At 29.9% G+C, this 72089-nt stretch overlaps 2 protein-coding genes and 1 long non-coding RNA gene across 5 annotated transcripts in view; all 3 read left to right on the top strand.

Annotated features, from left to right (window-relative positions):
* Nucleotides 1–40582: 40582 nt before the first annotated feature.
* On the top strand, nucleotides 40583–45373 carry LOC131637887 (subtilisin-like protease Glyma18g48580). The gene is made up of 11 exons (XM_058908453.1): nucleotides 40583–40793; nucleotides 40885–40994; nucleotides 41103–41200; nucleotides 41294–41449; nucleotides 42552–42675; nucleotides 42763–43306; nucleotides 43405–43499; nucleotides 43626–43880; nucleotides 44054–44180; nucleotides 44317–44533; nucleotides 44610–45373. Exons 1-11 carry the CDS (start codon nucleotides 40701–40703, stop codon nucleotides 45149–45151), a joined length of 2361 nt encoding a protein of 786 aa, XP_058764436.1. The 5' UTR covers nucleotides 40583–40700; the 3' UTR covers nucleotides 45152–45373.
* Nucleotides 45374–47664: 2291 nt separating this feature from the next.
* On the top strand, nucleotides 47665–49512 carry LOC131637903 (uncharacterized). 2 transcript variants are annotated; one of them, XR_009294525.1, is made up of 4 exons: nucleotides 47665–47982; nucleotides 48284–48749; nucleotides 49240–49308; nucleotides 49408–49512. It is a non-coding gene; the product is annotated as an uncharacterized LOC131637903 (long non-coding RNA). The 2 variants fall into 2 exon arrangements; XR_009294524.1 differs by having other exon boundaries at nucleotides 48284–49308.
* A 22013-nt stretch (nucleotides 49513–71525) lies between these two features.
* LOC131637891 (uncharacterized) overlaps nucleotides 71526–72089 on the top strand; it is a 5062-nt gene continuing 4498 nt past the window's right edge. The window contains exon 1 of one of the 2 annotated variants that reach the window (XM_058908459.1): nucleotides 71526–72027. In XM_058908459.1, the coding sequence (XP_058764442.1) occupies nucleotides 71943–72027 (85 nt within the window). In that variant the 5' untranslated portion in view covers nucleotides 71526–71942. The remainder of the gene's footprint in view (nucleotides 72028–72089) is intronic. The other variant, XM_058908458.1, reaches the window with a different exon arrangement.

Here is a 72089-nt window from a genome sequence, read left to right as displayed (position 1 = left end):
TTTTTGAAGATTCTCTGGTCAAAGTTTGAATCAGATTATACTGATATTGGTTTAATAATATGATTAAATAGTTTGTTTATTAGTTGGAAAAAGATTGATTCACATTTAAATGGATATTTAAATTTGAATTTAATTTGAAACAAATCATATCTTGTTGGAGAGATTTATGAAACAAATAATATCCAACAGATTCCGCATTATTTATGAACAAAATCAAATCAAATATCCATGAAAAAAAGTCATGAATCATTATGCTATATAAGGAGCTCAAACATGAATTAGAATTCAAGCATTCACATTGAAGATTTTAGAGTGCTAGGTTAACAAGAGTCCTTGTAATTTTATGTACAAGACACATGTTTAAGTAACTTGGAATAGTTGTAGGTTTGACTACTTGATTTGTAAGACTCAACATCACTCATAGTTTTAATTGAAGTTGATCGCTAGGATTTAGTGATTGTAACTCAAACACTAGGGGTTAGTGTTTGAAAGAAAAATAAAGTGAGAGGGTGTCTCATATTTAAAACTAGTGTGAAACCCGTGCCTCCGCACGAGTTCTGGTGTGGACCGGTTTTATGTTACCAATTAGAATATGGAATTAAAAAATAATAGAAAAAATTAAAATAAATTATAAAAAAAGGATAAAAAAGAAGTCTAAGATTAATATATAAGTTAAAATTTAAAATATTAAATGTGTTCCAATATAATATAGGAGTTTTTTATAAACCACTAATATTTAGGTTTTTGTCGGCCACCTTGAGTAATTCATAATATTTTTAAAAAGACTTTTTTTTTGAACAATAATTATTATTTTTCTGTATATAAAAATATGTTTTCCTGTATTTATTTCTCGTATGTAAATATTATTTTTGTTTTGACATTCGTTATAAAATTATTGGAATCAATAGTAAATTTATTCCCGTATATAAATTTTAATTTTTCTAAATGGACATAACATAAGCATAAGAGAGAAAAAGATGACATTCAGCTCCATAGTGGAGGCCGTTGTCGCTGTTGCATGGGCGGTATTACTTGTCCCTTTCATGGAGTGACCATCTCCCTCTCTGTCTCTCTTCTCTTTCTCTATCTTCAAACAACCTCCATGGAAGAACCTTTAAAATATTAAAAAAAACAAATTTATAGTGTAGAAGTTAATCATTAAAACATTTTTTGATAAAATGAAATTGCATACAACATTTTTCTTAAATCAAAATGAAAAATGAAACTTACTATTATCTTTAGGGGGAATGAAAATTGTTCAAGTAAGAAAGAAAAAAGGTTGTTTGAAGGAAAGAGATGGTTGTTTGAAGGAAAGAGATGGTTGTTTTAAAAAAATTAAAGATGAGTTTGAGAGAAGAGAGAGATGAACGATTTGATGGAAAAAGATGAGAGAAATGAGAGAGGTTAGAAGTAAGAGGCAACATTCATTATGGAACATTGGGAGCTATGCTGCATTATGATTAGACATGTTAGACAATTGCTTTTTCAGAAATCTGTTCCAAGAAATTGCATTGGGAAGGTGAAAAAGTTAACATTTTATTGCATTTGAAGTATTATGAACCATATGAAGGATAAATAGGTAGCGAAAGATAACAAAATGAACAAAGTAGTAGTTAGCTTAGGACCAAGTTAATACATGGTTAGAAAAACTAAATATTAGACACATTTTAACCCCAAAAAGAGGATGTGCACACTCTCCAGCTTACTTTTGATCTTCTTTTGAAATAGAAACTATAGATTTATCAAATTTTTAAAGTATACATATTTTATAAATTATAAAAAATAATTATAAATAGAACATAATCAAGTATAATTAAAATTAATTATACAATATAATTAAATATAATATTTGTATTAAAATTAATTATACAGAATAATTAAAAATTGATATAAATAATTGTTTTAAAATGAATAGTAAAAAATACGATAATATTTCTTAATTGCATACAAATAATTATTTATTTAACAAAAAAACACCATAATTGTCAGGATATAATAAATTTATAGAAATAATTACTTACTAATAACATTTTGAAAAGATGTAAATAGTAAAACAGAGTAAATTTGTATCAATAATACATAAATTTATAACCATAACTGTATATATTTTTTTTTTGACAAAAGAATTTCATGATTGTAACCATAATTGTATTTTTTTTATATCATAATTGTATGGTGGGAATGGTACAAAATAATACTACCTTCTTTCCATACATATAATTTAATATCGTTAAATATATTTTAATATGTATTAGAGATGAGTTTGAGAGGAGTGAGAGATGAATGATTTGATGGGAGAAAGATAAGAGAAATGAGAGAGGTTGGAAGTAGGAGACAGTAGTCATTATGAAACATTTATGTTGCAGTATAATTAAATGAAAAGTAAGTTGAAGATAATAAAGTAAACGGTGCAGGCTTTGAAATCAGTTTTTGCAAGTTGCATTGGGAAGATGTGAAAGTTAACATTTGGTTCCATTAGAAATGTTTTTATCAAACGAAGTACAACATTTGAAGATTTTAAGGACAAAAGACAGAAGATATATTTCATATTGGACTATGTTTGCCATTAGTCACAAAAAGCATTATTTGGACTAAAATTAACCCTTATTTCAATAGTTGGCAGATTTTGAGCAAAGGGCAGTAATGACTATTCCAGGTACATTTCTTTTCTTATTTGATAGATTATTTCACACGCAACATTCATTTCTATCACAAAATGACCCGTACTTTTTGTAACAGACTAATATATATATATATATATATATATATATATATATATATATATATATATATATATATATATATATATATATATATATATATATATATATATATATATATATATATATATATATATTCTCTATTACATTGAGTATGATGATGTCATCACAATTTCAAATTAAAAATTGATTTTATAATGAGTCTCTCTTCCATAAATTTATTCATATCCTGTCAATATCTTTATGATCATTGTCTTAGCCTCCATGCTCACAATCATCAATCATATCAAAATTAAGTCACATATCATCATAAAATAAGCTAATTTATATGTATAAATATGTCTCATTTTAGTTTTAATCAGTTTTTTTTATGTTTGAAATACTATTTTAATTTAATTAATTCATTATAACTCCTTAAGCCTAATTATTTGTCTTTCCAAGACAATGATTTTACCTATTATCATCAATAATTTAATTGATGATATTGTTGTGGTGTGGTGAAGAAGATTAGAGGACACAAAAAAAATATATCAAAGGGAGGATAAAGAGGAATGAAGAACTACAAAATCTTAGATTTATTTCATTCATGTTAACAACAAATCTAAAACTTTAACAAAAATAAAATAAAAAATTAATTAGTTATCAATGATGAAATCCACGAAATTCAAAAATAATAAAAATACCAAAAAAAAATTATGAAATTCCAAGACAAAAAAATAAGAGAATCAATATACATTAATTTATATTATTTTCTATTAAGTTCAAATCTGATATCACCACAAAATAAATCAAAAAGAAAAAAAAAAACTTGAATAACATACTATTGTTGTTGCTTGTAAGATTAATTGTACTAAACTACTAATAGTGAATTTTTTTCTTAGGTTGGAACTCAACCCTCCAGACATAGTTGCAGTCTTGCAGTTACATCAAATTGAGTTACCAATTGATTGTATTATTTATTATTTTTCTGCTCCATCATCTTGCACAAGTTAATTGTAGTGATTGATTTAATTTGTCGAACTAATTGTCGGGACATCACATGCGACATCTATCTCTTAAGAAATAGAATTTCAATCGACGGTTAAAATTACTTTTGTCTAAGCCAACATATAATATGGTTCATCGTTGGATAAATCTAGCTATGGATGATACACTAGTAGCTAATATCATGTGTGTAACCCTTAGTTGAGGTCCTATCTATTTTTCTGTCTTGGTACGTCAGTATTCAAAAATAGACTTTATGATTGAATTTTTTCTTTAAGATTTGTGGCCGGCCCAGATTATACTCTAACCACTCTTACTTTAAAAAATTATCTAACAACTATTTTTGTTTGTTTCTCATTATTCGTATTCCTCGCACGTTGACATATGATGCCAACAATCATTTAAGAATAGTTGTTTAATTGACTCTTAGAAAATGAGAAATGATTTGTTGGAAAACATGTCTCCCATGCGATTATAAAACTTTGTTTCTTTATCAATTTAATATTTTATTTTAAAAGATAATTTAACAATGATAAAAAATTATCACGAAAGACTCCTGCCAATTTTTTTAATAGGAAAACAATATTTTATCTTAGCCTTACTAAATTTGGTTTCCCTCAAAGATAGTAGGCAAGGCCATTTTATGATCGGTGTAGTTTCCATTTCTACTCATAAAAGACACTATTGCATAAACAAAAAAACTCAGATTTATTTCAATGTTTTTCTAGTAGGTGCGAGCAATTGAAACTCTTCATATCAAAAGCTTTCATCAGCATTTGGTAATCAGATTCAAAAATTATCTTGCTTACACAAAAAAAAAATCAAAAATTATCTAGAAGAAGCCACAACTTTATTATAATTAAAATTATTTCAATAACAATTATCTTTTTTTTTTGATAAGCAACAATATATTCAACTTCAGAGTACTAGGGGTACTCGAACCCGAATACTAAAAACCGACCCACCAACTCAAACTAAAACACCGTCATTACAAAAAATTCAATGGGTATTTACACCATTCATAAAAATTACACTGTAGCCTATTCGCATCTATTTGGAGCCACCATCAAGAATGCATCTTGATTTTGAAAACCAATTCTTCAACATCACCCACTTCGTTCTTAAAAATAATCCCGTTACGAGAATTCCAAATACACCACACCATTGTCAATTAAGTCACACCTTCTCGAGAGCAAGAAGCCTTGCGCAACAGGGCATTGTGGAATTTAAGGAAAAAACTACAACAAGAATCCCCTAAATATGAATCTCAACATCATTCTCCTTCAAATCTAACCAGCAGAAAATCAACCTCCAAATTGCTCTAGCAACTATACAATGAATGAATAAATAGTTACATGACTCAACGACAACATTGCAAAAAACGCACCTGCATTTATCCAAATCCTCAATAATGCCCCTCCGTTGCAGTAAATCCCGCGTCGGTATTCGCTCCTGTAGTAGTCTCCATCCTAGAACTTGAACTTTATGCAGAACTTTGGATTTCCAAATAAAACCAAGCGCTTCTTTTAATTGCACTGATAGGTCAACACCATCCCGCCCCTGCTCCAACTTTGCATAGCAAGACTTTACCGAAAATTGATTTCCGGAGTCAAACGGCCAGACAACCCGATCAACATTAATAGGAATTGGTGAACAGCCCCGCAGCAATACTGCCAGTTCAGCAGCTTCAGCCAGTATCTCATTGTTATTCTGGATAGCATCATACGCAATCTTCCACTTCCATCCATTTTCTCCCCATTCGCCACACTCACTAACAGGCTCAGTCTTATCCAGCACTGTCGCGAACAAGCCTGGAAAGACATTACACAGACTCTCTGACCCGAACCATTTAGCAAACCAAAACAGAAATTTCTTTCCATCCCCCAACCTCGAGTTCAGTAAGCTCGAGAAACCGTGAGTTTCTGAAAAATTAAATTCATTAAATTTCAATAAATCGCGCCACCACAATGATTGTTTAGATTTGTTTCTACCGTCCCCCCCAGCCACAAGCTGTATTATAACGTCCCCGTATCTCTGTTGTATCACTTTCTGCCATACCGCATCTTCATCAACGAGACAACGCCATATCCACTTGAACATTAAGGCTTTATTAAGTCGTGCGACGTCCTTAATCCCAAGCCCCCCATCCTCCTTTGATCTACAAATTGTTTCCCAACTTAAAAGCATCATACCTCGTTTCTCTATCGACCCATTCCAAAGAAAATCCCGTTGGGTACAAGTAATTAAATACGATATTTTTTACGGCACTTTGAAAAAAAAGAGCTGGTAAATCGGAATATTAGAAATAACTACATTGATTAGAGAAATTCTTCCCCCCATGGACAACAAGTGACCTTTCCACGTAGACAACCTAGCCTTCAACGTCGTAATTAGCGGGTTCCGAAAACTCAATCTCCTGTGATTACCACCAACAGTCAGCCCCAAAAACTTAAAAGGGATACTATCCACACTACAACTCAAAACTGTGCAGTAGCATTCAAAAACCCATCATCAATACCAACCCCATAAACTTTACTCATAGCCATGTTAACTCTCAATCCGGAAACCATTTCAAAGCCGCACAACACCGCCTTCAGACTCCATAAATTCTGCCAGGATGCTTCCCTACAATGATCGTGTCATCCGCAAACTGTAACAAGCTATACCCCGCTAAATTCTCCACACTAAACTCATTGAATAATGATTTTTCCACCGCTTGGTTCATAATTCTGGTTAGACCTTCCGCGGCAATCGCAAACAAGTATGGAGATAGAGGATCCCCCTGACGCAAACCCTGCGTTACAACAAAATCTGACGTCGGGCTACCATTGACCAAAACTGATGAGTAACTCTGGAAAACCCCTGCTTCCAGCCAACTCATCCAATTGGGACCAAAACCAATCTTTCGTAATATCCCTCTAAGATATTTCCAATCCACACAATCATACGCTTGAGCAAAATCCACTTTAAATAAGAACCACTTCTTCTTCTCCCTCCTTGCATAGTCAATTATTTCATTAGTGACCAACACTCCGTCTAAGATTTGCCTCCCCGGGATAAACGCTGTTTGGTTACAGGAAATAATCTTGCCAATCACCCTACGAAGCCTTTCCGCCAACAGTTTTGAGATAATTTTATACAAGCACCCAATGAGACAAATTATTCGAAAATCAACAAGTTCCTGAGGGTTATCCATCTTAGGTATCAGAGCAATAAAAGAGGAAGATACGGCCTTGGGGAGTTTGGCACAATAATGAAACTCCATAATGAAATCAACGATGTCGTCACCAACAATATTCCAACATTTCTTAATAAATGCTAAATTGAAGCCGTCCGGGCCAGGACTTCTATCCCCCTCACTCTCAAAAATAACTTCTTTAATTTCTTCCCTAGTGAACATCACCTCCAGCCCAATTCTGTCATTTGCTGATAGAGTTTTAAAATCCAATTTTTCCAAGTATGGCCTAGCAGTCTTCTCCTCCATAAATCTCTCTGCAAAATGGTGCTTGATTTCCTCTTTCACCTGAACAACACCCTCAATAATACCACTTGCAGCTTTGATAGAAACAATGGCGTTACGACGATTCCTCGCTTTCAGCATAGAGTGAAAATACCTAGAGTTTCGGTCACCCTCTCGGATCCATTTCTGCCTAGATTTTTGCTTCAACATACTTTCCTTCAGATTTAAATTAGACCAAATAGATTCGGCAGCTTCTTTTCTTTTCAATTGCAAATCAGCCACATCCAATTCCCTAGATGCAATCATATCAATCTCCAAATCATTCAGAAGGTCCACTCCATCTTCAATCTTCAGATCTACCCAGCCAAAAACATTCAAGTTCCACCATTTTAGTTTTTCCTTTAAGATTTTGAACTTCTCCTTCAAAACAAAGTATTTTTCCCCCTGATTAGAAGCTGAATTCCACACAATTTTAACAAAATCCAGAAATTGTGATCAAACCAACAATTATAGACTTTGAATGGCTTAGGGCCCCAATTCAGATTTCAAGCCTTAATCCAAATAGGTCTATGATCAGATATATCCCTGCTTCCTGTATATTGCGCCACAATTTTCCAAGCTTGAATAATCCCTTCCGATAGAAGAAATCTGTCTATCCTACTACTTGCCATCCCTGATGCATTTATCCAAGTATGAGTGCAGCCTACCACAAAAACATCCACCAATTCCATCATATCAATAAAAGAACTAAAATCCTCAATCTCACCTAGTTTGAATCCACCACCCCTCCCCCTCCTCTCCTCCTTAGATTTCACGGCATTAAAATCTCCTCTCACCACCCATTCCCCCACTTCTAACTTGTCCTTCAATCTCAGCAATTCGGCCCATAATTCACGTTTTTCAGATGCTAAACAAGAGGAATAGACGTTAACAAAATAGCAGTTTATACCATTCCATAATGCATTTACCCCCAAGAATCCTTTTCCTCTGAAAGAGGAAATCGGATGAATAACGCCCTTCTTCCAAATAGTTATGATTCCACCAGAACGCCCCTCTGCCTCTTTAGCTGACCAGTTACAACCCACATACCCCCAGGTGCTTTTAATGAGACCTTCACTCACCCTAGTAACCTTAGATTCTTGAATAAAACACATGTTTGTATTACCCTTTTGCAGTAATTGACGAATTCTTCCTCTTTTCGCAGAATTCCCACACCCCCTAATGTTATAAGAAACAATATTCATGGTAATCCTGACTGCATCTTCATCGCTGCTCTATTTCACTTACGATCCCTTGCCTCCAAGCCACGAACAATACCTTCATAAACTTCGAAATCTTCCTCACCTTCGACGCCCGGTTGTTTAATTGAGTTCCAGATTTTTATAGGTAAATTACCATCAACTTCATTCCATAAACGAGAATTCCCATGCTGAATGTCCGAATCGTTGGTTGACTCACAACAGAGAACAGAACCTCCAGAGTGTATTGATGATGAATTTCCAGAAACCCCCAAATTTGGTGAATTAGGTTTAGAAATTGAAACTCCCCCTGAACCAACCCTGTCTCTAGAAGGCACGAGAATATCTAATTAGTTTTGATAAAAATAAAAACTAAAATACCAATTGTTAGTTGGTCTAGTAGTGATTGACGCTAACCGGACTAAACCGGTGGTGATAAACCAAAAATAAAAACTAAATAATAAATAATTTTATCAATGAAGAGAAGTTTGGAAGGGTTAATCAACCTTTAAATTTTGATGGATATTTTAATTATCTTAATTCGTGTTTAAATCCAAACCATGAGCGGGGCTACAGTCTAGCGAGTCTGGGCACGCGTCCGGGCTCAACCCCTCCTTTTGTTGTATACCATCCATCTGATAGTTAAGTTTTAGACAACACCAGGGGCAAAATTAATAAAAATAGAGTGTGAAATTTTTAGACAACATTAAGGACAAATTTTTTAGAAAAATTAATAGAAACAGGGTGTGAAATTAGTAAAAACAAGATGCAAATTTTTTGTCTAGGCTCCTTAAAATTTCTGACTCCGCCACTGATCCAAACAAACTTGATAATAATATTTGAGTCGGTTTAGATTAAGTTAATTTAAAATAAAATAAAATCGGATATATGAAAATTAATTTTTAGTAACATTGTTATAAAAAAATACTTAAAAGTTTGATTATACCATTTTGAAAATAATTAAATAAATAGATTTTAAAATAAAGGTACGTTATAGATTTTTTATGATAATATTTAAAATAGAATTTAATTTTTTAATAACAATTATTTATAAAAAATCATATTCACTAAATTTAAAAAAAGTTAAAATTTGTGAACTTAACATTGATGAGAAACTAACGTAATTCAAGTCATTATAACATATAACATATTGTAGCAGACGTGCAATATTAAATTACCAATAGATCATGATTTTAAATTGCAGTTGCGGTTGTGAGTGTTGCAATTGCGGGCATTACGGTTGCTGCGATGCGCATTGCAGTCGTTGCGACGTGAATTTAAATTAGAAAATATTTGAAATACGTCATTAAAAAACACTTAATGTTAATATTTTACAATACAAATCACATGTAAATTGTGTTTATGGGTTCTTAAATGTTGAGTTATGATGAAAATATGTCAAGAAACATGAGTGAAGGTGTTTGATGCAAAGTGTAGTATTGTTGAACGCGTGATTACAAATCACACCGCAATTGCGGTTCGATACGGATGCAGAGGTTACCGCATCAGCAATATTGCAGCTGCAATTGCAGTTGCGGTCCGCAATTTAAAACCTTGCAGTAGATGATCAAGATAAATAAGTAGTTCTTTTTTATCATCAAATACCATGTTGAAGCAAATATTCCCTAGCTTAAGTGACATATTTATGGAATTCGCCAAGATATGATATATCATCTAATATTCTCAATCTCTCTTGTCAAATGACAACTTTGTCAACGGTAAAAAGTATGAGGATATTAGACCTAATATGTCTAAAATTTAGCTATCTACCTTAGTGTGTTGTTAGTCATGACCTAATGTGAAGTAATTTGTGAGTAAGTGGGTCAAGAACATGGAAAATATGTGGAGCAAAAGATTCCTTAGTTATTCTAAGCTTATAAATACATATTGTAAAGATTATTCTACCCGCATTATTTGTTAAACAAGTCTATACATATTTTTAGATCAGAAATCATGGTAGAGTGGAATCAGATCTGACTGAATTATTAGCAATTAAATGGGGATTCATATGGCAAAGAATCTTTCTTTTCTTTAGAGAATATCATTCTTTATTTTGATGCTCTTTTCATTGTGGACTGCATAAACAAAATCTAATTTTTGGCCCTTTAAAATAACATTGTTATAGATTGTAAATTGCTTTTGGATTCTTTTAATGTTGTTTCTGTTTTGTTTATGAATAGAAACTTGAATTAGGATGTTCATTTCATGGTTGGTTTTGGTAGAAGATTAAGTTCTAGAACTTGGTTGAGTTGTATCCCAATGTTAAACTATGATCTTTCTCCTCGTAATTCTGCTAGACTTTTGCCTCTTTGAATAAAACTTACTTTCTCGTTAAAATAAAAGTTTATATAAATTTTTGTTTGTGTTTTCTTTTATTGCCTTCCTTTATTTTCACTACCCCATAGAATGGAATACACAGCGCTTTTTTTCATAGACCGCTCTTTAAAGCGCTGTTGTAAGTATGACAGTGTTTTTTATTAATGTAAAAACGCTGCATAATGTCTCCTTTATGTCGCCTTTAGACAGCGCTTTATACCTAATGCGCTCTCTAAAGTCCTCTTCAGGCAGCGCTTTTAACTACAAAAGCGCTGTCTAATTTACCACTTTAGACAGCGCTTTTGAATGCGCTATGTCATATACATTTTAGTTCAATTTTTGTTTTTATTTTAGGCAGCGCTTTTTTTAAAAGTGCTCTCTAAAATACCCTTCAAGCAGCGCTTTTCATTACAGAAACGTTTTCTAATGTACCACTTTTAGAAGCGTTGTGTAATGTATATGTTAGTTTTTTTCTTTTAGGCAGCGCTTTTCATTTTTGAAGCGCTTTTTAATGCACCCCCTTTTGGCAGCACTTGTTTGTTTAAAGCGCTGTCTAATGTTCAAGAATTTTTAATTATATACAGATTGTATTTTAAGCGCTCTCTACAAATAATCACTTAAAATAAGCCTTGTCTTTCAAATTTTCACCATATTTCATAAATTTGCAGTTTCAATCTAATAAAGGGTTAATACCTATTTTGCCCCCTGCCATATAGGGCGCATTTGAAAAACCCCCCTGCAAAAAAAAAAGTTGCAAGAATTTCCCTAACATTTCAAGATTCTCTCATTTTTTACCTTCATCACATCCGGTGCAAAAAAAAAAGTTGCAAGAATTTCCCTAACATTTCAAGATTCTCTCATTTTTTACCTTCATCACATCCAGTCAGCAAAAAAGCTGACGTGGCAATTTTTTTTAATTTATTTTTTATTTTTTATTATTATTTTTAATGACGTGGCTGGCTATGTGGCATTTTTATTATTTTTTATTTATTTTAATTCCATGTGGCAATATTTATTATTATTTTATTGTCAAGTTGTTAAAATGCTAAATATTAAAGCTTAAAAACATGGTCTCAATGGGAGTTGAACTCATGACACCGAGCTTACAAGATACACAACATTACCACTAAGCTGCAGCTTCGTTGATGACATTTAGTTGCCTTTGCTAATACTTAATAGATACTGAAAACGTTATTATAAACCAAAGAATCATAGTTAATTGTTATTTAAAACGTTATTATAAACCAAAGCATCGTAATTAAGAATAGATACTTAATTGCTATTTAAAAATAATGCTCATATAAAGAAAATTTGAATGGGATAATAGCTACAGTATTTTTTAAATTACATTATTTTATATAAATATTATCTATATAAATCATTTATTTAATTCTAAAATAATTTTAATATTCTTAACATTAAATTTTTATATTGATGTTAAATTATTAATTATTATATAAAACATAAAAATATTTTTATATGGTTCAATTAGTATAAACTAAATTAATTATATTTAATTATATTAATTAATTTAAAACTAGTTTAATTAATCTAGTTAAATTAAAACTAGTTAAAATTATTTAAATTAAAAATAAATTAATTTAGGTTATAATAATTTAATTTAGTTTATATTTTATAATTTATTTAACATTAACAGTAAAATAAATATTAATTACTATATTATTATTTAACTAATATTAATTAATAACGTTAACTATTAACTAATAAATATTAACTAATAATTATTAATTTAAATATTAACTATTAACTAATATATTACTAACTAATATATTACTGTACATGTACATTATTTTTAGATAGTAATTTAAATATTAAAGTTATAATATTTTTTTAAAGTTTATAATAACGTTTTAAATATAAATGATATTTAATATTTTTTAAACGTTAATGTATTAACATTAATATTTAAACTAATTTATGTAATTAAAAATAAATTATTAATATAGTTAAACTAAATTAAATTAATCTATCATATAAGAAAAGTCTACCATTTGAGACTTTCTTAGGCTATCCATATCAGCATCTGTTTCATGGTTAATCCACATCAGCTTTGGCGGTTAATACTGAATTTTTGATCATTCATCTGCATGGTGGGAGTTTCACCCTCCCAGCTTCTCATGCTGTTGCAGTTATGTAAGGTCCATTATTGTGTGCCTATCCACGTTCCAAATTGCACAATTGCAGTAATTACCTGTTTAAATGGCTTGCCTATTTATCAGTGATTTTATTCTTCTCTTTCCATGCTTGCTAACTTCTGCGGTTATCATTCAGTGCAGTGTGAATTTGCATTATCATGTCAAGGCCTGTCTTGATTTTTATTTTCGATTCTTCTGCGATTTCTGTGTGTTGATGTTGTTCTTCGATGTGGCTGAATATGTTGCAGATTAAAGGAGATGATGGTTGTTGATTGAACGTGATGGTTGTTGTATGATTTCATTCTAAGGTGATCTTTGTTATCCTGTATTTTGTTTATTGATCATTCTATGTTTTTTGTTTTACAGGTTACTGATTGGCACGAAGTTGAAAAACAAATCATGTAGTTTATGGCTTATGGATCCAATCGATTCCCTCGCATCTTCTCTTTAGCTTTGTTTTGTTGCAGGCCTGCAGGTCGGTTTTGGTAGCAGGGCGGTTTATTGACATATTTTTTATGTTGCAGAATTGTGTATGGTTTAATTTGTAGCTGAAAGTTTTAATTATGCTGGGTGTTTTTTTATGGACCTGGTGTGCATGGTTTTTGTTCGGTGCAAGGTTGGTATAGTTTCAGGTGCATTTTGTGAACCAAATCGTATTTGGTTTGTGTATTGCAGCAGGTTCGTTGGTATGAAACAAAGTGAAAATGGCATGGATTTTTTAATCAAGTTTGGAACTGTCTTGGAAAAAAAAATCAAGGCTCATGGACATGTTTCTTTTTTAGAGTACAAGAGCAAAGCATGGCACATGATGTCCATGGTAAACTGAATGCTGCAGATTTTCCCACGTGATGCAGGGTGAAAAACCTTCTCTGTTGATTCTGAAATAAATTGTTGTAGTCTTTGTGTCAAAAAGATCTGATATTTCTGTATCATTGTACATTGAAGATTGATCTCTAGATTGAGAAATTTTTTATTTGATTTATGTTAATTTGATTTATTTACAGTATGTGATTTGATTCTGCTAATTTGAGGATTGTGCAGATTGAATGTAATTGTAGTTTTAAATAAAAGATATGATATTTCCTGGAGTTTTGGTTTGCAGGTGGTGATTTCTTGGTTTTATAATTATTTTAGCTAATAATATCAGCAATAAAATTAATTATAATGATAGTTATCCACAAATAGTCTTTAGAAATTAAAACTGAAAACAAGACAAAACACTAATATACACAAAAGGCTCTTGACTTAGCCATCTAAAACTAATTAGCCTATGATTAAGAAAAAAATACAATGACCAAAATAAATATCTCTTTTTTTTCCTTTTTAAGACTTATGACAGTAGTAGTAACAATAATGTGTTAAATATCTATTTTTCTGATAACTATATACAATCCTAAAGCTAATTATAAGATTCTAAAAAAATGTAAAAATATGAACTTATGATAGTAATAATAATACTCAGAGAAGTATTATACGAGTTTTGCCTTTTTGTTCCTTTCCTTTGAATTTTTTTTGAACCTTTTATTAATGCAATGTTAAGAATGATTTTAAGGAGTTTAATAAAAACTAACTATAACAAATCTTAATAATAATTAAAAAACTTGAAATAAATTGGTTCATATATATTTTTATCAACCAATTAAAAATAATACTATATTATAATAATAAATATTAATAATGTGATAAAAAGATAAAAATATCGAAGATACATAATTTTTTTCTATTAATTTTCTATTTTAATCGTTAAATTTAATTAATTGTAATTAATGTACTACATGTTATAACTCACGTTTGTTCACATAATTGATGATTTTAAATTATTTCCTATAAAGTTAGAAAATATTTTATTTCTTTAAATATTTATATTTCATCTAAAAACATTAGTTTATCAATTTATTTTACAAATACATATCAAATTAATATATTTTTAAAATCACATATCAATTATTGTTGGCATTTAAAGCAATATTAACAATATAGGACCGTTTCTATAACAGTTATGAAAATATTAATTGGCCTTAAATCATTCCAAAAATATGTATATATTGTGTTTGTATATTACAGTTGAATAAAAATAAATTAATATTAAAAACAAGTCAAAATCATTTATTGTCTTCAAGATAACGTACCAAAATATTTCAAATTATTGACCATAGAATAATATATTATTGACCATAGAATAGTATAACTTTTATTTTGAGACTAAGTATAATTAATATAATTTTGATATATATTTTTTTTAAATTGGTTGTGCCTATATTTTTTCTTTAATATATTAAAGCAAAAATAGTTTAATATTTGAAAAAATAATAAAAGAAAGAATAATTATGAAAACGAGTTTTTTTGTCAAAAAAAAAATTATGAAAACGGGTTTTATATAATATATAAAAGGAAAGAATATAATGTAAGTTTAAATAGGAGACATTTTTCAAGTGTATATATATATATATATATATATATATATATATATATATATATATATATATATATATATATATATATATATATATATATATATATATATATATATATATATATATATATATATATATATATATATATATATATATATATATATATATATATATATATATATATATGGGGACGACTCAGGTAAGAACACTTGGTTATTATGAGAAATGAGAACAATGAATCACGACCATTAAATTTTGATTTTGTTGATTTTAATGGACTGGATTGGTTTCTCTTTCTATGTTGATTTAAAATAAATATTAAGGATTCTAGAAAGAGAAACCAATCCAGTCCATTAAAATCAACAAAATCAAAATTTAATGGTCGTGATTCATTGTTCTCATTTCTCATAATAACCAAGTGTTCTCACCTGAGTCGTCCCCTATATATATATATATATATATATATATATATATATATATATATATATATATATAACAAATTTACTAATGATTGAAATATTTTTATAATTAATGACAAAAAAATATTTATATACAAATAACTATATTGATTAAATTAATTTTATATACGAGAAGAAATAACTAAAATTAAGAATAAAAGAATCAACTTTCTATTATTACTATATAGGATTTATTATTTTTAACTGATGATATATGGAATACGGTCGTCTCAAATAATTGCACGCACCTAAATTTTGTCCCTTACGCTTGACAAATTTTTTATTTATGTTCAAACACATGACTCTAATTATTATTTTACTATTTTTTTAATAATTTAATAGTTGAACGAAATTTATTCCAATTAAATATGCAACAATATTATTTAAAATTTTTCAAAATTATTGTAATACCAATTATCTTTTCAAATTTATTATAACGGAAACTAATTTTTATGAGGAATTTGATAGTAAAAAATTAAATTAAATTAATTTCAACTTAAAGCAATAATAATTATTGATACTTAATAATTATATCCTTTGATTATTTTTTATTTAAGATGATTAAATGTATGATTTTAATACTTAAATATATGAATTTAATACTTATTATGTGAAGGGGATTTAACTTTTCATTCTTCGTAACCGTAGCTATTTTGTATAAATATTTTGTCATTAAGGATACAATAAATTATATATTATTTAGTTTTAATTGCACTACCTTTCAAATTTCTAATTGATTATTTGACTTTAAGTGATAAATCTTTCTAATTCTATATTTTAATATTTATAGTTTTCATTTAAGATACAATCTTTTTTAAGATAATATAATACATAGAATTAATTTTTATTTTTCATATTTAACAATTTTCAATGCGTATTCTGAATACTTATTTTAAAAATAACTATCGTTACAGAATACTTATAAATGATGTCAACATACGGGAAAATAATATATCATTATTTCAAATATTTGTATAAATAATATTATTTTTGTCTCTTATTTTTGTTGTCTAACATCTCTTATTTTATTTTTAAGAACTTTTAAGACTATACAGTTTTATTAAAATGAGCCAAATATTAGAAACGAGTCAAATTTTTATATTTGAAGTTTAAAAATAAAATTTAAAAATTAGTGTTACTTTACAATTTTATTAACAATTTTGTTACCTTTTATTTGACTCAATCCAAGGTGAATTAACTAATTGAAATACATGAAATTTTTGGATATTATATAATAACGGAAAGGTGAATTAACTAATTGAAATACATGAATTTTTTGGATATTAACGGGAACAAATTTAGAATATTAACGGGAACACAAAATTATTGATCAAAATAATGAATATTAACGGGAACACGGAGTTACTGATCCAAATAATGAGTATTAACGGGAACATGAAGTTACTGATCAAAATGTTGAATATTAACGGGAACAAATTTGGAATATTAACAGAAATATCAATTTTCCTTCATATCTTTCTATTTATTTTTTCATATAATTTTTATTTAACTATCTTATTTTTTTTATGTAAAATAAATCATTTTAAACAAATGAGCGTATCACACGGGTACCCGTGCGAATGCACGGGTATCCTGTTAATCTTCAAAATATTGAATATTAACGAAAACACGAAGTTATTGATTAAAATATTAAATATTAACGGGAACACGAAGTTATGATCCAAATTTTGAATATTAACGGAAACACGAAGTTATTGATCTAAATATTTAATTTTTGAATATTAACGGGAAGATATTAACGGGAACACAAAGTTATTAACAAAATATTGAATATTAAATAGAACACGAAGTTACTGATAATTTTTTGGAATATTAACATAAACATTAAGTTACTGATAAATTTTTTAAACATTAACGGGAACAAATTTGAAATATTAACGGGAACACGGAGTTATTGATCAAAATAATGAATACTAATGGGAACACGGAGTTACTGATCAAAATAATAAATATTAACGAGAGCATGGAATTATTGATGAAAATACTGAATATTAACGGGAACAAATTTGTAATATTAACGAAAATACAAAGTTACTGATCAAAATAATGAATGTTACCGGGAACATGAATTTACTGATCAAAATATTGAATATTAACGGGAACATGAAGTTACTTAATAAAATATTGAATATTAACGAGAACATGAATTAGTCATCAAAATATTTAATATTAACGAAATCACACATTTTCTTTACACATATTATTTCTCAATGGAACCTCTAAATTTTTTAAGTGCATCCTTCTAAAACAATATAAACTTTATTTTCTTAATTATTTTTTTATTTTCAATGTTCGATTTTTTTAATATTAGTATTTTTATAACTTTACCCATTTTAATCAACATTTAGTCTTTTACTAATACCTTTTTTTTCTCTCAACCACAATGCGCGAACACGACGGGTACCCGTGCGAACGCACGGGTAAGACACTAGTTATATTATTAATATAGTTAAACTAATTTAATTATATTTAAGTATATTAATATAGTTAAACTAAAACTAGTAAAACCTATTTAAATTAAAATGAAGTATGCTATTAATACCATTCAAAGTATTTAATGAACAAAACAAACCACTTGGCTTAGTGGTTAGGCGAGTGGATTTTCAAATGGAAGGGAGTGGGTTCAACTCCCACTTCCAACAAATTTTGGTTATTTAAAATGTTTTGACATATCAACCAAAAATTAATATAATATAAATTGCATACGTGGCATTATAAATAATAATAAATTAAAATAATAAGCCACATAGGCCATCCACATCATTAGAAATAAATAAAAAATAAACATGCCACGTTAGGGAAATTCTTGCAACTTTTTTTTTTGCAGGGGATTTTTCAAATGCGCCCTATATGGCAGGGGGCAAAATAGGTATTAACCCTCTAATAAATATGCACCAAATTTGCATATATATATATATATATATATATATATATATATATATATATATATATATATATATATATATATATATATATAATCCAATACTTTATGTATATATAAATTTCATACAAATTGAAATCATATTACTATCTTATAATGTATATATTACTATCTTCTAGAGCTCCTAAAAACAACAACAATGAACTTGTTATCTCTATCTTCTACATATGCACCTACCTGAAACAAAACCAACAAAGGCATATTAGAACCAAGATATATAACACTTAAATGTTATAACTATTATAATTTAACATAAATCAATGTAACAAAAACAAATCAAAAATCGTTATAATCCACCATTAAAAATTTCCAAATTCATACCTTGATACAAACAACAACACCAACAACAACATTGCATCATAATTTACCACATTAATGACGACATAGTATCTCACCAAAACTCAAACTTATATATACTCAAAATTCTCATCAATGAAAGTGTCACAATACCTTATAAAATCTTCATCTCAATAATGTATTGGCACGAATCCTCCTTAATTTCATCCAATTGATCTTTCGAGTAAGTAAAAGACTTGAATTCATCGAAGTACTACATAATATAACATAATATGATTTAGTTAAAACTAATTAATTAGATGAAATGTGTTAAATATTAAAATAAATCATAAGTTAGAAATCCATACCATGGTTGGAATCTCTATTTGATTCAAAAGAATAATTTCTTTCATAAACATCAAGATGAAATAACCGCAATCTATACCATTACGCTGCTGAGGATACTACACATGAAAAAAAGTATGAATATATATCAGGATATATAGTTTAACTTTTTTTATCAAGTAGCATAACTAATATAATCAAAATCGTGAAAATATACCTGCACTCTAATCTATGTAATGTTGTTTGCTTTACTCTTCAGTACTCGAGTATCTCTTTGTGACCGAAAAATTTGTATAACTCTAACAAAATATAAACGAATATTTAGAACTATCTCACATAAATAAATAAATAAATAAATAAATAAATAAATATACAAACGAATATTTAGAACAATCACACTTACGTATCAACCACCTCCTTCATATCTAGGTATTTTGTCCAATCACCGTCTAACGAATCCAAATAATATACAATTTCTCTTATTGGATTAATCGCAACCAACAACCAGTGTCCACTGTAAGATTAACAAAAGTTAGATGGAAACTTTCTACACAACGTCAAAAAATGAAAAATTATAATAGATGAAGTTAGAATGAAAATCTAACCCATTGCTAGCTAGTATTAAATGGTAAAAAACAACTTTTCTGTATCTTTGTTGGCCATAAATGCACAGACAAAATACTCTTTGACTTCATCTGGTTTTGGCACGATTAATAATGTGTTGATACTGTTGGGAGATAAGAAACCGAATCTTTGTTCCAATTGATGTGAGCGCATCAACTTGTCATACAAGAACCTTAAATAAAAACATCATTAACATTAAGACTATTCATTGAAATGAGAAAATAAATTGTTCAATTAATTAAATAAAATTGATCGGAGTATACCTGATGTATTTATTGATAACACCGAGACCTAATTCCAAATGTCCAAAAACTTCTTCATATCCTCTTTACCAATTGTTTCGTCATAGGAAAAACCAAAAACACCTTCCTCAATAGGTATATTACAAGTACCTCCATCAATAAAATTTGATAATCCTAATAATGTCTGAAGGCACGACCTATACCGAGAAATAGGTTTTTTTTTTAGCCGTGGTCTTTGTAACATCCTTTGTTTGTATGGGCATGTTGCTAATTTCAGACTTTTTACTCCTATGGACTTGTTGCATATCTTTAGCATGAATTTAAATATCATATAATTAGTTAGGTGAAGTATAAGATCATGAATTAATTTTTTCTATGTACCTCTTTTTTTGATGCAACTGACTCGATTTTCCGCGTAATCCCCGTAAGTAATAGGATGCTCTTCAGAATGATCAAATAACTCAATTGAGAAACTTATTGGAAACAAATTGTCTCTTGCTCATCCTTTCTGTTGTTTATTCTGCTCTAACTGTGTGTTTGGAAACACGGTCCACTGCCGCCACCGCACATTTGGAGCCCTCCCATCATAATTTTCTATTGGTAGTTTTACCCACCGTAATTTTCTATCGTGGTTTTTAATAAATTCCAAACATAAACTAAATCTAAGGATTGAGAGACCATAAGAAAAAACAAATAAATGAAATAGAGAAAAATCCTACACAATCCAAAGGTCAATGTTAAAGCTGAACAAGAGACAATGTTAAGGCCAATGTTAATACCACTGTTGATATTAACTGTTGTTGAAAACTTGATTATTTAAAAAAAAAAAACAATTCTAGATTTGAATTTAATTTATTTTCTATTTTATGTATATAACTTTTTTCTCAATATTTATATAATTTTGGGTCTATTTAAATTAACGTATTATTAAATCTCTCGACATAATAAATTGTATGATATTGTTTGGTAATCTAAAAACTTATGACATTTTTCTTATTTTTATTTTAATTTACCTTTTATAAGTTTTCCAAAAGAATTTATTAAAATAACTTAAACATATATAAAACAAAATTTAATTTAATTTTATCTTCTTATGTAAATTTATTTATAAGCACTTATTAATAAATACTTATTTATAAATGTAAATTAGTTGTTTATACAAACAATTAAATATTGAAGAATTAAAAATTAACAAAAAACTAAATTCATTATTACAAATAAGTGAAATTACTTAAAAGTGTCAATTGGAAAAGAAAATATATTATATATTTTTTACTCAAGAATGGTAAATTAGATGGTTAAATAGTTTTTGTGTTGCAAGATTGACGGCAAAACCTTCAAGTCACTTCAAGTCATATAATTTATGATAGAATATATGACCTTCAAGTCATATATATAATCTAAGTTAGATTATATGGTGTCATCTCTGATTCACATATACCTAACAATCCACTTATTTATTAAATAAAAAGAAAACTAACAATCCACTTGGATGTATTAAAAGATAAACAAAACATGGTTGTTGTTGTTGATAAGAAACAATAGAGATACAAACAAAAAGTCATTTAAATATAACTGATATGATAAAAAAAAAAATTATACAAACCTTTGATATGGTCAAACGCAAATTTAAATTTAGAATTTAGAATTTCTTAGCATTTTTGTGTGTTGTTTGCTCCTAAATTCTTTAAAAATAGGTAGAAACCATTTATTTTTAAACAAATTATAAATTTACAATAGCAAAAAATAATAATTATAGGGATCAAAAATGGAAAGAAAAAAACTTTAGTTTTAATTTTGAAAGTAACAACTATGTGCCAAGTTTACCTAAAACATAAATGTTTTCTATATCGTCTCCCTTTCTTTTTTTCTATGGTAACTATTGTAATTATATTATTGAAAATGCAAATTTGTACTTTAAAAGAAATGAATGTTTAGCACCGTAATTAATGGTCCGTATGTTTTAATTTTTTTTCATGAAATAATTTTTAGAGTGTTTAAAAAATTAGGGTTAAATGGCTTTCACCCCTGCAATAGTAGCGAGATTTGATTTTCCCCCTATTAAAAAAAAATTTAGTCTTCGCCCCTTAGAAAAAAAATTCTGTTTTCAGACACCCCTATTTCATGTTTGGCTGACTGGGCTAGGAGAATCTTGCTAACTGGGCGCCATAAAATTATTCATTTTATATGTGCAGTTTTTTTAATTATATAAATGTACAAGGATTACGGCGCCCAGTCAGCAAGATTCTCCACGTCCAGTCAGCCAAACATGGGATAGGGGCTGTCTGAAAACATAATCTTTTTTTCTAAGGGGCAAAGACTAAATTTTTTTTAATAGGGGAAAAAATCAAATCTCGCTACTATTGCAAGGGGTGAAAGCCATTTAACCCAAAAAATTATAACTCTCTAAAAAAAACTTTAAATAAAAATAAATTTAAATGATTATTTTTAAAATGCTATTTTTTTTATAAAAATATTTTTGAATATCAAAATTTTAAAAAAATTTACTTAAATTTGAAGTTTTTTAAATAGTTTTTCATCAAAATCATTTTTGAAATATGTTCTTCTTTTTAAATAATTGTAATCTTGACTATGTTTTAATCTTTACTAATGTATATTTTTCTAAACGATTTCAAATTTAGTCTTTCGATTTATAGAGAACGAATTTAAATTTTTTTAAAATATTTTAAAAAATGTTTATATAAAAAGCATTTTTAATTTTTTTAAGTTAAAATAAGATTTTTTCTTTACCCACCTCCCTATGGGGGTCACCCCCAGCGAAAACCCCATTTTACCCCGCTTCGGAAATGCATTTCCGAAATTTTTTTTTTCTAAATTTTTCCAGACTTCGGAAGTGCATTTCCGAAAAAATCCCAAAAATTGGGATTTTGACTAATTCGGAGATGCATCTCCGAAACAACCAAAAAAAATCTAAAAAAATCCCAAAAATTAATTTTAGGATATTAATTAATTCAATTATCATAAATTTGATATAATTTATGAGTAATGAATAATAATAATTATATATTTTGATATAATTTATGAGTTATGAATAATAGTTATTATTTATTTCTATTTTGATTCATATTTTAAAATTTAAAATAATTTTAATTAAAATAATTTCACTTACAAAATGAGTTATAATTTTTTATTTATATATTTATAATAATTATTATATATTTATATATTTACAAAAATAATTAAAAAAATGAGTGTTTTAATTTATATATTTATATATTTATATAATAATTATAATAATTATTATATATTTATAAAAATTATTATATATTTATATAATAATTATTATATATTAATTATAAATATATTTATACATTTATATAATAATTATAAAAATTAAAACAATGAGTGTTTTAATTTATAATATATATATTATATTTATATTTATATATTATATTTAATTTTAAATAATTCAAAATTTACTTATGAAATTAAGATGTTTTTGATTTATATAAGTTAGTAAAATAATTTTTAACTTTAAAATTGTTTAGGAAATTTTATTCCTATTAATTGTATTGATTCACCTTGATTTTATACCTATTAATTGTATTGATTCACCTTGATTTTAATTTTTTAATAATTATTGAATTCTTTCGGAAGTGTATATCCGAAACATTCCAAGACCAATTTGGTCTTGGAATATTTCGGAAGTGTATATCCGAAGACACCCCCTCCCAAAAAAAATTCGGAAGTGTATATCCGAAGACACCCCCTCCCAAAAAAAAGGTGTTTTCGGAAATGCATTTCCGAAAACCCAAAAAAGGGGTGTTTTCAGAAATGCATCTCCGAAAACACATTTTTTTCGTATTTTCGGAAGTGCATTTCCGAAATAAGACAAATTTTGAAAAAAAAATAAGCGTTTCGGAAATGCATTTCCGAAGTGAGGGTATTTTGGATTTTTCACCAGAGGTGACCAAGAAAAGAGGGAGGTGGGTAAAGAAATTTCCTAAAATAAACGGACCCTAAATCACAAACAAAGAAAGGAATATATTTTGAAAGCAACATAGACGCATTAGTGTAATGTGTATTTTTATTACTCTTTAGTGCATTCAACCCCTTATTTCAGACACAAACTTAGAGTTTTTTAGGGCTCGAGAAATTAAGGAGATCTCTTGTGTCTCAGATTACATACACAAAGGGCAGTGGATTTTCCTCTGAAGTAGAAGGATTTGCCCCCATCATTATCTTAGAAGCTGCCTCAAGTTCCTACACAAGTTGAATGATTACATGTTTTGGTCCACTTAGCTTCAAGGAAGCTTATTTATTTAAATCTCATCTAACATACTAGGTTGAATGAGCCAAAGTCATTTGGAGTCCCGACATACCTCATCAAAACTTTGTTAGTCTGGAAGTTAATACATGATAAGACCCCAAATGATGGTTTTGGTTAATATGCATAAGGATTTTACTTATGCACCATGCATAAGTCTACATAAGTCATTGGATCATGTTTTTAATCCAGTATTGAGTATTGAGTATTAAATATTGAGTGGTGAGTATTGAGTATTGAGTAATAACAATTGATGTCTAGAATTTGATCCAATGGTCCATAATAATCTATGCATGGTGCATATATTTTTATCTATGCACGGTAACTGCACCCCCAAATGATGACATCACCAAGGGAAAAGGCATCTATTTGGCCTAAATGTGTATCATCTGTGTAACTCGGTTTTTCGCGAACTGACTCCTTGCTCTTTTTTTTGTTTTTAATTTTTTTTTGCAAGAGTCGCCACCGACTTTTATTTTATCCAATTATATTAGGAAAGGCATAAAAGAACAGAAAAAGACCTTTTGACAGATTTTGGGTTCGGGGGGTTGGTTATACAAATGGAAGGTTTTAAGCACCCTTTGTATCCATGGTTATCCATGGGCTCTTAATTGCTTAGCTCACTTTTGTTTAAATGCTTTATTGATTTGAAAATAGAAGAAGTGAAGATGGACAATAGGTCACATAGGTCTCTGAAGAGTTTCACCGGGAATAATGCCCTTCAAATACCAGATGAAAGTTTTTGGAAATAGATGAGAAATTTTGAAAACACGTTGTTTGAAAATGAAAGTGTTTGAGCAAGCAATTAGGAATTACCTACTCTCAATTTATAAGATCTTTCCTGTGCGTTAGTAAAATGGACAAAGAGAAAATAGCAGAAACATAAATAATATGTCCAAATGGACAAAGAAAAAAATAGCGGAAGCATAAATAATATGTCCAAATGGACAAAGAAAAATAGCAGAAACATAAATAATATGTCCAAATGGACAAAGAAAAAATAGCGGAAACATAAATAATATGTCCAAATGGACAAAGAAAAATAGCGGAAACATAAATAATATGTCCAAATGGACAAATAGAAAATAACAGAAACATAAATAATACGTCCAAATGGGCAAAAAGAAAATAACAGAAACATAAATAATACGTCCAAATGGACAAAAAGAAAATAACAGAAACATAAATAATACATCCAAATGGACAAAAAGAAAATAACAGAAACATAAATAATACGTCCAAATGGACAAAAAGAAAATAACAGAAACATAAATAATACGTCCAACTGGACAAAGAGAAAATAACATAAACATAAATAATACGAATGATAAAATAAAGCATAAAACAAGAAATATAAAGAACAATATAATAAAATGCGGAAATTAAAGTCAATTGTTAGTATGTTAGCACGCGAATCATCTTGAAACTAGTCAAGTATATCAACGATGTTAGTGAAGATCGATGGTGAGTGAATGATGATCTCGGATTTAAAGTTAATGAAAATTTATCAGAAGCTTCATAGAATCATAGCGACTACACGATAAATTTCTAAAAGTCTTAAACCAACTGCATACAATCTCTGCCATATTTGATCTTTTATTCCAATTCGGGACAAAGAAAAAGATAAGAAATAATATCAAATAATATACAAAAATAAACCTGAAATTGTGAAAAATTTACACAATAATAAGAGAGATATTTTGAAAGTATAATTAGGTTAAGAGAAAATAAAATGACAAAATCTTAAATCTAAAACAAATTAAACCTCATTCATTTTTTTTTTTGATTTTTTTGGAATTGATTATAAGTTAATTAACAAGCTAATTAAACAAATAATTAAACTTAACAAGAAAAATAAATCTAGTTATGCATAAAATTAGTATATAATATATAAACCTAATTTAACAAAATAAAATATTTTTTTCAAATTTTTTGATAGGTTAGAAATAATTTAAAAAAAAAAGCAAATATATACATAATTAATAATTAATTAAGAAAAATAAATTAACTATGAATAAAAATAAAATATTTTAATGTCAAATATTAGATTATAAAAATATAAACCTAAATCTAAAAGGAAAATATTTTTGGAGTTTTTTTTATTGGTTGAAAATAATTAAAAAGCAATATTTACATAATTACTAATTAATTAAGCAAAATAAATTAATTATGAAAAGAAATAAAATAATTTTATGTTAAAAATTAAATAAACATTTTATCAACTTAAAACTAAAATTAAAACATTTTTTTTTTTGAGAAATTGAAAATATGCATAAATATGGAGTTTTTAATTCATGAACTCCTAACACTACTACATATTAAAAACTATATTGTACTTACTCTATATATCCCAAGAGTGGAATAGAGTGATTGAAATTGATTGAAGGTGGCTATTTAAATGAGCCTTGATTTTTACAAGTTTATTGAAACTTTTGAAAAATATAAAACTCTTAAGCTATGGCTTTGTTGTTGTTGTTATGCTCTCCTTGTTCCTCCTCCTTTTTTTTGCCGGGGAAGAAGAGAAAATGATTAGGAGATAGTATGATAGAAATTTGGGAGATGAGGGAAATTTGATGTGAGCACTTACAAAAAAAATGAGGAGTATCTATAGAGTGAAAAGAGAGAGATAGAGACGTTGGGGAATGAAGTGGTACCGTAAAAAGGGAAAATTTGAATAGTAGTAGGATTTGAAAAAAAGTATGGTAGGTTTTGAAAAGAAAAGGGGTATAGAATAAAGCTAGGATTTGATTTGAAAGAAAGAGATTTGAAAAGAAAGGAAGATATTTGAAAAGAAAGAAAGAGATTTTGAAAAAATAATATAGTATAAAAATAAAAATTAGTGGGAAATAAAACCAATAATAATTTAATTGTTACCAGTATAATCTGAAACCCGGACTCCGCGCCTGCAAATTTTAATTCTCCACCAACTGCGTCAGCATTATTTATCTGAAAATAAATCTGAAATAAACAGTGTATGAAGTGATAAACAGTATTTGGCGTTTATGTAAGAATAAATTTAACAGCGAACCAAAATACTGTATAAAAAATTCTAAAAATTGAGTATTCATAAAATCAGGATATTTATGAAATAAAAATCCAAGATTGTATAAAACTCCAAATTTTTAGACAGAAGTCTGTTGACTTCTCTTTGAAGAAAAAAAAACGCGGGCGAATTTTGGGGTATAACAATAATGATCATAACACTTAGAAAATGATGGGATCTTAGAGGTCAAAAATTGGGGTGCAACAGATGCCCCTATTTAAGTTTCTTCTATCCGGAGATGTGAAGATTGGAAATCTTCGTTTCGACGTGATTGAAGAGACTTAAATATATATAAAAACACAATTTTTGAACCTGAGATGCAATGTAATGCTTATGATTATGAATGCATATGATTTCCACGAGATGGAAACAGGACACCACTGAGGAGAAGTAAACAGACTCCGTTGGGGAAAAGGTATACGTCATCCAGGAATAGAATCGGACTTCACAAAAGAAAGAAACAGTCGACAGAAGCTTTCAGGAGTAAAACGTGAAAGGAACTTTGGACAGGAAATCAACAGAGACGTTCAGAAAGAAAAATCTCTGGAACCCACATCAGAAATAATTCAAGAGTAAAACATGAATGAATTTGGAAAGGAGTATAAATTGACAGAGGCATTCAAGAGTAAAACATGATTGAACATCATCATAGGCAATCAAGACTAAAACATGATTGAATAGTATCAAAAGCAATCAAGAGTAAACCATGATTGGATAACATCATAGGCAATCAAGACTAAAACATTATTGAATAGTATCAAAGACAATAAAGAGTAAAACATGATTGGACAATATCACAGGTCATCAAGAGTAAAACATGATTGAGACACCCACCGAGAGTAAAGCACGATCAAACAACATCAAAAGTAAAACATGATTAAATATAAATAAATATCAATCAAGAGTAAAGCGTGATTGAATACTATTAAAGGTCAATGCCAAGTAAGTTGGACTTTGATCTCAAGGTAAGATGTTGATAACAACAGGACTTGGAAAAATGTAAATGAGCATGAGTTTGTTTCTATGCATGATGTTAAATTTTTTTCTATGCATGATGAATGCTCAATGCAATGTAGTTATTTATGACAACTGAGATTGACTCTTTTGTGAGGCAAGATTAGAGCTTTGATTCCTCAACACGGAAATTCTACCAACTCTGCTTCGGAAGATGCTTGAACAAACTTCTTGTCACACTGATAACTGTATTAAACAAATGATCCTTTGAGAAGGACTGATAAACTATGCTTGGGGATTGGTGAAGAAGATTGCCCCTGATTGAATAATTGTTGCAAGCTAACTGATCATGGCTTCAGTTGAACTATGTTGGGGATGAACTGATCACGGATTCAACTCTTGAAATGAATGTTGGGAAGACTTGCCATAGTATACATCTTGAAGAGGATATTCTGATCAACAAATCTTGATTAAACATCTGAACAACAGGATCTTGAAAGAACGTGCCCCTGATAGGATCACTGATCAAGTTTCTCGACTGTTTGAACTTCCTTAAAGATGAGTGCTTACTCGCAAATAAATGTTCATTCAAGAATGGTAATTTTAATGCAATGCTCAAAACATATTTTTTAAATTCAAAATCATTATTGGAAAGATGTTATATATGTAAAGAAAATGGAATTATTGGTCAAAACACAATGGTTTGAGAAATTCAAAGTAAAAGTATGATATCAAAACAAATGATTGGCAAATCTCTTGGGAGTTAGCTTACGCAACCTTGTTGTAGTATGCTTTCAAAATAAACCTTGCTTCAATTAGGGCTTTTGAAGGTTGTAACGTGGTCAGGTTCACGGTTTAAAAAACAAAAGGTATGAGGCTCAAAATTTTTGTAACCCACCCCATCTTCGTGATGATCTTCAGTCCTAAACTCAGTTAATTCAAAATATGCATTCAGGTTCTAAGAGACATCTGCAATTTTATCTGTTGTGATGATGATAGTTCACAAGCCAAGAAAACTTAGTGATGGCAGTCACTTCTTCCTTTTGATAGTCACAACATTTTGTGGTTCAAGAATTTATTGACTTATCTCTTCTTTTTTCCTTCTTTTGATATCCCCAGCTTTTGCCTGAACTGTTTATTTTGAACTTACAGTCAGCGGGATGCCTTAATTTTTGCCTAAGTCATTTTTTATTTTGACTTAGCAGGCTTTTCATCGATTTTCTTTTTTGATACTTTTTTTCCTGAAAGATAGTGACTACCTTGCTTAATGATTATAATGAACCATCATCGACTTTTGCTCGGCGTTTCCAACATTTCTTTGATGTAAGCGAAGGAAAGCTTGTGATTAAAACACTTGTTAAAAGGTGCATTGAATGATTCTCTTAAAATAGAATGCACAACCAAATTAACTGGGAACTACCCTGCCCCGGGTTAAAATGTGGGTTATTTCGTACAGAAAGAAACACCAACTTCTAGGCTCAAAGGGGTTGACGAGGGATTAACTTCCTTATTTCTCCAGTGTTTGGGAATTGAAACAATGCCTGTACATCGTCAGCAAAGTTTTATTTGAAAGCATACAGTTCAACAACCTGGGTATTTCGTTGTCATCATCCTCCCTCCAATCTTTGCATAAAACACAAGTTTGATAGAGAAAGCAAAACAGGAGAAATTTTTTGTAAAAGAAGCATAAACATAGACATAGTAGATGAAATTGAATTCAACCATACGATGCTCATTTCATTAAAACTAACATTCAGGAATAAACAAAGTTTAAAAGCAGACAATACAACTGAGGAAATGCAAACAGTAAGGAAACATGGCCTAGTGACTAATCAATGACGAGGATGAGTTGTCCTACCTTGATACACTGGCTTTAGGGAGATAATTGTCTCTGACCCATTTTCAGCCATTCTGATTCAGCAAAGGATTAGTGACAACATTGGGACCAACATTCTTAAAAGATAGCATCTTTGATCTAACCAACTCTTGAACTCTGGCCTTCAAAGGGAAACATCTTTCTAAATCATGGCCCGCTGCCCCTTGATGGAAAGGACAATGAAGATCAGACCTAAAACCATCTGGAAGAGGATTCCGAGGAGGAGGCATAGCTCTTGTTGTTATCAATCCTTTATGAACCAATGCAGGATACAATTCAGTATAAGTCATAGGGATGGGGTCAAAGTCAACCCTATTACGAATCTGATTTTGGTTAGCAACCTCAGGTTGAAGAGCTTGAACTCGCACAGGAGCAACAGCAGCCACATAAGGTTGATCAACATTATGAGGTCTATGACGAGATCTTCTGTCTTCCGACACAACATTTGTCTCATTTTTCTTCTGGAAGTTTCCATAAGGCTTCCTCGCCCCACTAGAGGATTCAACAACATGAGTAACTTTCCCATTCTTGATTCCTTGTTCAAGTCTCTGACCAATGGTTACCAAGTCTGTGAAGTTGGAAGATACACTACCGATCATCTTCTCCCAGAAGAAAGGTGAGAGAGTATCCATAAACATGCCTGTTAGTTCCTTTTCAACTAAAGGTGGCTCTACTTGAGAAGCAAACTCTCTCTAGCGTTGAGCGTATTCTTTGAAAGACTCTTTCTCTTTCTGGGACATGCTTTGTAGTTGTCGGTGATCAGGTGCCATGTCCAAATTATACTTATATTGCTTAATAAAAGCATCAATTAGGTCTTGGAAACATTGAATACGACTCCTCTCGAGTCCCATATACCATTTTAGCGAAACTCCACTCAAACTATCTTGAAAACAATGGATGAGCAGTTTGTCATTTTGAGTATAAGCAGCCATTTTGCGATAGTACATGATCAAATGGCTTTTTGGGCAGGTGTTTCCTTTGTATTTCTCAAATTCAGGAGTCTTGAATTTTGCAGGCATGACGACATCAGAAACCAAACACATATTCTTAGCAGCAACCACAAAGTAATTATTGCCTTCCATGGCTCTCAATCGCTTTTCCAAAGTCTGATACTGTTCTTTGACATCTTCAATATCTCCAGCATCCCCTTGGCTTCCATTCTGGGAATTGGCAGCTTGGTATTCAAATAAAGGATTCTCATAAGCATGTTGAGCAACAGTATGCACAATGGGCTGAGATTCAGTCATGATAGGAGCACGAATAACTGGGTTTGAAGTTTGACCAATCACAGGTCGTGATGATTGACCAATACCAGGAGTAATCTCAGAGGGAGGAGTAAAATCAGGTGGCAAACCAAACTCAGGCCATGTTGAAGGTGGTTGTTGAGTGGGTTGAGGGTCAACATCAGCACTTGGGACTTCAACAATGACAGTCTTTTGAGGCGGTTCCCCTCTAGCGATCAAAACTTGCAGCATTTCAGTGAGCTTGGTTATACTTGACTTCAAATCCTCTATTTCCATTCTGACCTCTACGTTATGTTGCTCTTGATACTCCATTCTTAATCTGACGTTGGCTCTAGTTCCGTACTTGTGTGAAGGAATCAGCTTGACGGTAGACAGACAATTCTGAGGATGGAGACAGACAAGGATAAGTTTCTTGGGTAACCTGGATGTATGTATGCAAATGATGCAATTGTTGTTTATATTATTTGAGTTTCAAAGAACTTAAGATATTAATTTGCAAACATTAAAGCATTGGATTAAAGCATTGATCAAGTTATCATCAAAATCAATCATCCATTTTGGTGGATTAGAGTTTTCACCCCATCAGCACCCAAGACCTCTGAGTTCATTGGAAATCAAAGGAAAAGATTTTTATGAATGTATGAATGCATGAATGCCACATATACAGAAATTGTAACACAAACATGGTGCACATAAGGTAGGTTCCAAAGTTCAACGTCACGAGCATGAGGTCAAAGAACCAAATATGGGATAGTACTAGGGTTAATCACCTGCATAACATGCTCTACTGATACGTCAGAGTCCACATTCTTCTTTCGGATATTACCGGCTTGCACAACTGAACTTGTGAGCCAATAATATTCTCAAGAAAAACTCGTCTGAGTGTGATTCTCCGTATGACAACTAATCCAAGTCTACACCTGAATAGTTTCTGCTTCACAACCTAAAAAGGCCAAGATGGGATAATGGGTTCTACGGCCAACTCAGCTTCTACAGTTCAATGAAAGCAATAATGTTTTCGCAACTGAACTTGCTAAACATATACTACCAGCAAGGAACCTCCACTGAGCGGAAGGATTCTCATGACAACTTGTTAAGGACTGAACTCCTTTTATTCCATACATGACTATACCCTCCACCTAAATCTTATGTGTACTTAATCCGGGTTAGGATTTGTCCATAATGTATCTCAAGTGACGGAACCATACATATATCCAGAATAGCAAAAAATAATAAAATAAACAAGTATAAGCAAATATTAAAGTGATCAAAAACTCTAAGGTAACCCCTCTTTTAAAAAGCTTTTTCAAGTCCCCAGCAGAGTCGCCAGTTCTGTAAACTCGGTTTTTCGCGAACTGACTCCTTGCTCTTTTTTTTGTTTTTGATTTTTTTTTTGCAAGAGTCGCCACCGACTTTTATTTTATCCAATTATATTAGGAAAGGCATAAAAGAACAGAAAAAGACCTTTTGACAGATTTTGGGTTCGGGGGGTTGGTTATACAAAGGGAAGGTTTTAAGCACCCTTTGTATCCATGGTTATCCATGGGCTCTTAATTGCTTAGCTCACTTTTGTTTAAATGCTTTATTGATTTGAAAATAGAAGAAGTGAAGATGGACAATAGGTCAAATAGGTCTCTGAAGAGTTTCACCGGGAATAATGCCCTTCAAATACCAGATGAAAGTTTTTGGAAATAGATGAGAAGTTTTGAAAACGCGTTGTTTGAAAATTAAAGTGTTTGAGCAAGCAATTAGGAATTACCTACTCTCAATTTATAAGATCTTTCTTGTGCGTTAGTAAAATGGACAACGAGAAAATAGCAGAAACATAAATAATACGTCCAAATGGACAAAGAAAAAAATAGCGGAAGCATAAATAGTATGTCCAAATGGACAAAGAAAAATAGCGGAAACATAAATAATATGTCCAAATGGACAAAGAAAAAATAGCGGAAACATAAATAATATGTCCAAATGGACAAAGAAAAATAGCGGAAACATAAATAATATGTCCAAATGGACAAAGAGAAAATAACAGAAACATAAATAATACGTCCAAATGGACAAAAAGAAAATAACAGAAACATAAATAATACGTCCAAATGGACAAAAAGAAAATAACAGAAACATAAATAATACGTCCAAATGGACAAAGAGAAAATAACAGAAACATAAATAATACGTCCAAATGGACAAAAAGAAAATAACAGAAACATAAATAATACGTCCAAATGGACAAAGAGAAAATAACAGAAACATAAATAATACGAATGATAAAATAAAGCATAAAACAAGAAATATAAAGAACAATATAATAAAATGCGGAAATTAAAGTCAATTGTTAGTATGTTAGCACGCGAATCATCTTGAAGCTAGTCAAGTATATCCACGATGTTAGTGAAGATCGATGGTGAGTGAATGATGATCTCGGATTTAAAGTTAAGGAAAATTTATCAGAAGCTTGATAGAATCATAGCGACTACACGATAAATTTCTAAAAGTCTTAAATCAACTGCATACAATCTCTGCCATATTTGATCTTTTATTCCAATTCGGGACAAAGAAAAAGATAAGAAATAATATCAAATAATATACAAAAATAAACCTGAAATTGTGAAAAATTTACACAATAATAAGAGAGATATTTTGAAAGTATAATTAGGTTAAGAGAAAATAAAATGACAAAATCTTAAATCTAAAACAAATTAAACCTAATTCATTTTTTTTTTGATTTTTTTGGAATTGATTATAAGTTAATTAACAAGCTAATTAAACAAATAATTATACAAATAATTAAACTTAACAAGAAAAATAAATCTAGTTATGCATAAAATCAGTATATAATATATAAACCTAATTTAACAAAATAAAATATTTTTTTTCAAATTTTTTGATAGGTTAGAAATAATTTAAAAAAAAGCAAATATATACATAATTACTAATTAATTAAGAAAAATAAATTAACTATGAATAAAAATAAAATATTTTTATGTCAAATATTAGATTATAAAAATATAAACCTAAATCTAAAAGGAAGATATTTTTGGAGTTTTTTTTGATTGGTTGAAAATAATTAAAAAGCAATATTTACATAATTACTAATTAATTAAGCAAAATAAATTAATTATGAAAAGAAATAAAATATTTTTATGTTAAAAATTAATTAAACATTTTATCAACTTAAAACTAAAATTAAAACATTTTTTTTTGAGAAATTGAAAATATGCATAAATATGGAGTTTTTAATTCATGAACTCCTAACACTACTACATATTAAAAACTACATTGTACTTACTCTATAATGTCCCAAGAGTGGAATAGAGTGATTGAAATTGATTGAAGGTGGCTATTTAAATGAGCCTTGATTTTTACAAGTTTATTGAAACTTTTGAAAAATATAAAACTCTTAAGCTATGGCTTTGTTGTTGTTGTTATGCTCTCCTTGTTCCTCCTCCTTTTTTTTGCCGGGGAAGAAGAGAAAATGATTAGGAGATAGTATGATAGAAATTTGGGAGATGAGGGAAATTTGATGTGAGCAATTACGAAAAAAATGAGGAGTATCTATAGAGTGAAAAGAGAGAGATAGAGACGTTGGGGAATGGAGTGGTACCGTAAAAAGGGAAAATTTGAATAATAGTAGGATTTGAAAAAAAGTATGGTAGGTTTTGAAAAGAAAAGGGGTATAGAATAAAGCTAGGATTTGATTTGAAAGAAAGAGATTTGAAAAGAAAGGAAGATATTTGAAAAGAAAGAAGGAGATTTTGAAAAAATAATATAGTATAAAAATAAAAATTAGTGGGAAATAAAACCAATAATAATTTAATTGTTACCAGTATAATCTGAAATCCGGACTCCGCGCCTGCAAATTTTAATTCTGCACCAACTGCGTCAGCATTATTTATCTGAAAATAATCTGAAATAAACAGTGTATGAAGTGATAAACAGTATTTGGCGTTTATGTAAGAATAAATTTAACAGCGAACCAAAATACTGTATAAAAAATTCTAAAAACTGAGTATTCATAAAATCAGGATATTTATGAAATAAAAATCCAAGATTGTATAAAACTCCAAATTTTTAGACAGAAGTCTGTTAACTTCTCTTTGAAGAAAAAAAATGCGGGCGAATTTTGGGGTATAACAATAATGATCATAACACTTAGAAAATGATGGGATCTCAGAGGTCAAAAACTGGGGTGCAACAATCTGCATGAGTGATACTGAGAGCACTGCACTTTTTTTTTCTTCCAGTGTGGGTTTGACAAAAGCTCTGGATTTTACTTACAAAATTGAACATGAACAACCACACTTCAACATTGAAAGATTTGTGGCCCCATTACAACAAGGGTAGTTTCGAGCAATGCAGTTTAGTCATTGAAAGAACGATGTTAGATGTAGTAATCATACTCCCAACCATCACATGTCCATCAACATAATATTGGCAATGTAAAAGTAGCTTCTAACAATTCTTCCTCCTCAACTTTAGCTTCTATGTACGAATTCTCTCAAATTAAAGAGGTCATATTGCAACCTCATAATCTCTGTTGGATACAACTCAAATGCGGTGGAGCTTTCACTCCCGTTGCCTCTACTTTAGGGTGTGATGGAATTTTTAGAAATCACAAAGGAGGTTTCTCATTGGCTTTTGTTGAACAAATTTCTAGAGACTCATCCATTTCTGCATAATTCAATGCGGTTATAAGAGCAATTAAAGTAGCCAAAAGAAAAGGTTGACATAAGCTCTGGATTGAACCAAACTCCCTTTTGGTGGTTAAAGCTTTCTCCAACCCTTCATTGGTGCCTTGACGGTTAATAAATCGGTAGAAAATATATATAAACCTTATAATATTGTTAATGTATTCATCACTCACATATACAGAGAGGGAAATAGTTATGCAAACTTTTTTTGTTGCAAATGTGGGTCTTACAACTTATCACATCAGCTTTTTTTTTTGTTTCCATCCCTCTTGGGATTATAGGAAGGATTTTGTAAAGAATAAGTTAGATATTTCTTTCTTTAGGTTCTCTTCTTATTTTTATGGGGTTTTTTAATATTTCTAGATGAGACTAAGGTTGCTTGACATGAGATGGATGATGATAAAATGCTTCTGGCCGGTTATGATCACAGAGGATAATTATGGCATTAACAAGCTATTGGACAGTAGCAGTAGCAGTTGTAAGTTGCATGACAACAGTTGCAGCAGTTCGAGGAATGCTGCAGAAACGCGCGCAGAGCAAAACATAATGGTAAGGTTGACATAAGCTCTGGATTGAACCAAACTCCCTTTTGGTGGTTAAAGCTTTCTCCAACCCTTCATTGGTGCCTTGGCGGTTAATAAATCGGTAGAAAATATATATAAACCTTATAATATTGCTAATGTATTCATCACTCACATATACAGAGAGGGAAATAGTTATGCAAACTTTTTTTGTTGCAAATGTGGGTCTTACAACTTATCACATCAGCTTTTTTTTTGTTTCCATCCCTCTTGGGATTATAGGAAGGATTTTGTAAAGAATAAGTTAGATATTTCTTTCTTTAGGTTCTCTTCTTATTTTTATGGGGTTTTTTAATATTTCTAGATGAGACTAAGGTTTCTTGACATGAGATGGATGATGATAAAATGCTTCTAGCCGGTTATGATCACAGAGGAGAATTATGGCATTAACAAGCTGTTGGACAGTAGCAGTAGCAGTTGTAAGTTGCAGGACAACAGTTGCAGCAGTTCGAGGAATGCTGCAGAAACGCGCGCAGAGCAAAACATAATGGTAAGGTTCGAGATGGAGTCCAAGGCAGTGATGAATGGTACTTGGATTATGGTTGTTCAACACATGAAATTTAGTAAGGATTGATTTTTCAAAATAAATCAAGCCACGAAGAATAAGGTGAAATTCGCGGACGATACCATTTTAGCGACCAACGAGGTCGGTGATGTTTTGATCATGAGAAGGGATGGTGGTCATTCGTTGATCAAAGATGTGTTATACATTCCATGATTCAACTATAATCTCTTAAGCATAGGCCAATTTATTGAGAAGAATTACATGATTCGCATGGAAAACAAGATTTTGTGCGTTTTGGACCGAAACGGGGTTTTAATCCTTAAAATGCATATGTGCCAATAGGACTATCAAGATAAAGTTTAAGGTGATGGAGCATAGGTGTCTTGCTCCAACAACAAGTCGAGAAGAGTGGTTGTGGAACTACCATCTTGGACATCTCAATTTTCGAGACCTCGACGCGTTACAAAGGAATGGTATGGTAACCGGGTTGCCAAAAATCGATGTTCCAGCTGAGATGTCTGAAGATTTTGTGCAAGGGAAGATGCTCAAAAGTAGTTTCATCAAGGATGCATCTCATAGGACCAAACATCATCTTGAGGTGGTGTACTCTGATGTGTGCGGTCCAATGCAAGTCGACTCGTATGGTGGAAATAGGTACTTTGTCACTTTTATCGATGATTTTAGTAGGAAATTATGGATATACCTAATCAAGAGAAAGGATGAGGTATTTTATGTGTTTAATAAGTTTAAGTTCATAATTGAGCGGCAAAGTGTTCACAAACATAAAATTCTCAAAACGAATGGTGGAGGTGAATATACCTCGAATGAGTTTAGGAAGTATTGTGATGAAGATGGGATAATGCATGAAGTTGTGTCACCCTATACGCCACGGCATAATGGTGTTGCCGAGAGGAAAATTATTCGATAATGAACATTATTCGAAGCACGTTAAAGGGAAAAGGCTTGTCGAATGAGTTACAAGATGAAGCTATTTCTACATTCACCTATTAGTTGAATAAGTACCCTACAAAGAAGGTTGATAAGGTGACTCCACAAGAGGTATGGTTTAGATTTAAACCAAGCTTAGGTCATTTGAGAGTTTTCGGTTTAATAGCATTTTGACATGTTATACGTGTTAGCTGAAGATTTCGTTTTGTAGTATTTATCCTTCGAAGAAGTAGAAAATCGAAGGAAAGATGGTTACTGATGGCCATCCCTTAAAAATAAAAGAATGGCTACTGATGGTCATGCTTCGAGAGTAAAGATTTCTAAGTTCGCTATGAAGATAATGAATACTGAAAGCTAGTGAAAAGTATGTGTCTTCGGGGACTTAGACAAATTTATAAATATATTCAAGTATTACTACTTAGCGTGTGTTTTTTCGTAGTGTTTGTTTAATACACTGCCACGCGTCGAAGACAGACTCAGGCGGGAAGATTTGAAATTCGAAGACGGTTTCGTAACTGTCCAAGTAACAGATGGCATCGCTAGAAGTTCTTATGAGAAACGTGGCAGCAGATTAGTATACGACAACGAAAATGCAAAAAATCAGGTTGCAAGAGGTTCTGTATATCAACATGTCGAAGCCAAAATCAGGGAAAATAGTAGACGACCAACTAGGCAAAGAGGTTTGCCTCAGAGACTCCAAGATTATGAAGTATTTCGGGATAACAAGATCAATGATGATGGTGATTTCGCTTACTTTGTCCTTATGGGAGAATCTGAGTCCGTTAGCACGCGAGAGGCATTAAGCAGTCCAAAGTGGGTGTGTGCGATGAAAGGGGAGCTAGAATCGATTGAGAAATATAGTACTTGGGAGTTGGTTGATCTACCGGAATAAAAAAATACAATCGGTGTGAGATGGGTCAATAAATTGAAGGCAAATTCCAAAGGTGAAATAGTCAAGCATAAGGCTCGACTAGTTGAAAGAGATTTTTGCAAAGAGAAAGTATAGACTTTGATGAGGTGTTTGCACCTATTGCTAGGATAAAAACCATAAGGCTAGTTGTTGGCATAGCAAGTTGCAACAATTGGTCAATTTATCAAATGGATGTGAAATCCACGTTTTTAAATGGTCCACTAGAGGAGGAAGTTTATGTAGAACAGACTCCTGGTTTTGTTGTGACAAATCAAGAGGAAAGAGTCTATAAATTGAAGAAAGCGCTTTATGGTTTGAAGCAAGCTCCCAGGGCTTGGAACATACGCATCGATGATTTTCCAGTTAATGTTGGCTTCGAAAAATATGTTTATGAGCCTAATGTCTATGTGAACACGGATGTAAGTAAAGATGTGATCATAATTTGCTTATATGTGGATGACTTGTTGATCCCGGGCAGCAATGGGTTGAGTATCTCTAAGTTCAACAGTGAACTTATGGAAGAGTTTGAAATGAGTGACCTTGGGATCATGACTTACTTCCTTGGAATAGAGTTCCACAAGTCAAAAATAGGATTGCTCATGCACCATAGGAATTAAGGTGGTGTATTAGATGTACATAGTAATTTAATTACATTGTGTAAGCTTCTGGGAGCATTTTGATGGAAACAGCTTAAAAAATAAGCACTTCTGAAATGCAGGGATTGGTTTTATCGTGGGCGTAACCGGTTACGTGAAAAAGCGTAACCGATTATGGAAGGAAATTTCAGTTATGTTTTTTGGTTATCGAAGGCGTAATCGGTTATGGTGTTTTGCGTAACCGATTACAAAAGGAAATTTCAGTTCTGTTCTTTTGGTTATCGAAGGCGTAATCGGTTATGGTGTTTTGATAATCATTGTTAAAAAAATCATTTATAATTTTTTATTGAAACTCATTAATCTTCTGCTCAAAATAAATTTTTGGAATAGAGGAAATACTATACACTTTTGATAATATTTCATTTACTAACTTTAAGCATGTAATGAGTTGGTATTGATGTAAAATTTTCCTTGATTTTGAATAACTCTTGTATCAAAAAAAATTGGCATTATTGGGACAGGTGCTAAACATCCACTATTGTAAATGATGATTATTAAAAGCAAAAATTGAGCTAGCACACAAGGTGAATGAATAGTCTCTACTCTCTAGTCTCTACTAACCATGTCTTTTTCATTTAAAAGAGCCAACATGACCAATTGAAGTTATTTGGTCACATTTTTAAGATCACTTATGATATGATCTGTCTTTCCTCTTTCTTTTCTAATCTTTTTATATTATAATATTTTTTTCGCTTACCAAAAAGCTAAGAACAAAATAATAGTCTTCTTCATCTGTCTTTTATCTCATATGCATTTCATTACATAAGAAGAAGAATTAGCTAAACATTTTTCACAAACAAAGAAAAATGGGTCGCTCCATTGCATCTCTTCATCACCTTCTTTTTTCATCTCTTGTTATTTTCACTTTGTTGTTCAATCATGTTCATGCCAACAAAAAGGTAACCCAATTTTGCTTCTTAATCACACACATATACATTGTAATTAAGATGATGATTTCATTCATTTAACTATTGTACTAATAATTGACAGTGTTACATTGTATACTTGGGAGCACATTCACATGGTTCAACTCCTTCCTCTGCTGACCTTGAAATTGCTACAACTTCTCATTATGATTTACTAGCTTCAATCTTGGGAAGGTATATAAAATAACAAAATTAACCATTGCAATATTCTACTTAATTAAGCTCTTTCTTGTATTGAAATTGATTGGTTCAGTCATATATATTGATTATTGACTGTGACAGTGAGGAGAATGCAAAAGAAGCAATTATTTATTCATACAATAAACAAATCAATGGGTTTGCAGCTATGCTTGATGAGGAAGAAGCTGCACAAATTGCAAGTATGTTGTTGTAGATCTAGCTACTGTTTTATATTTTTAACTAAAAATAGTAAATTTGTTCTCTAACACACATATATTTATATTTATATACAGAAAATGGAAAGGTGGTATCAGTGTTCTTGAGTAAAGAACATAAACTGCACACAACACGTTCATGGGAATTTCTTGGATTGCGTGGAAATGATATCAACTCAGCTTGGCAAAAGGGGAGGTTTGGTGAAAATACCATCATAGCTAACATTGATTCAGGTACTAAACTAAAATATAATTTTACTATATTCTATATATTCTATGATCCAATTAATATTATTTACTTATTTATAAGTACAATTTTTAGAACAACATTCTCTGTTTAATTAATGATCTTTGCCAAAATCTTGTGCGAATGAATTTTTAATAGTTATTACCATATTTATAGACAAAAAAAAAAAGTACTACGTTTTTTATTAAGTCGTTTCGTTATTAGAATTTTACCTCTTATAAATGAACAAGTGAATTATAGTAGATTCGAATCCACGAGAGAAAAGTTAACTATCTTTTTCATCGCATGAAACATAATTAGTTGTTTACATGGTACAGTTGTTAAAGTTTTGTCTTAGTTGCTGTCAAATTTCAATTATAAGTGATCTTGTACTTATTTTTCGGATTGGCTTATGAGCTCTAACCAAGGTTTTAAAAAAGCCGCCTTAGCGTAATTTCGGTCGGTATAAATATTACTATACTAATTGTGGTCGTCGTAATGTGAATTAACCATAATTTTTTTTAATAAAAACAGTGAATAAAGTTTAGAGTCTTTTTCTAATAGATGTTTTGTGCTGGTCAATTTTTGGTGGCTATTTGTGTGGGGTTTTCTTGCATCTTCCACTTTTTCTTATATTCAAACTTCTTATGATATAACGCATAATAATATAATATCATGGTCTTGCGAATATTATTTTAAAGTATTCACCAATAGTATAATCATAGTGACTAATTAATAGACCGAGAAAACTGGCATAATGTTTGTTTGTTATAGAACATTTGTGCTTAGTTTTTTTCTTATTCTTCTTCTCAAGATTTAATTAACCTACCTGAAGACAAAAGCTACATGCTTTCCTTGAGTTGGCAAAGATGCTTTCTTGAATTCTTAATTAATATCAAACTATAATATTTTATTTTACCACATTATCTTGTGCTCTGTTCCTTATCAACTAGTACCTGAAAAGTCACATGAATTTCAATTATTTTATGACAAAGTAAAGATTACTTTAACAGGTTCAATATTATAATCTCCATATGAAAAATCTGTTTTATTTTTTATCACTTAATGAATAAAGCCAAATATTATCCTAAACATCATTGTTTGCATTAGGCGTTTGGCCCGAATCAAAGAGTTTTAGTGACAGAGGAATAGGCCCAATTCCAGCAAAATGGCGTGGTGGTAACATATGTCAAATTAACAAACTCAATGGTTCTACCAAAGTTCCATGTAACAGGTTCTCTTTTAACATGTTTCTCTGAATAATTATTTTTTATGCTATACAATTATAGTACTAAAATTATTGTATATTAAACAATCAAAGGAAGCTAATTGGAGCAAGATTTTTCAACAATGCATACCAATCCGTCATCGGAAAACTCCCTCGTTCGCAACAAACAGCGCGCGACTTTGTAGGCCATGGTACACACACATTATCAACGGCAGGTGGAAACTTTGTACGAGGTGCAAGTATATTTAATATTGGCAACGGAACGGTTAAAGGTGGTTCACCAAAATCAAGACTTGCAACCTACAAAGTGTGTTGGTCTTTAACAGATGCTACTAGTTGTTTTGGTGCTGATGTATTAGCTGCCATTGATCAAGCAATTAATGACGGTGTTGATTTGATTTCTGTTTCTGCTGGTGAAAGTGCTAGTACAAATGCTGAAGCAATTTTTACTGATGTGGTTTCAATAGGTGCATTTCATGCACTTGCTAGAAATATTTTGTTAGTTGCTTCTGCGGGAAATGACGGACCTACCGCTGGAAGTGTTGTTAATGTTGCCCCTTGGGTGTTCACTGTTGCTGCTAGTACATTAGATAGAGATTTCAGCAGTTCTATTACCATTGGTAACAAAACAATCACGGTATAATATACATCATTAATATTCTGATTTTTCCTTGAAAATTATTATTATCATAGCATTGAAATTAATCATGTTGTATTTTTTTGTTCTACTACTAGGGTGCCAGTCTTTTTGTAGACTTGCCACCTAACAAGTCTTTCACTGTAATAACTTCTACTGATGCGAAATTGGCAAATGCAACGGATCGAGATGCGTAAGTATAAAACGACAATACTAAAAATGTTGATGATTGTGAAAATAATATGAACAGAGATCAAGTTTATGAGACATATGTTAAATGATTGTTTCTTATATGTTTTTGGTATGCACATTTTTGCAGGCAATTTTGTAGGGCAGGAACACTTGATCCTTCAAAAGTGAAGGGTAAAATAGTGGAATGTGTTAGAGAAGGGAAAATAAAATCTGTTGCTGAGGGTCAAGAAGCTTTATCTGCGGGCGCACAGGGAGTGATTTTGAGAAATCAACCTCTAGTTAGTGGAAGAACACTTCTTTCTGAGCCTCATGTTTTGTCTACTGTCAGCTATTATGCCAAACATCAAACAACAAGAAATCATGATATAGACCTTATTCCGACGTAATTACTAATCTTATCAATATTTTTTTAGTCAAATTATATATACCATACTTATAATAAGCTTTTAAAAATGACATCATAAGATTACCTGTTACAAATGAAACCTTGGACCGTTTGATCTTGTTCATGTGGCCACAGACTGCTGACTGTGTGCATGCGTCAAACTTTTGCAGGGATATAAAGTCGGGTACTAAAATAAGATTGTCAAAAGCAAAAACAAAATATGGAAGAAAGCCAGCTCCCGTTATGGCTTCATACTCATCTAGAGGACCAAATAGAGTTCAACCATCAATACTCAAGGTGTCATACACTTTAATTTGTTATCTATGAACTAGATTTTTTATCTAAATCCTGCATGCAACTGCATAGACTAATCTTTCGAGCAGAGAAGACTATAATGGACATAAAACTGATTTGTGTTGATTTTTTGTTTCAGCCTGATGTAACTGCACCAGGTGTGAACATACTTGCTGCCTATTCATTATTTGCAACTGCATCTAATTTAATAACGGACACTCGTCGAGGTTTTCCATTCAATGTCATGCAAGGAACATCTATGTCATGTCCTCATGTTGCGGGCACTGCTGGATTAATCAAAACACGTCATCCTAATTGGAGTCCAGCAGCTATTAAATCAGCTATCATGACCACTGGTATTTTCTATCTCACCATACAATCATAATTTTTAAGATGATTACTTCTTTCTTATCCAAATTTTTGTGCTTGCAGCAAGTACAAGAGATAACACCAACAAGCCAATTCGTGACGCATTTGATAAAACTTTGGCGAATCCATTTGCATATGGTTCAGGACACATTCAACCCAACAGTGCAATAGATCCAGGACTTGTTTATGATCTAACCATTGTTGATTACTTAAACTTCTTATGTGCTTCGGGATACAACCAGCAACTCATTGCATCACTGAATTTCAACATGACATTTACTTGTTCAGGATCACACAGCATAACAGATTTGAATTATCCTTCAATCACATTACCAAATCTTGGATTAAATGTTGTTAACGTCACACGGACAGTCACCAATGTTGGACCTCCTAGTATATATTTTGCAAAATCCCAGGTGTCGGGTTATAAAGTTTTTGTTGAACCGAGTGTCTTGAAATTCAAGAGAATTGGTGAAAAGAAGACATTTAGAATTTCTGTGCAAGCAACAAAGGTGACTCCTAGGAAAAAATATCAATTTGGTGAATTGAAATGGACAAATGGAAGACACATTGTAAGGAGTCCTATTACTGTTCGACGTAAATGAAAGATCATTAATCTCGGAGAATGTAGATGCATAAGAAGGATTTAATGTGGTATACTAGCAATATGGTTTTGTTATTTGGTCATTTTGTTGTTGTTTATGTATGATAGTGTAATATGTTTTGTAATAAGTAGAGTATATGTATTGTGATAATTGTTGTATGGGAGTGCAACATCTATATGTCTTGCACAACAATAAACTTTATACTTCATTTTTATGGTTCAATTTAGTATTTAAGTCCTGGTAATACTACTAAAATGTAAGATTAAAGTATATATACACCATCAATGTAATAATGTCACAAATTTCTAATCTTGATTTGCTAGGTTATGAGATGCTTGCTTGGTAAATTGCCTTCCAGTCAAACATCTGCTCCTAATTTGCAGGTCAAGAAAATCTCGACTAGCAAATTATACATGCCGTTGTTCCCCAGACTTCTCTCGGGGCTATTCAAGAAGTCTACAACACAAGTAAACAGTTTTCTTTGAGGGTGACTCATTAGCGTTCCTAAGCCATATGTAGTTACTCTCATAGAAGACAGTAGTTTACTTCCTATTTCAATTTTTTGTCTCCCAAAACATATTATGGTTCAAGGTATTAAGTATAATGATACAATTTTTCAAGAGGATCAAGTAGATGCACAACAAAATAAAAAACAAGGACCTATGATATATGTCATGTTCAATTGGTGTTGTTGAACAAAGTGATGTTTATGAAGTAGTTCCATTAAGAAGATATCAGAGACCAAACGAGCCTCTGATACCAAATTATTATGTTTTGTATCTTCAAGAGCATGAGTTTGATCTCCAACTTCATGAATAATGGTTAGACACATAGTTAAAATATAAATAAGTGAATAGTTAACAAATAAAGTCAAGGGAAAAACTTTCCTTCTCAGTAATAATTTCCTTGATAATGTTAGGGATGTCAATGGGGCAGGGCGGGGGACGGGGAATACATTCCCATCACAATTCCCACCCTCAAATCTATTCCCCATCTCCACTTCGGATCCCCGTTACGGGGGAATTTTGACCCCCATCCCCGTCCCTGCGGATCCCCACGGATCCCCAAGGTTCATGCGGAGATCCATAAACATGACTTTTTTATTTTATTATTTTAAACCAAATTAATAGTAATAGCTTCAAAAATTAACTACAAGAAATTAAGAAATTATTCCTTTATGATAAATATATTGTTTTAACAATATTTAATCTATAATATTAAGTGTCATGACCACTAAAATTTTAAACTAAAAAAATTGAAATAATCATTTAGATCTCACTCTTTTACTAACGATACATATATATTTTAAAATTGTATATAAGATTAATTATATGAAATGAGAAATAAACCTACATAATAATTTAAAATTATATATAAATTAAGGATATTATGTTATTTTAAGCGGGGCGGGGACTCCACGGGGCGGGGGATATTTACGCCACCCCCATCCCCGAAGTGCCTTTGGGGAGACTTTGTTCCCCATCCCCGTCCCTGCGGGAGAAAAATTCCCCGTCTTTGGGGCCCCAAACGGGGAATTCCCACAAGGATCCCTGCTAACGGAGGCAAATTGACATCCCTAGATAATGTGCAAGTTATTTGTCCTGATTTAAAAGGGGATATGAAAAAATTTTGTAAGTAAATGTTTTATATCACTTAATAATACATATTTACTAATTTATCTTTTTATTTTTTTTTTACTAAAGATTTAATGTTGTTGTGGATGATCTTAATTGGTTTTAAATGTGGTTCTAATTATAGGTGCTTAACATGGTTATTGCTTTTGTTGGCTTTGGAAATGGTGTAAACAATGAATATTTTTGGTACAATGACTCTATTTGAGAAATGGGCAAATAAAAAACTTTGATTATTACAAATAATAAAATTGTAGAAGCTGAGGATCGAACCCATGTGAAGAACACTTTACCTTCAATTTTGCAATTATTAAGAGGTAAAGTGATAAGTTTTTATGACGTCATTTGTTACCTTGCCTATATAACCGAGGTTAAAGTCCTTTCATGTTCGAGGTCAAATCTCTTTTTTTTAGTAGTGCAAGCTCAATAAAACATAAGTTTTATGAATTTATGCAAATTACATGATTAAAAAATATTATCTATTGTATTATCTAACTAATACTATTAGATTGACCAATCTGACAAAAATATCTTTTGTTAAAAAATTATTTACACACAAAAAATGACAATTTGGTAACTAACTAAATCACACTACCACTTTTCTATTGTCCAATAAAAATCAAGACTTTTGTCAAATGTCATATTATTACTAACACAATTTCAAATTTCAAAATTTACTTTTTTTTTCTATTCCCCTCTTTTCAGATCTGTTTTGTAAAAATTGAAATCACAAAAAAAAAACAAATCCTAAATTTCTCTCTATCTCTTTCCCTGCTTATCAACTCATCCATCTTCATCTTCTCCCAACCCTAACAGAAAAGAAATTTCCTTTGCTCTCTCCACTTTTAAAACTTTTCCCCTCTTCCCTCTCTCTTTCGATTTCTACTTCAAGATGACCATACCACAATTCTCTCCCATATTCTCTCTCTTTTCGTCAACAACAATCTATCTTCTCTCTCTGGTCTTCAAACCTAGGGCGCCCGAAATTCACCTTTAAATGGAAAACGAAGTGAAACCCTTCTCATCTTTCATTGCAATCTCTCTTTCACTCCTCATTCTATTCATTCTCTTCATCTCTCATTAACATGGGGTTCAACCCTCTCATTCTCAAAACACATGAAAGAAGATGAATAGGGTTTCATAAACCAGTTTGATTTTGGTTATCAATTGTGAAAAGTTTGAGTTATCAAGATGATTAAGGTATATTCTATTCTATTTTTCTCCTTGATTTGGATTATGAATCTCTTTTTTAATCATTAATTTTCTCTATGTTTGACTCAATTTTGTTTTCTATTTTATTTTTTCCACCTTTTCTAATACTTCCCCTCCCCTAGGCTTGAAATTTTAACATTTTTGCTGTTAATATTAAGCCATGCTTCAATAATCACATAATGCAATTTTCTCTATTCGCTTCTGATATTGAATTTGAAATCATCTGTGTGTAGCTTTAGATCTGCAATTTCAGTGTCAACTAATATGGTTGCAGTTTCTTTGGGGACAGAAACTGATGGATCCATCATTTGTCCAGCTGACCACAACTCAGTAGTCGGGATCAAGCCGGTTGTTGTACTCACTAGCAGGGATGGGTAAGTGCAACAACTTTTGGCGTGTTTACAACAACCTTGCTGACATTTTTAAATATAAATGACTAATTTGAAACCAAAAGAAAAATAAAGATAAAATGACCTGCTCTAACTATAAATTAAGTTAAATGTATGTATTTTTTATTACAACCCAATGTGCAGGGCATTTTCAGATGCAGTTCATGTGCTTGATGTAATGGTTGGGTTTGACCCAAGAGATTACTAAGCTCCAAAGTCCGCGGAAAAGTTTATACCTTAAGATGGTTATAAGCAATTCCTCAATAAACAAGGGCTTAAAGGAAAGATAATAAGTGTTTTGAGGAATTCATTTTTGGTTGGATCAAATGTCACTTCCATCTTTGAAGATCATCTCAACGTGTTAAGGTAAAAAAATACAATATAATTCATAACACTGTCTCATTATGACACTATATCTATAATAAAACTGAGACTGTGTGTATTTATTTGCAAATTGAAGAGAAAGAACATTGGTGGATAATTTGAAAGTAGAAAATGTTAAGCCAAAATGTTAATCACAATTTTGTAATTATTATAATTATGTAAATACATCTATTGCTTGCTTAAGTGTATTGAGTTTTATAAATTTTTCTACTGCATTTGGTGAGTAAGATCTATTCTTATCAACTGTGTTATTATCTGAAGTAATCTATTGCAATTTAATTTGTCTCTTCAGTGAAATGCATGATGTGTAACCATGAGAACCATCCAAATGAAATTTCACTGTGTTATCAATTGTGTTATCAGTTAAAGTGATTTGCTTACTGTCGGAGCTTCTTTTTAATTCATTTTTATTTGTTTCACCATGAGAACCATCCAAATAAAATTTCATAGCGCACTTACGGTGTTTGTATAGTTGATGTTGCCACAAGCAGAGTCATTATCGGGCAAGTATGATGTATGATTATGGTATTCGAATTCTCAGGTAAAACTTCCTTAGATATAAACTCATACATGATATTTAGGCAAGATCTGTTAAATCCCATCAAGCTTTTTAATTTTTGACATGTTCCATAAATTTCAGGGGGATTAGTTTTCAAGAATATGTATTGGCAGTTGTTTTCTTCAGTAGATTAGCTTTCAGAAAATTCAGTAGATTTTTTCCACATAACACTTGAGTTCAGGTAGCAAAAGTAATTTTCAATGTTTTGATATCAAAGTAATAAAAATTAGCTATTTGTTGAAGAATATATGTGAATTAATATGTTGAATTATTTGGAGAAAATCTATGAAAATCCAATTGTGTGATTAACATGTAAAATTATTTGGACAGAGGGGCAATAACTAGCAATGGTGTTATTGGACATCACATAACTTAGGAACGTCCCCATGCTCCTTTGATCTAATTGATTCTACTAAATATTATGTTGCACTTGTGGAACAAAGGAACGTTGATTGGCCATATCAACCAATAAATCATACACAACATGAATAAGATTTTAATACCAAAGCGGTTTAAATTACATTTAACATTATAATTGACAAATGAATCTACTTACAATCTTCTCAGTGACTGCACGAGAGACATCTGATGTGAACTCTCTATATGGTCTTTGTCGAGGCCATCTTCCACTTCTCATGTTGTGATGGCGAAGATGGGTTGAAATCACTTCTTAGTGAGTCATCTTCCAATTGTTGTCTTTTTTCATCAATCATTTCTTCCTTAAGTTTTTATAACCTCCACGAGACAATCTATGGGGATATTTATTTTTAACTTGTTTTTCTTTCCCGGTTGACTCTTAACCTGTTATAAACATAATGAAAATATTAATTTACGAGGTTGTATCTAAAAAGCATTAGCAAAAAATAATAAAATTATTCTTCAGAAAATAAGATTACTATTAATCAAGAATTCAGTATAAATAAGAGACTCGGCAAACTTCCCGTAAATGTCCTTATAAATAAAATTATATTTCACAATTAGATGCTCAAGATCAGGCTCGGGCTTTCTAATGTAATCATGTGAGTTATGACTTAAAATCCCTCCAACGCTCACCAGCATAAGAGACCCAATTATTCATTAATTTCTCGTCACTTACTTCAAGCTCAAAAACGGACTATAACTACGTCAATAATAAGGTATTACTAATTAACAAAAAAAACATACCATCAAATTATATAAATTAAAATTAATACCTAAAGTTTATCCATACACTTTTTAAATTCTTCTCGTACTTGACCTCAGTCATCTATCCAAATACTCACTTTTCTATGTCCAAGGAACGCCACATAACTCCTAAAAAAGGAAGCATTCTTTTAATAACAGGTTCAAGTTTTATGATCAAACTCAATTGACTACTTAACATTGTGTTGCAGACTTTTTTATTTTGTCACCATTGTAATACATCTAGTTTTTCCTTTTCTTTTATTCTCATTAGTAGAACACTCATTTAGAGTTTTTCCTTTTTAAATGATCGATCCATCTATGTTCAAAACAACAACAAAAAAGTAACAACAACAACACATTAAACCTTTAGAGTTTATGCTCTTAAGAACAACATTATACCTAACATATCTCAATAAATCCAACACTCATTATCGAAGATTAAAACATAGTCAAAATCATATAATTTTTTTAAAAGATATATCTTTAAAATAAATTTTTTTTTAAATTATTCAAAATAACTTCAATTTTAAGTAATTTTTTAAAATTTTAGTATTAAAAAAAATTATCATAGCAAAAGGATGAAATAATTAAAATAAAAATTTTATGAAAAATTATTGTTTGAAGAATTTTTTTAAAAACAAATCTTTATAAATTTTTTAAAATAAATATATATCATATTATGAAAATTATTTTTAAAAGAAGTTGAAACAAAGATATCTATTATCTTATTTTACAATGAATGTTATATTTCATGTTTCACTTTAGTCTCGTATCTAATAAATATTACATTTTAGTCTTTTAAAAATCATTCTATTAGTTAAATTAATCCTTTGTGATAAACGTGAGAAAAAACATTAAGTTGTGGTAATGTAACATGACAAAAGTCAAAATAATGAGTCAATAATTTAGTTAAGCCACTAAATTGAAACGTTTTAGTTAATTAAAGGATGAAATTAGAACATTACCCAAACTCTGATTAAAGTGATCATACCAAAATTTCATAACATTTACCAATCATAACTTGCTGTTTATCTGACCAGAAGTTCATATCAACAAAATCTTGAATTTGATAGCATTGAACCAGAATCTTGATAATGTTTTTAATATAAACCAAAATGGCTTTAAACATATTATAAAATCACATAATGAGGTATACACAAACACTACTATATAAAAGATGTACACAATAGATAAACACAATTAACTCAAAATAGATTTTGTCATTTTGCACATTAGTCTCTCCCACACATTAGCTTAAAAAAAGGATAAGGCTCAGAAAGAGTATCCCAACCATCTAGCTAGCCTACAAACATCAAATTTAATCAACCCAAATATCGCAGTAAGAACAAAACAGACAAAAAATAATAATTGGAACCAAGAAAATATTATAATATGAAATCATTTTATAATTAACAAAAATATCATGCCCAAAATATATCAAATTGTTAAAATGATACATCAAAACATGAAATTACTATAGTTAAATCAATATGTCATACCTCACATATAAAAAAAATAGTAAAATGATTTATACCAACAAAAAAACCAGCAACCTGTAAATAAAATAGCAAAAAGATTTTTTTAGAAAATTAAGAATAAGATAAAATGAACAACTTTAGAATAGAATATAATAATCTTATATGATAGTTATATTATACATTGGTCCGGTTTGGACTTTATCGTAAAAATGTGTAAATCCAATCTATACTAATTCATATATTTTTGAACCAAACGGCTCAGAAACACCCTTAATCATTCTAAGTCTTTGCAAAAAAAAATAATCGAACGGAAAACTTGATCAAAAATTAAAAATGAATGTTTGCATATATCTTGTTTCCGCATTATTGTTAAACTAAATGTGTGTTTGGATTGGCGGTGGACAGAATTGATTCTAGCAGAATTGAGTTTGGTATAATTGATTTAATCAGAATTGAGTTTAGCAAAATTGATTTATGTTTGGATACATTTATGTAAAAGTGAGTTGAACAATAAACTACCGTGTAAAAATCATCCAGAATCAATTCTAGAGGCAGAAACTACAAATTCTAGCTTCAAGTAAAATCAATTCTAGAGACAAAATCAATTCTACTTTTGTCTAACCAAATATCTTAAAATCATCCCGAATCAATTATATTTATCTAAAATTACTTTTGATCTTTCCAAAAGCCAGATCAAACATGCACTAAGTCTTTTTCCCGTGAAGTGTCATTTTTCTGTGCCTAATATTTGCATTACAATGTAGACTTTTAATAGTAAAAGCAAAGTTTATTAAAGAAAGTGCTTCTATTGTACCCCACTCCACCCTATTGGATAAATTTGTTAGGAAACTTTCCTTAAAAAACCGATAACAAATCGTTATGCCAAAAGATGGTACCCCACAAACTTTCCCCATATTTGTATGAGCACATGCACATAGTACAGAATTAACTTTCCCATATAAGATAAAGTTATTTATTGATACACGCTTAATAATAATGTAATAGTATGAGATAAATACTAAAATCTATTATAAATATATAAAAGTTAATAGTACTTGAAAAAATCATGTATCCTTCGGATTTTACGTTAAAATTCGGATTTTACGTTAAAAAAAATTTGATTTCAGAGTTAAAGGTGTTTAATTACATCCTTGCTTCAATTATATATATATATATATATATATATATATATATATATATATATATATATATATATATATATATATATATATATATATATATATATATATATATATATATATATATATATTTGATGAGAATTTTTTTTATTGACCCTCTATGGAGAAAATCTCCTTTCCGCGAAAATTTCAAACTACCCCTGTTTCGGAGATGCATCTCCGAAGTAAATTTTTTTAGATTTTCTAAGATTTCGGAGATGCATCTCCGAAGTAAATTTTTTTAGATTTTCTAAGATTTCGGAGATGCATCTCCGAAGTAAATTTTTTTAGATTTTCTAAGATTTCGGAGATGCATCTCCGAAAAAAAATCTCAAAAATTAGAATTTTGATTAATTCGGAGATGTATCTCCGAAGAAACCCCAAAAAGATTTTTTCGGATATGCATAGCCGAAAAAATCCCAAAAATTAAAAATTTTGGGATATTAATTAATTCACATATCATAAATTTATATAATTTATGAGTTATAAATAATAATTATTATATATTTTTATTCTGATTCATATTTTAAAATTTAAAAATAATTTCAATTACAAAAAAATTAAAATAATTCCAATTATTAAAAATGTAGTTATAAATAATTTCAATTCATGTTTCTACGGTTGATAATAATAATGAAATAGATCAGATAATAATAATGAAATAGATCAAGTAAAAATAATGATAATAATAATAATAATGATAATAATAATAATAAAAAAAAAATCATTTTTCATAACTAATTATGATAAAAATATCATTTTTCATTTAGTTAAAAAAATTAAAAGAAGATTTTATCTTAATTTTATTTGGTGAATAAATTTTATATTTAATTTTATATAATTTAAAATTTACTTATGAAATTATAATGCTTTTAATTTATATAAGTTTGTAAAATAATTTTTAACTTTAAAATTGTTTAGGAAATTTTGTTTATAAAATGATTTTTAATAACTATAAAATTGTTTATAAAAATTAATTTATAAAATGATTTATCATAAGAAAATTAGAAAATAAATGTCCTTATTATTATTATTAATTTTTTATATAAAAACAAAATGCTAATTTAAATATTTGTTAGGTTAATATTATTATTACATCTTAATTATAATGGTATATATTTAATAATATTTTTTAATTAATACAATTAATTATACTATTAATTGTATTGATTCACCTTGATTTTAATTTTTTAATAATTATTCAATTTTTTCGGAAATGCATATTGAAACATTCCAACATCAAAAATTGGAATATTTCGGATATGCACCTCCGAAGACACCCTCTCTCCAAAAAAAAAAAGGTGATTTTGGAAATGCATCTTCAAAAACACTTTTTTTTTTGTGTTTTCGGAAGTGCATTTCTGAAATCAATTTTTTTTTTGTGTTTTCAGAAATGCACTTCCAAAATCAACTTTTTTTCAGAAAAAAAGTGATTTCGGAGATGCATTTCCGAAATATATGGGCATTCTGGGAATTTAGCCGCGGGTGACCAAGAAGGTTAAGGGGTCAATAAAGAAATTCTTTATTTGATTTTTACTTTTTTATATTTTCTAATTTTTTTACATGTTAAAAGTTCAATGCTGAAACTGGAAAGTTGCTTATTAGATTCAAATTTTTAAATTAATCATTCAATTTTGTTTTGGCTCGATGAACCCTTCACTCTCTTTAATGCATTGAAGTAGTGAAAGTTCACATTGAGAAATGTAATAAGAAACTAATCTCTTAAAATCTAATTTTCTCTCTACTACATGTATTTCAACACTCTCTCCTAAAATCATCAATTGATTTTAACATTCGAATGAAACTTGAAAGAGCGGAAGATGGAAGGTTCGAGTTGCACCATTTCCAGGAACTTGAAGGAAAGGAAGACGGGAGGGACAGGTTGTACCATTTGCAGAAAATTGATGGAGAGAAAGACAAAATAAAGCAAACCAGGTATTAAGCTTTTGTTCTTCCTTTTATGCGAGGAATACGGTGGAAGAGAACTGTATCGGCAAGAAGATAACCAAGTGCATAAAAACTAATGATTCAAAAGTCATCAACGGTGTTTCTCACTCTGAATTTGAAGCTTCTCTCATCGGCAAAACCATTATCGTAGTGTTTACCTTGGATTTTGGTAAGCAACCGCTAGTTTTCCAAAATCAATACTCTGGTTACTTATAAGATCGACTAGATTGATCCTATGACATATGTGTATAGATTTGTTTTAATATTTTTATGGTAAATTCTTTGACACTAATGGTAAATTTAAAAATAGTGCAAAGACGATCTATAGAAAGTACAGGCCAGAAAAGTAACTTTAACTGGAATTTAAATGGAACAAAAATGATGTTAATGTAAGTAAATTGACATTGAATAAAAATATGGTGTTTCATACGTACATATTCTCATAAAATTGATGGAGAGAAAATTGATGGAAGACGGGAGGGACAGGTTGTACCATTTGCAGAAAATTGATGGAGAGAAAAACAAAATAAAGCAAACCAGGTATTAAGCTTTTGTTCTTCCTTTTATGCGAGGAATGTGGTGGAAGAGAACTGTATCGGCAAGAAGATAACCGAGTGCATCAAAACTAATGATTCAAAAGTCATCGACGGTGTTTCTCACTCTGAATTTGAAGCTTCTCTCATCGACAAAACCATTATCGTAGTGTTTACCTTGGATTTTGGTAAGCAACCGCTAGTTTTCCAAAATTGATACTCTGGTTACTTATAGGATCGACTAGATTGATCCTAGGACATATGTGTATAGATTTGTTTTAATTATTTTATGGTAAGTTCTTTGACGCTAATGGTAAATTTAAAAATAGTGCAAAGACGATCTATAGAAAGTACAGGCAAGAAAAGTAACTTTGACTGGAATTTAAATGGAACAAAAATGATGTTAATGTAAGTAAATTGACATTGAATAAAAATATGGTGTTCCATACGTACATATTCTCATAAAACTCTTTCTCAACAACACTTAGATATTGTTGACGCAGTAAAGCGGCAAGCAAAAGATTGAAAGTATTTCGGGAATTATCGTCTCCACAGGGATCGATGCGAAGGAAAGAATGTCGTTCAACAGTTTCCACGTTTCTGAGTTTGGGTTTGAATGATTTAAAGTAAATGCGAGAATTAAAAAATATGAACATAAAAACAATTCCCTCTTTGAATCCAAGAAAATTCGACAGGTTTGTGTTACGTCCACCTATCAACTACTTAAACCTACTAATCAGTTGCACTCAACCCAAATCACTCGTCAATATCATCACATATCGCTCACAACAAGGTTATGTCTAACGCAAAGTTGAGAGAACAATCGTATTGTCTCGGAAGCGATGTCGCGAGCAACTCAACAACACAAAAGTATTAAGAATCGATACCGATTATGAACATCAGACCTAAATATATCTCTAGAGTCCAGAATCTAACAGATAATCATCCTAGATAGAGATTCGAGAAGTATATGTCTATAGTAACCCAAACCTCAAGCATAAAGCAAAAATCAAGGATAATCACCTATAAAGATTTGAGAAATAGATTTTATACAACATCATAATCAGTAGATATACATAGAATCAAAGTAAATATACATATAAAACCACACAAGAGGAAAATACATAGAGAAGAGGAATCAACTAACTCCCACGGTGTCAAACGTGATTGAAGCTTACTCCAACTCTGAATCCTCAAGATGTAAGCTCCAAATGTGTTGTAGAATCATCCAAGAATTAAAGAAATGAAGATGATGGTGTTGGAACCTAAAAATTCCCTAACCATAATCTAAAAATGTGTTTTTTTCCCTAAATACAAGTTTGAAACCCACATATCCTGCTTAGCGCGACACAGCGTCCGCTAAGCCCCGTCTACTGTAACTTGAAATCTTGTTTCGGTCATATCTTGAGAACCGTAACTCCGATTTGCGTCCGGTTCGAAGCGTTGGAAAGCTTATTCAATGATCTATATAACAATGTCTAAATATCAACCAAATTGATTATTTTTCTCATCTTTGTTTTGAGCCTTATTCTTTGATGAATTGCTAAAAATTGCATTCTTGAAGTTTAGCCTTTGGCCCTTATTACATAATGCTCCAAATATGCATGAATACCTACAAAATGAATGAAAAACTATCGATCAATATTATTAATTACACAAGTATACACAATATGTACACATTCACATAAAAGTAGAGGTTTATTCAAGGATTTTAACAAACAAAAATCGATAAGTGACGTTCTTTTTATATATATATATATATATATATATATATATATATATATATATATATATATATATATATATATATATATATATATATATATATATATATATAGAGAGAGAGAGGATATATTTACTCCAAGAGTAAGAGTTAAACACTTACTCTAAATTTTAACCATTGATTTTCATTAATCTAACAATTTTAATTGATCATTTAATTTAATTATTTTGGTTAAGATTTGAAGTAAATTTTCAACACTTACTCTTGGAGTAAATATATCTCTCCTCATATATATATATATATATATATATATATATATATATATATATATATATATATATATATATATATATATATATATATATATATATATATATATATATATATATAGGGGACGACTCAAGTGAGAACACTTGGTTATTATGAGAAATGAGAACAATGAATCACAACCATTAGATTTAGATTTGTTGATTTTAATGGACATGATTTGTTTCTCTTTCTATGATTCTTATTATTTATTTTAAATCAACCTAGAAAGAGAAACAAATCATGTCCATTAAAATCAACAAATCTAAATTTAATGGTTGTGATTCATTGTTCTCATTTCTCATAATAACCAAGTGTTCTCACTTGAGTCGTCCCCTATATATATATATATATATATATATATATATATATATATATATATATATATATATATATATATATATATATATATATATATATATATATAGAGAGAGAGAGAGAGAGAGGAGGGATCAAATTACACCAATATGTTACACTTATAGTTACACTCATTAATAACCTTTGATTTTATTTTAATCCAATGGTTAGAAATGTTTAATTAGTAACTCATGATTCTTACTTAAAATAGTTTTATTCTATTTTTGGTAATTAATAATTTTGATTTTATTAAATTATAATTTATTCTTTTTCTCATAAAATTAATAAAATCTCTACTAATTTTGTAACAATTAGGTCAAATTCAATTTTGATATTAATAAATATTAAAAATCATAAATTTTTAAGAAATATTAATAATAATAATAATAATTAATAATAATAATAAGTGAACAGAATATAGTTTTATATTATTATAAAAATTGTGATTTGTTTAAAATTGTTAGTAAGCATTATTTGATGAATATAATGTTTGTTACTAAGAAAAAATTGGTATAAAAATTGTGATTTATTTTAAAGAAAAAATAATATTATATTCGCTTAATGGAACTAATAAAGCTGTTTTATTTTTAAATACACTACAATATAATTCTCAAAATAGGTATAAAAAATACAAAAAAACTAAATAATAAATAATTAGAACATAATAATTTATTTGTGGATCAAATACAATTTTATTTTAAAAAGTAGTGCAATTTTGTTTTTTAAAATTAAGAATACAAATTTTTTTTAATTAAAAAAATTATTGTTTTATTAAGAAACGATAAAAATAACATATTTTAAGAAATATTAGTAAAAATCACTTGATTTTTATTAATATGTTTTAAAAATACGTGAATCTTTAAGATTTCTTAGTAACAAATATTTTTTTTCATCTAACAGTGTTTACTAACAATTTTAAACAAATCAGAATTTTTATAATAATATAAAACTATATTCTATTCACTTATTCTTATTAATATTTCTTAAACATTTATGATTTTTAACATATATTAATATCAAACTTATTTTTATATAAATTTTTTAACTTTAAACAATTTTTTTTTATTTTTTATGTAAATAAATTATATTTTATTTGCTTAAAATTCTATATATAATTGATATATTTTAAAATAAGAAAAGGTTTTTTTTTTAATCTTGACTTTTTTTATGAAATATTATTTTATAAAATTGAAGTGTGATTTAATTGTTACAAAAGTAGGAAAGATTTTATTTATTTTATGATAAAAAGAATAAATTAAAATTTGTTAAAATCAAAATTATTAATTACCAAAAATAGAATAAAACAATTTTAAGTAAGAATCATGAGTCACTAATTAAATATTTTCATCCATTGGATTAAATTAAAATCAAAGGTTATTAATGAGTGTAACTATAAGTGTAACATATTAGTGTAATTTGATCCCTATATATATATATATATATATATATATATATATATATATATATATAGAAAGGATATATTTACTCCAAGAGTAAGAGTTAAACACTTACTCTAAATTTTAACCATTGATTTTCATTAATCTAACGATTTTAATTGATCATTTAATTTAATTATTTTGGTTAAGATTTGAAGTAAATTTTCAACACTAACTCCTGGAGTAAATATATCTCTCCTCATATATATATATATATATATATATATATATATATATATATATATATATATATATATATATATATATATATATATAGGGAATGTATCAAGTTGGAGGATTTTTAAATAAGAGATAAGAGGATTCAATGTTAACCACTGGATTAATAAAGAGAGAGAAATAATAATTATATTAAAATTTTAATAAATAATTTAATTCTCTCTCTTGATTAATCCAGTGATTAGCATTGAATCCTCTTATCTCTTATTTAAAAATTCCTCCTACTTGATACATCCCCTATATATATATATATATATATATATATATATATATATATATATATATATATATATATATATATATATATATATATATATATATATATATATATATATATATATATATATATATATATACACACACTCCGTATATGTTTTACTCTCATATTTGCACATGTATTAAGCTTTATGACTAACTTATATGCCTTAAAACTTGTTCTACATTCATCAAAAACACATAAATTATTTCAAAATTTGATAGTAAATTAAAATTCTCACACACATTTCTTCATATAGATCGATTATAAGATTTAATGGTGGTATATTTAAAATGTTTAAACATATTTTTTCGAGTCAAAGTATAAATAATCAGTACATCGACTTTTTTGTAATATAATTTATTTAAATGTTTTAATTATGTACACATTGATATATTAAAATAATTAATTTATTACCTGAAAAAAAAAGTTAAAAATAACTTTTAAAAATATCTAATTTAAACATGACCGTCTTTAAGGGCGTATAATGCGGACTATCGCACAGGGCCTCACATTTGTCAAAGTTAAATTATAACCAAATAGAACTTCATAAAATATTTGTCAAATTAAATCGTGATTAAATAAGACTTCTATTTATTCTGTCCTGAGTCACTAACCAACACAAAACCTCTAAAAATTTGAAATGGTTTTGAATTTAAATAACAAGATATTTTTGGCCTAAAATAAATTGTTGGACTTGTATCTTTTGCAACTCCAACACCGACAACAATTAAACTTTATTTCATATGTTACATAGACAAACTTTAGTAAAAATTCTAAATGATGTTTTTGTTGAAATATGAATATAAATGTGAGTTGGAAGTCCAATATATATTATTTAAAATAAAATGAAGGTTATTAAATGAAAGAATAGTATATATAATATTTTTTTAAATTTTTGATGAATAAGTGATATATCTCTTATCGTTAATATGGATGTTTTTCTTGACTCATTTAATTCTACTCAAATCATTAATTTGAATAAATGTAGAGAATTTTTAAAATATATATATTTTTTGTTTAGAATAATAAAAATTAATTTATCATTAATATATTTCTAATTTTTAAAATATTATAACAATATAAATTATACTTAAAGAATTTGTCTAAACTATCAAAAACTCTTTAAATCCTCTTCAATATAAATTTCTTAGTTCTTCAAATTAAGCGGTGAAAAGGTTCTTGACTTTTGAAAAATTAAAAAGTGGGAGAAGAAAAAGGAAAAAAAAAAATCTTATTAATAATTGTTGAGCAAAGTGAAAGCTTTCTACAAGCTGCACTTTTCCAAAAGGAACGCACCACACAGATCATGACTGGGCCGTGTTTGGTAACACCCCATGTGATCGTAATTTCTGTTTTCAAAAAATTTGGATAGCATTGTGGTCGGCCCCAGCTTACACACACACATGATACTGTCTAATGTTCAGAATTAGAGTGAAATTAGTTTAGGAAAAGTGATTCGGGGTAATCAAAATTTGAGTGTGTTCTAAGGTTTTGAATCAGTACAGATCCATTTTTTACAGAAAAAAGTGTACCGTAGTATCCAACCAAACACTCCTTTTGATGAATAAGTGATATATCTCTCATTTGCCAATAGCTTTGAAAACAAAAATGTTCATTGAAAGATTTGTATCTCCAACATTATGGCAAGATCTAAGATGGTGGGAAATCTTACTAAAAAGAAGGTCAATGATTCTCTTGGTAGCTTTTCTTTCCTTAAGACTTGTATCTCCAACATTTTAGGAACACTCGTATTTTTTCGTCAATCTAATTTTTGTGCGGATTTTCTGGCGAATCCCGACTTAAAGAGTAAAAAGATCATTTGATTTAGTTTTGTGCATAAGAATATTGCTAGAGGTGTGCATAATTGGTTATTTTCAAAAATCAAACCATAATTATTTTAAAACCATTTAAATGGTTTGGATTTATAACCATAACCACATTTTAATCAAAAACTGGTTATATAACCGATTATAAATTTGGTTATAATTATATAACTGGTTTTTTTTAAAAATCCAGTTTTGAAAAAAAAAATCCGAATTTTTTTTCTTCAAAAAACTTAATTTATTTTGACAATTAAAATATTTTGGATTTGGATAATAAGCGAATTATAATCGAATCTAAAATAATTTAACCGGTTAATAACCATTTAATTATATCCGAATTATATGAATGGATAATCAAACCATTAATGGTTAAATCGGTTAATAACCATTCCATTATATCCGGATATTTAAAAGTGGTTTAGATTTGGTTATGGATTTGGGTATCACAACCGGATATTTTGCACACCCCTGCTAAAGATTACTTGTTATAAATATTATATATTTAAATTAAATATTAAATAATCATAAGTGAAAAAAATTAAATATTGAATAATGATAAGTGAAAAAAAATCATCTTAAAAAATCATTAAATTTTTTAAGAGTATTACATAGTTTTTAGAGTTCATTTTTTAATATTTTAACCATATATTAAATTGTGTTTTATTAATGGATTTAATAGAAATACACCGACAGTGTAAAGCAGTTTTACACTGTCAGTGATATTTAAACCGTTAAATTTTATAAAAATTTGACTTTATTTTTAATTTAAATATAAAGTATTTATTTTTAAGGGTTGTGATGCACTGACCGTGTAAAAAAAATTACACCGACCGTGCACTACCTTTAAACTCTTCATTAACTTACGTTTTCAGCCGTTCATAATTTGTCAACTATTAATTTAAAAATGAAATATGAAAGTCAAAATAAATTAAATTTACTTCTTTTAAAAAGTATTCATCATTATATGAATGTAAATAATAAATCTTTAATAAAAATACTATATTCTATTTAAATTTCAATTATATTATAATTATTATAGAGTTACGATAGTAAATAAATAAATGTTTTATTATATAAGTAAAAGAAAATATAATTTTTTCAAAAATAATTGAAAAATACAATCTTTAGTTTATTATTGTATAAGTAGAACATGTTGACTAGGGGTGGAAAAAGGTCAGGCCGATCTACAGGCAACTATAGCCTAGTCTATTTAAGGTTAGGTTAGGCCAGACCAATTTAAAAGTCTATTTAATTAAATAGACCTGACTTGAACTATTAAAAAAAACCTATGAAACCTTATAGGTCGGCCTATATTTTCATATATATTAAAAATAAGTTAAATAGATTGACATATATATATATATATATATATATATATATATATATATATATATATATATATATATATATATATATATATATATATATATATTTATATATATAAGCATATCAAGTGAGAGTATTTTATAATGAGAGATGAGAGAAACAGATGTCAATCATTGGATTCATCAAGAGAGAGAAATTAATAGCCACATTAATGCATTAACATTCTCGCTTTTGATGAATCCAATGATTGACATTTCTTTCTCTCATCTCTCATTATAAAATACTCTCACTTGATATGCTTTTATATATATATATATATATATATATATATATATATATATATATATATATATATATATATATATATATATATATATGGTGAACATGCTAATTTCTCCATTGAGTGAGTCTATGGTTGCAAGATGCTCTTTCTGCTCAGTTTCTAACTCCTTTATGAGCTTCTTTTGCTTCTCCACTTGTTTACAAACTTCGGCATTCCTGACACATAGCTCTTTATATGAGGCTACAAGCTCATCAAAGGTCAGTTCATCTTCACTGGAATCATCATCACATGCACATACACTTGTTAGTACTGTGATGTGTTTTACAGTTTCCTCTTCAGACTCACTCTCAGAATCTCCATCAGACCAAGTGACAGATATCCCTTTCTTTTTCTCCTTGAGGTAGGTGGGGCATTCAGTTCTAATGTGTCCATAGCCTTCACATCCATGGCCATGAATCCCTTTGCCTTGGTTGGGCTTCTCTTTAGATTTAGATCTTCTACTAGAGTCATAAGACTTGCTGTTGTCAGAGGGAGTGTTCTTGACATTTGGTCTGGATTTTTGATCTATTCTTTTAATAAACTTGTTGAATTGTCTCCCAAGCATGGCTATGGCTTCTGATAGATTCTCATCACTTCAACCATTGCTTTCTTTTGAGTCTTCTTCAGTGTTAGATACAAACGTTATGCTCTTGTTCTTCTTTTCAACATTATCACATATACTCATCTCAAATGTTTGGAGGGAACCAATGAGTTCATCTACCTTCATGAGTTGTTTTGAGAGTATCCCAAACATCTTTGGCCAGTTCACAGTGCTGCACAAGTCTAAATATATTCTTGCATATTCCATTGAACAACGCATTTAGAGCCTTGGAGTTTCCCAAAGCTCGCTATTCCTCATCTTTGCTCCAGTCTTCTTCGGATATTAACACAGTTGTTCCATCTTTATCTTTCTTCGTAGGATGTTCCCATCCTTTGATTACAGCTCTCCAAGCCTTGCTGTCCACGGACTTCAAAATGGCTACCACACGAGGTTTCCAGTAGTCATAGTTAGATCCATCCAGAATGGATGGTCTATTCCCAAATACTATTACATCCTTGTCCATAGTACCAAAATTTATCGTCCCTAGATCTCACCCAGAAATAAACAGGCAGGGTGCCTGCTCTGATACCAATTGAAAATTCTAGTAGCACACGATGAATGTCGTAACGGATATTATGACATCCACTTCAGAACTGATAATAAAACTTTGCAGAGAATAACCAAAAACAACAAAAACAGTAAAGAACACAGATGATTGTTTACCCAGTTCGGTGTACAACAACACCTACTCTGGAGGCTACCAAGCCAGGGAGGAAATCCACTATAAGCAGTTGTAATTTAGAGTTAAACTCCCCCGTTTACAACTCTTCACTTAAGACCTACCCAATGCAATCTCAATCTAGTGCTAGACTGAGTCCCTACTCACTCCCCCTCAATCACAACAGTGATATCAAAAACAACGACAAAGAAAACCAGAATGAAAACACACTTCAAACAAATCTTGATCTGGCTTCAAAGCTTCAATCAAGAGACACATCACTCATGCTTAAAAGCTTAGAGTGACACAAACAATTACAACTCAAAACACCTTATTCTAATACAATAATCAAATAGACAATTGCTTGGATTACAAGAAAATACTAACATAAACACACGTGAAAATAAAACACAAAGTACAAAACTCTTCACGCCAAAATCTCTGCCTCTGAAAGTAGGATTAGCAATATTCTTATAGGAAACACTTGGGCCTTGGGCCTTCTAAACATAAATTAGGGTTAACCAAGTTAACCTAGTTTCCACATCATCAGGGTGTTCACACATATGCTGTAGTCGAGATATTTTAGCGCAAACCATATAGCAAAAAATATATAGTTTCCTAAATTGTAGCCTGAGATAAATAAGGAAAATTAACAGCTAAAATATAACAGCTACTACTGTCAAATACGGATGTCATGACATCGAGCATGACATCCAACCAAAACATGTATTAGCTCAAACTGTCAAATCCTGCACAACACTACACATAGCATGTCATGACATTAGTCAAGACATCACACACACAGGAATGTTTTACCATAAAATGCAGCCAACATAAAATCATTTACATACCCAAAGCAGGAATTTGGGAAAAGTTCGAACTCAGACCGAGTCTCCGGAGTTGCAACTCACGCATCCCTTCTTTGATCTCAGCCTCATGCCTCTTTGTGAAATTGTGAACTCACCCTGTTCACCGCCAGCATCACATAACAATGCAACAATCTGATGCCAATGCTTCTATCTTCATCCATTTATCGCGGTTCTGTCAATTCACACACAAACAACAACTCATCTGCACGGCAACATCCATTCCACTCCCACGGCTTCACAACAACATAGACACCATGGAGATTCACACACCGCCATCGTCGCTTAATCAACAGTGACGTCCACCACGGACAGCCTTCGCGCCGACACGCCACGTGCCAACCACCAGACGTCAACCATGAAGCTACTCTCACAGACCACCGCGTGAATTTTGTTGTTTGATGTTTGAGGTGAGGAAGAAGAAAAGTGGAAGAAGAAAGAATGAAGGGTCGTGAAGGTAAAGCGAGAGAGAAAGATTGATGTGTTAGTTCTTTTTTTACTGACTCGGTGTCAGAAGTGGTGGTTGGATCGTTGGTGGTGAGTGGAGTGAGCTTTCGGAAACGGCGGAGGATGAACATATAAGATAAGGTTTGTTGGTGTTTAGGGGGTTTTGTTGGTTTTATTTTCTGATGTGAAGAGGAAGTGTAGAAGATGGTGTTTAAATGTTTTACGCTTTTCTAAACTGTTATGTTTAGATTCTCAATTGATGCTAATAACTTTATCTTTTTCAATGTGACTATTAAGTTTCTCTTCAGAATATTTATAGTCTTCATTAATACTTAGGAATTAATGAAATAATTAATAATATATATATATATATATATATATATATATATATATATATATAAAGTCAACTATAAAAACCTTTCTATTAATAGTGTTTTACAAAAATAGCATGGACTCTAATATTTTGACAAATGACAAATTTGTCAAAGAACTCCTTTCACTTTATTATATATAGTAGAGTTATATTTGTAAATAATCTTTCCTATGGCGATAGCTTGGGGCCTCCCCAGAAAAAGGTGACGACGTGAGTTCGCTACCGCCTCGTCTCTGCGTTTTTCTCGCCTCTGAGGTAGAAGAAATGTGCGATAAGACATGTATGGGATAATGTGAAAGTTAAGATGGTTATTGACCCATGTATTCCTTAGGAATAGGAATTCAATTGTCCTCCCTTTGACAGGATGGGCGATAACCGTTTCCAAGAAAGTCCTAAGGGTGTGTTTGTTTCAAGTTATGAAATTACATTCCTTGGAATTATATTCCTGAGATTATTATTCCTAGGAATAATATTCCTATAGCGTGTGTTTGGCCAAAAGTTAGATTTTCAAGGAATGTTTACAAATTTAATTAAATTAAAAAATTATAAAAAATAAAATTTAAATTAAATGTGAGTGTTAGTGAGAAGTTAGGGTTAGTTGGACTATATTCTTATGGGAATGTTGAGTTCCCACCTTTTAACATAAAAAATAAATAAGGAAGAAATCATGTGTAAAATAAATTTCGGGAATAAAAAATATTTGAGAATAATTTTCAAAAACTATAAACAAACATGGGATTATTGCATTTCCCATATCATATTCCCAGGAATCTTATTTTGTAACTTGAAACAAACACACTCTAAGAATTAGGAATTCCTATAAATAACTTATCCTTCTAGGGAGAAAAGGGGCATCACTCAAGTAACACTTACTTACTTACACAAATTCAAACATCACTCAGAGAACACTCCGCTCTGAGTAACCCTAGCAATATCACTCCAACCGCCCACCTGCCACCTAGCACCGTCGGCCAACAGCAAGGACCTATCATCTCATGTGAGTTGGTCCCTAAAACAGCCTCCAAAACCACCGTACAAGGCTACTCGCCGTCGTGAGATAACCTTCACCCTGAAACGTGTAATATACTTACTAGAACCTCTGAGTCTACCTGCCCTTGCAGGGGAAACACACACACTTGTACTTTTTTTTACAGTAAAACTAAGATGGGTCACACCTCCAACTCCTACCCTTCAATATTATTTTTTCAAGAGATGATTGACAAGATCCCGCATCGCATGAAAAACACCATTGTCGAAGGTATCTTCGTGAGGAGCCTCTCCAAGGCTGCTTGGCGAAGATATGCAAGGCAGGTGCTTTCCGTGAACGTCATGTCCTCTGGTTTTCCTAAAAACACTAGAGGAGTAACCGAGACTGGCATTATTTTCATTTAGTTTTTAAGATAAAGCCTTGACTTTAGTGTAAATAATAGCTTAATAGTTATTTGTGCAAATATTGTATCGATTGATTATTTTATCTCATTTTTGTAGGATTTATCGCACTGTTGAAGTATTAGACATTGGAACCACAAATAAAGCTTCAAGATGCATTTTTGGAAGAAAATAAAGTGTCCCACGTCGGGCTAAGCGAGGCAAAGCACACATAGAGGGGCTCATGTAGAGGCTAGCGTGCTAAGCGCCCTTTTTCTGCGCTTAATGCGATTTAAGGCGTTTTATGTGTTTTTAAGTGGATCCACGCTCAACGCACCTTGTTTAGGCTTAGCGTGGTCTGCAATTTCAGTTCTGTATAAATTAATTTCTTCAGATTTTTAGGCTACAGTTTTGGGGATTTTTTGCTCCCAACTCCATCAACTTCATTCCTTGGTAGATAGGCTTAGAAAAAAACATTGGAGCTTGAAACTTGATGATCCGAAGTGGGGGTTTTGCTTCAATCGCGATTGACACCGCGTGAGATGATTGATTTTTCTTCCCTCTTCTCTATGTTTTTATACTGTTGGAGTTTGTATTTAGTTTATTATGATTTTATTCTGATTTTATGTATATGTATTGATCATGGTGTTATCCTTGTTTTCTCTTCAAATCTGGATCTAGGATGAATATCTACCAGGTTCTAAACTCTAGACATAGATTTAGATATAATATTCACATGTGGGTATCGAGTCTTAATTCTCCTTGTTGTTTAATGAGTCGAGAGATCGTTGATTAAACAATAAGGTAGAACTCTTGTAGGTGCCGCAAACATGGGTACTGATATGACAGATACATGATGATATTTATGAGTAATTCAGGTTGCTTACAACTGATCGATAGATTTAAGTCTTTGACGGGTAGATGAAATCTAAAGCTTGATAAGTTCGCTATTCTTTAAGGAATGCATTTATTTTCTTGTTCATTACTTTCCACATTTTACTCTAATAAACCATTCAAAACCAAGCTCAGAAACGTAAAGATTGTTGAATGACATTCTTTTCCTCACATTAATCCATGTGGAGACGATGTTAGTACTCCAACACTCAAGTCAATATGAAAGTGAGATGAAGCAAATGAGATTTGAATTTGAATTACATGAAAAATGATGCGTTCTCCCTTTTATATAATAGAGCATTTGTAATAACTTGCTGATTTATTGACGTGAGCTACAAGAATCCGGGTGATTGGTCTCGGGTAAAAATTACCTCATTCCTAGACTAGGATAATGCACTATCCCACAAGCGGTGCGGTGAGCCATTTGCTTTATGGGTTGTAGTTATTCTATAAAATTAATATGGTATAAAAAATAAAAAATAATAAATATTTTAAAATTAATACAATTATTAAAATTTTCAAAAATACGAATGGATATTAACTTCAATATTTTTAGGTAAAAATAAATTATTGGAATGGTAATTACTTTGTTTATCTATTAAATATTAAAATTAATTTTAAAAAATATAGATAATATTTTCACAAAGGTGATTTTGTAGTTAAATATCATATATTTATCATTATTAAATTTATATTAAATATATAAATAATAAAATAATATCGTACTTTTAATATGTGTGCACCAAACACAAATAATAAAATAATATCATACTTTTTTATTAAAAAACATAGATTATATCTTTGTAATTACAAGATTCCTCCATTTTAAGGGTTTAGGTGGAATTCGAGCCATGCACCATCATGGTGACAACCAAGTTCTCTTCCACTAAATCAATTATTTTTTTTCTTAACTACAATAGGATAAACTTAACATAAACATCTTATTAAATTGAATTATTCTAAACTTAATATATATTATTGAATTTATTTACATTAACTATTATATTTATTTGTTTATTTATTAAATATTATATTAATAATTATATTAACTAATATTAAAAGTTTAAAAAAAATTAATCTTAAAAATATGATAAAGAAATTAACATTTTATTACTAAATACATAAAATAAATATTATTTTAAAACAAATATTGAAATATATAAATATGTATTAGCTATTTTTAAATAAATATGTTGGAGTAATTATATTTAAATATTTACTTTCAGTTTATTAAATTATATATTAAAATTTTATAAATTCAAATATTATATATATATATATATATATATATATATATATATATATATATATATATATATATATATATATATATATATATATATATATATAGATATATATATATATATATATATTAAATGTTTTAATATTTCAGTTTATTAAAAATATATATTTATGTTAAATTTATTTTTCAGTTTATTAATATTATTAGTTTTATTTAGGTTTAATTTATTATTAAAAAATAAATTTATTCAACATAATAAATTATGAGAAAATAGGTGATGCGCTGACAGTGTAAAAAAAATTTACATTATCAACCAATCACGACCATGTATCCCATCATACTGTTATGTTTAAATTACTGAGATAACACAGCAGTTTGTTACATTTTTATTGAATGACAATTTAAAACTTTTTTCCACTGTCCGTGTATGTCCATTAAACTCATAAATTATTTAATTTATTATATAATAAATTTATTCAAATATTTAAATATTTACTTTCAATTTATTAAATATCATATTCAAATATTATAAATATTAAATATTTCAATTTATTAAAATAAGTATATGAAATATGGTTGAATAATATTTGTATAAAATCAATTTGAAAAATAAATAATTGTTATGTAATATATAAGTACTTCTTTTATTACCCAAATGATCCTGAGTTCAACATCCATTATTCAGGTATTTTTATTGGACAAAAGTATGTATCCATTAAACTCATTCAAAAAATGCTGATTTCTATTATTACCCAAATGATCCTGATTCCTGAGTTCAACATCCGTTATTCAGGACTCTTTGGCGAAGTAGAAATAATGTGGTATGGGATGATACTCGGGATGATGCTTTGAAGATCGGGTTGCAAGCATACCACAATTGGTATGACTGGTTTTTAGCTAGAGAAGATCATCATTTGAGAGTTGTTAATAATATCCCATCTTGCTGGATTCCTCCTTTGGAAAACCAACTGAAATGTAATGTTGATGCAGGTTTCAATAACGTGTGTGGGATAACGAATAGAAGGTGGTGTTTTAGGGACCATTTAGGTAGATTTATTTCAGCAGGTGTGTCTTGGGATGTGGGTATTCTTTCTGTCAACGAAGCTGAAGCTACCGCGGTTAAAGAAACAATCCAGAATGCCATTTCTCTCCAGCTTTCTCGCGTCATTTTTGAAAGTGATTGTCAGTATGTTACTCGGGCTATTCATGTGTCTCATGTTGGTAATTCGGAATTTATTTTTATTATTAAGACTATTCAGAATCTGCTACTTCTGTTTCCGAACTTTGAGGTAAAGTTCATTAAGCGTCAAGCGAATTCGGTTGCCTATACGTTAGCCAAGGCGGCCAATTCCTGGTCTAGGCGTAGTTTTCTCAGTAATGTACCTCCTTATATTGAATTTGATTTGAGTAATGATATCAGTTAAGTTTGTTCTTGTCAAAAAAAAAAATCCGTTATTCAGGTTTTTTTATTGGACAAAAGTATGTATCCATTAAACTCATTCAAAAAATGCTGGTACGTTTTTTTACGCCTTAATATATTTTATTGGACCATAATAACTCAATTAAAACCGAGATACAAATAAATTTTTTATTTTTGAAAAGGCTTTTGATATTATTGTTTATTATTTAATAAAATTAATGAATAAAATGTGGTGTGCGTGAGAGAGCGCAGGCGAGTATAGACTAGTCTGTCTGTCATGAAAAACAAAACGCCTTAACGGCGAGAAAAGCCGAACGATGCGTTATGCCCTTTTTTTTAAAACTAAATCCCCATGTCTCTCTATCGTAACTGACTTCTCACAAACAGATCTTGCATAAACCCTATATACATTCTTTCTCTCTCTCTCTCTTAAAACTTTTCTCATCTTTTCTTTCCCGGCAAATTCTTCCAGATCTTTCTTGCTCCCTCTAACCGTTTCTTGCTCCTCTCGTTTCACCGATTTTCCGTTCGCATTCGATTCGCATTTTCGTTTCTCTCGATTCATCGCAGTTGTGGATTGTTAGTTCCAGTGGCGCGGTGACGATGGAGCAGTGGTTGTTGTTGTTGTTGCTTTAGTTGTATAGAGAAGAGCAAATAATGGATGATAGAGGTGGTTCTTTCGTCGCTGTTCGGAGAATTTCGCAGGGTCTTGATCGAGGCAACACGTGCCATTCAACTTCTGGTAAAAAAATTTCTCCTAATTTTGATGTTTAACCTTTAAATTTCATAGCGATTTATCGGTTT

The sequence above is a fragment of the Vicia villosa genome, unplaced genomic scaffold (assembly GCF_029867415.1).
Source record: "Vicia villosa cultivar HV-30 ecotype Madison, WI unplaced genomic scaffold, Vvil1.0 ctg.002106F_1_1, whole genome shotgun sequence".
Lineage (NCBI taxonomy): Eukaryota > Viridiplantae > Streptophyta > Magnoliopsida > Fabales > Fabaceae > Vicia > Vicia villosa.
Note: the sequence above shows the minus strand (reverse complement) of the source record. Positions and strands in the feature narration are given on the sequence as shown.

Bases quoted from the DNA above. Each gene is read 5' to 3' on its own strand.
- LOC131637887 (XM_058908453.1), top strand. From the start codon at position 40,701: ATGGGTCGCTCCATTGCATCTCTTCATCACCTTCTTTTTTCATCTCTT. The intron at 41,201-41,293 runs GTATGTTGTTGT...ATTTATATACAG, and splicing joins AGAAGCTGCACAAATTGCAA to AAAATGGAAAGGTGGTATCA. The intron at 44,181-44,316 runs GTGTCATACACT...TTTTTGTTTCAG, and splicing joins TTCAACCATCAATACTCAAG to CCTGATGTAACTGCACCAGG.